Genomic DNA, 72089 nt, shown 5'->3' on the forward strand with positions numbered 1-72089 from the left:
GGAAGGGTATGCAGCCCTGAGTAGCCAAAAACATCTTGAAAAAGAAGAATGAAGTTGGAGGACTTACACTTACTGATTTTAAAACTTATTACAGAGTTATAACAATCAAAATACTGTGTAACTGGTACCAGGACAGACATAAAAACCAATGCAACTAAATTGAGAGTTCAGAAATAAACACTCACAACTTTAGCCAACTTATCTTTGATGCAAGTGCCACATCCACTCAGTGGGGAATGAAATAGTCTCTTCAAAAAATGGTGCTGGAAGAACTGCATAGTCATATGCAAAAGAATATACAGAAATTAACTCAAAATGGATCAAAGTCCTAAATATAAGAACCAAAACTATAAAACTCCTAGAAGAAAACATAGAGAAGTATTTTCAGCACCAAGTATAAGGCAATGGTTTCTTAGACTTTACACCAAAAACATAAGCAAGAAAAGAAAAAATAAATAAATGGGACTTCATTGGAATTAAAAACTATTGTGCAAAGGACTTTATCAAGAAGTAAAAAGATAACCTACAGAATGGGAGAAAATATTTGAAGATCACATATCTAATACAATATCCAAAAAATATAAAGAACTTCTACAACTCAACCACAAAAAGACACATGACCCAATTTAAAAATGGGGAAAAGGATTGAATAAACTTTTCTCCAAAGGAGATATAACCCAGGTATGGTGTAGGTACATATCCAAAAGAATTGACAGCAGGAACTCAAACAGACATTTGCATACCAATGTTTATGGTGCCATTATTCACAATTGCCAAAAGGTGGAAGCAACCCAATTGTCCACCAACTGGCTGGATAATCAAAATGTGTTATAAACATACAATGGAATATTATTTGGCTGTAAGAAGGAATGAAGTTCTGATGTTCTGGTACATGCTACAACATGGATGAGACTTGAAGGCATTATGTTGAGTGAAATAAGCCAGACACAAAAGGACAATTACTGTATGATCTCATTTATATGAAATAAGCAGACGACTATTCATAAAGTAAAAAACCATAATATAGATTATCAGCAGCCAAGCAGGAGAGGAGAATGGGAGTTAATGTTTAATTGATGTGGTGCTTCTAGTTGGGATGATGGAAAAGTTTTGGCAATGCACGATGGAGATAGAGGTACAACTTTGTGAATGTAATTAATACCACTGAATTGTATATTTGGAAAGCGATAAAAAGGGAAATTTTAAGTAGTGTATAATTTACCACAAACACATTCACGAAAACCTCATAGAACTGTACAACACAGAGAATGAATCCTATTGTAAGCAATGTGCTAAAGTTAATAACATAATTATAATAACTGTTTCATGAATTGGTGACAAAGATACCATACTAATGGAAATGTTAAATAATAGGGAAAACTATGTTTGAGAGGTGGGTATTTGAGAACTCTGTACTTTCTGCATGGTGTTTCTGTGAACCTACAACTGCTCTAATGAAGAAGAAGAAGAGGAGGAGGATGAGGACGAGGAGAAGGGGCAAGCTCTTTCCTAATCTGGATAGAGGATTTTTTTGTTATTGTTGTTTCTTTGTTTACTTGTTTTACCCTTAGTAAAAACTCAGCCCTTGTACTCAGTTGTGGAAGCAGACTGTACATTAGTTTCCTAGGGCTGCCGCAACAAAGTACCACAACCTGGATGGTTTAAAACAACAGAAAATAATTTTCTCATGGTCCAGGAGCTCAGAAGTCAAAATCAAGGTCGACAAGGTCGGTTCATTCTGGAGGCTCTGAAGAAGAAACCATCCTATGCCTCTCTCCTGACATCTGGTGGTTGCTGGTGATCTCGAAATTCACTGGGTTGGCAGACCCATCACTCCAATCTTTGCCTCCATCTTCACAAGGCCTTCTCCTCTCTCTGCCTCTCCTTTTCTAATAAGGACACCAGTGTTTGGATTTAGGGCCTACCTAAATCTAGGATAATTTAATCTTGAGATCCTTAACTATTTATATCGATAAAGACCCTATTTCCAAATAAGTCCACATGCTGAGGTTCTAGGTGGACATGAATTTTGGGGGGACACTATTCAACTCACTACACAGATGTTCCTTTTAAGAGCGCCCACCTCATTACAGTCCATAACCTTGGAATGTGTCCACATCACTCTGGGTTTCTCCTGCAGGTATGAGCACCCTCTAGAATACCCCCTTCTGCTCTGAGTTGTAAGGGGTGAGCTGATAGGGTCACTGTCAGGGACTCCTCAGTTGGATTGTTGTATCAGTAACAAATTACTACAAATCTGATAGCTTAAAGCAACATAAATTTATTCTCTTACAGTTCTGGAGGTCATAAGTCAGAAATCATTTTCACTGAGCCAAAATCAAGGTGTCAGCAGGGCCATGCTCCATTAGGAGGCTTCTAGGGGGGAATCCATTTCCTTCCTTGCCTTTTCCAGCTTCTAGAGCTGAGTTCCTTGCATTTCTTGACTCATTGCCTCTTCCTTCATCTTCAAAACCAGTAGCATAGCATCTTACTTCAGTTGTCACTTTGCCTTCTCTTCTGTAGTAAAATCTCCTGCTGCTGCCCTCTTATAAGAACACTTGTGATTACATTTAGGGTCCACCTGGATAATCCAGGACAATCTCCCCATCTCAAGATCCTTAAGTTGATTATGTCTGCAAAGTCCCTTTTACCATATAAGGTAATATTCACAGGTTCTGGGATTAGGATGTGGACATTGGTAGGCCATTATTCGTTCTACCACAGTGACCTCTATTTTTTCACAGGTCTAACCCAGTATCTCACCCATCTCTTCTCTCAGAATAAGGTTGTGTATCTTTTTCCAAAGATCACACTCTAACCTTCCAGGCTACCCCAACTCCCCCTCCTTTCACTTCCTTTAGTCCCTCAGAATATTCTAAGACAGTGCTGCCCAATAGAACTTTCTGCAACAATAGGAATGTTTTAAACTTTTGTATCCACTATGGTAACCACTAGCCATGTGTGATTATTGAACATGAAGTCTGATGAGTACGACCAAGGAACTGGATTTTTAACTTTAATCTTAATTAAATTTAATTAAATTTAAATAGCTACATGTGGCTAATGGTTGACACATTGAAGAGCTCAGTTCTAGGCAAATGAAAGCAGAAGCTAAGACCAGATGGTTCTTTGCTGCTAGCCTCTCTCACACCTGCTTTGAATTGGCTCTTCCCCCTTTCCCCTTTTCTCAGTCCCTGCTGAATCTGAAGGAGGTGTCTACTGGGGCTCTGGGATAATGGGGGTAGCTGAGGGTGGGAGAGAAAGAGAATTGTGTCTGTTGGCCCTAGACAGGTATAGGGCCCCAATCCTGCTTTTGCATCTAACACGACTCAGATGATTTTCAAGATAGATCCCTCCTTAGCCTCCTCACACAATGCATTCTTTTTGGGCAGAGGTATGTCAAGGGAAGGTACTAACCTGAGATTGGCACTGGCTCAAGTCCTGCTCTGTAACGCACTTGCAGAGTGACTTTGGTGAGTCACTTCCAGATTAGATGGACTAAGAGTTTCTTTCAGCTTTAATAGACTATGATTCTATATCCCATGGATTACATCTTTATTGTGCATCTGAAATATATTTCAGAGCCATGCTCTCTCTGGCCCATGTAATAGAATGTTCTAATTGAAGGATTATTAAGTAGAACTAGTTTTATGTTACTCCAGTAACACTCCAGAACCAAACCAGATGTTCAGTCTTCTGTCATTACAACACTTCACATTTGCTTTTAGCTTTAAAGTGATGATTCATTAACTAATTTTATTCTCAATCCTGGGAAGATAGACACTATTCCCATTCTAAGTGAAAAGCTGAGGCTCAGAGAGGGGGCAGAGAATATTCCTGGAGCCAGGACCCACGGTGGGTGCTTGCTTTCACATTACCTCATAACAACCCTTTGAAATGGATACTATTATCCCCACTTTACAGGTGTGGAAACTGAGGTATGTAAGATGACTTTCCTAAGGTTATGCTGATAATAAGTGACAGAGGCACACTTTTCTGACTCTGAACTACCAATTGCTCCTCCCTCTGTATTGTGCTGCTGCCATTAGTTACAACATCCGCACACAGGTTGAAGTGATAACCCTCAGCTGTTTTCCTTTCAGATCATCCTTTCATGGCCCTCCCCAAGCAGATCTGCAAGTTTCAGCAAGTCACTTCACTCTGCACCTGTTTCTTCAAAGCAGCAGTCCCTACTTCATTGGGGTGTTAAAATCCTTGTTGAAACCATTAAGGAAGTTAAACATATTTAGATCATTTAACCCAGAGCACATAGTAAATTACCCAATAATTGCTAGCTCTTACTGGTTCTGTAAACTGTAGTTTGTATTAATAATACCAGGGAATTCCTTCTACCCCAAATGAAATTAAAACCACAAAGACACTGTCTACATTTTTTAAAGTTTTATTATGAGAACTTTGTTTCAAAATAAACACAGGGAATCAAGTTCATTATCCATAGATCCACAATAGCAGAGAAACAATGGTTGTGGACCATCCCCATGGGGGACATATGTCCTTCAGCAAAACAAACATAAATAATAGAAATAACATCAATACAATAGTACAGCACATAATAAAGACTAAATGAAGAGAAGGCCCAGGGAAGACTAGGAGGAGCCTTGTGCATGGAGAAGGTACATCTCACTGAGAAGTGTCTGGGCTCAGATGACCGTCCCTAGGGACTCCCTGCTTCCATGCCTACAGTGGCTCAGTTCAGCTCCAGGTCATCCATGTACTCCTGGACCCAGGGCTCGCTGGGGTTGGCACAGATCTGCCTGCCCTTTTTGGTCTGGAACCTGTGGAATCAGAATTAGGCAGGTTAGGATCCCATGGGACCTTTGAAGGACACACACACACACACACACAGAGAACTATCCTTTCCTTATGGTAGGTATCTCCCTTAGCGTGAACACCTCACTGATGGTTCATGGTGGACTCTCGGGAATGGAGAGATATCTCCTGGGGCTAGTGTTGGAATCACACTCCCTGAAACTTCCACCCAATTCGACTTAGTTGTGTCCTTGGGGATTGCCCAGATTAGGAAACAATGAGTTCTGGAATCAGTATGGATATATCTTTCCATTCTCTATTGCTCCAAGCAATCATTTTTCCCACATTTTTTTTTTAGCCTGGTTTAAGAAATTAGCCCACATCTTATGTAAACTTTTAAAACTTTTCCTGATTTCCTGGTCTGGCTAACTTCCTCCAGGAACCCCCTTCCTCTCCTCAACTTCCTCCCAGCAACCTCATGACCTGATCCGTAAAGGCAAGATTTCGGCCCTGAGAATTGCCTCCCAGCTGCTTGACCCCCACTACTCCACAGGGCCCTGTCCTCCCCTCCTGACCTCATCCTCGTCTCTCAGAGGGGCCCAGGGGTTGATACTCACACCACAGCTGGCTGGGAGCAGAGGCTGCTGGTCTCGTAGTAATCTGTCACGAAGTTGCGAGGAAGCTTCCGCAGGGTGTAGGAGAAACAGCAGGCAGTGGGAGGGTCTGAGCCCACTGTAAGGAAAGGCCGTGGTGAGATCAAAGCTCTCTGGTTTATTTTAACTTCTACTTTTGGATACTCACTAAGCACTCCTGTGAGCTACCAGAATCTCACATATGATCCCTTAAATCCAATCCCACCTAGTCTTATTCTGTATAGATGATCCAGAGATAAGATCACAGAAGAATTTTAGAAGATTGGAGCTAGATAGTGTCTCAGAGGCCATATCCAACTCACTTCTTTTAACAGATGGGGAAACCAAGGCACAGAGAAGGATCCGGGCTTGCTTAGAGTTACACAGATGGTTAGAAGCAGAGCCAATTCTATAGCCTGACATCTAGACTCATCCCTTTTTTCTCTATTGGTGGCTAATTGTTTCTTAAGAAGACAACTTTAAATATCATTGATTGTCTACTAGAACTTACATTTAACAGTAGACTATTTAGAAATCTTCCAAGTTCCCTTTCATCCCATCCTCAGATTCCACTGTTGGACCAGCCCCAATTAGAAAAGTGGATTCTGCATCATCTGACTCTAGAAGTAGCAGCTGAAAGGGTAGACTTACTTGGTGCTGAGAGAGCTGGAGAGCAGAAGGCAGCCACAAGCATGAGGAGAGAGAGGGCGGTCACACAGAGCTTCATGATCTTGGCAGAAGAGAGGCTTTCCAGACTGAGACTGCAGAACTCAGAAGCTTCAGAACCCTGACTGTGTCCTGTGCTGATACTGAGTTGGGATCCCTCCTTTATAGGGGCCTGGGACAGAGGTGGGGACATAGGAGGCCGAGTGGAATTTCCAGCATAGAGATGATGTCATGGTGCCAATAAGGAAACTGAAGATAGCTGAGAGTGAGAAGCTCCACAGCTTCTCCTCCCCAAGCGATGTCATCATGGAGGAAAGTGGAGGTAGGTAGAGGGGAGAAGTGGGCTGTACCCTCGAGGGAAGTGGTATACCAGTGCAGTAACCAAGCCTGGGGAGAGAATTGCAAACCTGAAAGGAAGGATGAACAGTTCACACCTTCTAGAAGAAGTTTGTAGACAAGAAATTTGCTGGCTTTTGTGGTTGGTACCTCCAGAAGCTAGGGTCTTGATGTCAGTTTTTCCAGGTTTGCCATAAGCTGGCCCCAAAAAAGAAGGGCAAGCCAGGACTTTTGGATCCCATTTCTGTGCCTCCTTTTGCTGGGCCAAGGAATTTAATGGCCTGTGCATTTCCTTGAACAAAAAGAATCCAGCCTCAGACATGTGGGAGGACCCAGAAAGGCAACTCAAGACCACATACAGCTTCTACTTATGAGCATTTACTCTGCCAGGCAATGGGCAAACTGCCTTACATACATCATCTCTCTTCCTACAATAACCCTGAGTAGTGGTGTGATTGTTTCATTTTTGTAGATGAGGCAATTGAGGAGCAGAGAGCAGTTTGCCGATGAGCTCAAGACCCCACATTTAATAAGTGGTAGTGCCAAGATTTAAACCAAGATGCATCTAACCCTGCGGTCCATTTTCTTTCCACCCCGCAGCCTCTAGTACAAATATAAAGTGTGACCCTAAGGGATAAGCCATTGATCACTAGGGGCTAGGCCACACACAAAGACCCATTGTGTTAGGATTAGCTTTAATTTAGGAAAGAGTTCATTCAACCTGTCCTAAAAAAAAGGAAGGAATGGAAAAGAAATAAAGATTTAAGCATATTCTCCTGGACAAATAAAAAAAATAAGACAAAGAAATCAGTAAGAACCAAGTTTGGAAGACCTGATAAAGAATAAAGACAAAGAATATTCCTCTGTTATAAATAAGGCATTGGAAACAGTTATGAGTTTATACAAAATGTATAACCTAAATATGTGGATGCTTCCCAGTCAGTCCACAGGGAATTCCTTGTGTTAATTTAAGGCACTGCCTGGTTTAACAGTTGCTAGTGACCTGAGTTCTAGACAAAGCTTACAAAGGCCAGGAATATAGTAGTGCATGAAGCAGGTCAAGATCTCTACCCACCTTCAGCCCCATGTCCACATCGCTAATTTTTAATGCTTTGAGAAAGAAGAGAAGAGTGAACGAGGGAGCCACGTCTCCTGGGTGCCAAAGGATGATGGGATCTGAAGGGTCAGCACAGTCCCCTGGGATATTTTGGAGCCACTAAATAAAATATAGTGTTATCCTTTCTCATCACCCTCCACACAAACACACACACAAACTGTCCTAACTTGTCCCCTCCATTCTTTCTCTCCTTACCCTCTTCTTGCTTCAAATGTTCTGATCTTTGCACTAGCTCTAGTTTTCTCTGATCCTTGATATCACTTAAGGAATTAATTTCTCCTAGAGTCTCTCTTAGTTGATGTAATTTCACCTTCATGCATCAAGGACCTTGATTTATGGAAAGAAGGATGTATCTTCTGTCCCCCAGGATCCATATGGACATCATTATCCATGACAATTTCAATTCAGCCCAATTTAGCAATCACCTGCTCTTTGCCAGGGAAGATAGAGATGAATGGAGCTCTGGCCCTTCCCTCAAAGAGTTCTTAATACAGCATCAGTGCTGACAGTGACAGAAATAATTAATCAGAAGGTGGAATAACATCAAAGGTAGAAATATAGTGTTGGGTAGCTCAAAGGACAGAGAAGCAGCAGCCTCAACTGCAGATCAAGTCTAAAATCTCACTGTGTTCTAAGGAAGAAGCTTTGACCTGGAAAGCCCTGTCTAAATAAGCCAGATGTTCTGATTTTCAACCTGGGGGGGAATGTGAAGACATCTGCATCAGGAGAGTGATGACGGATAAGAATGGATGATTAGTCTGCATTGAGCCACACAATGAGTCTGACTGTTACCTTTTGCTTCCTAGCCTCTTACCGATTTGATCTTTGTCTTATGGAGTTAAAATGTTCTGTTCATGTTATATACACACCAGTGAAATTATGAACTGAGAATACAAAGGATTTGTATCAATACGTTTAGCCAAACCAGTTGCTTCCAAGATTTACCCACTGAGGCCATTTCTAAGTGATGGTCTTAATATGTAATATTAGATTTAATGTCAGTTAATAGGCATACAGTGTATAAAGATGTAACCTGAGACAATAACAATATAAAGATAAAGGGAGAGGAACCAAGCTATATAGGAGTAGAGAATTGGTATACTATGGAAACTATAGACATCAATAACAGAAGGAAAACTGGAAAATTAACAAAAATCTGGAAATTAAACAACAAACTATTAAACAACCAGAGGGTCAAAGAAGAAATTACAAGGGAGATAAATGAAAATGAAAACACAACACACCAAAATAAGTGTTGGTACATGCCACAACATGGATGAACCTTGAAGACATCTTGTTCAGTGAAATAAGTCAGGCTCAAAAGGACAACTAATGTATGATTGCTTTCATAGGATATACTTAGAATAAGTAAACTCTTAGAGACAGAAAGTAGAATAGTGCTTACCCAGGGTGGGGAGAGGGAGGGAATGGGGAGTTATTGCTAAATGAGTATGAGTTTTGGTTTAGGTTGATGAAAATAGTCTGGAAATAGATAGTGGTGAAAGTGATACAATGTTTTCATTGTACCATTTAAAATTTAAAAATAATTTTTATGTATATTTTACCACAATTAAAAATAAATTTAAAAAAAATTTTTAAGAGTCAACCATGGTTCCAGGGAGCACCATATGCATTCTGAGGGCCATCTGCCCACTCCTGAGAAGGGGAGCCCTTCACTTCCCATTATTCTTGGTGATACAGAGGTTTCCCCTTCCCACACCCGTGACTGGCACTGTGCTCATAACCTTATTCTGGTACTTTCACATCTGTTTTGTCATTTTTTCCTCCCAGCTCCGCCCCCACCCGCTGGGAGCAAGATAAACAGCCACAGCAGTAATATGACTTTGCAGAGGTCCTGGTACTTTTGATTGATTTCCTCCAGTGAATCCACATCCAAGGTTTTATATGATTCCAAACCATTTTGCCACTGTGTGGATTAGGAAAGCAAAACCTAGAGAAGTTAATCACACAGGATGTTAAGGGTGACAGTGCGTCAAGACCCAAGAGCTTTCAACTTCTGATTCAGAGAGGGCTGGAGTTACTTTACAGACAGGAACTTCTGAAATCACACATCTAGGGAATCTCTGAGCATAGCAGATGTTCAAAAGAGATTGTGAAGTTCTAAGGAAACAGAGATGGTCAATTCAGACGTCCTGGCCTCTCCTAGAAGGAGTGTTGGGGGAGTACTGGGTGTTAGGGACAAGAGCACTAGCCTCTAGGAGACTGAATGCCTGGAACTAAAGAGTTCCTCAAGAGGACATGTAGACAATGGATAGTTAAGATGAGCTGGAACATATGGTCATTTTGCCAAGGTAATATAAAAGAGTTCAATCCTGTGCTTTTCTAATAGGTAGCCAAACCACTTGGGGAAATGGAAACAGAAATTGGATCGTGGACTGAAGAAGCAAGTACACAATTGTCCAAAGTGCAGGCTCAGGATGGAGTCCATAGGACTGTGAGCTGGTTGGAGCAGCTCATCAGTGACTGGCGCACTTCACCCCTCAGCCAACAGTGCCTCCTCTTTTTAAAGTGGAAATGGGCCTTAGTCACCTGCTACAGCCTGTTCTTTGGCTGTCAAGATGTAGAGCATCAACTTCAAAGGGTGTTAAATTCCTGAAACAGGGTAAGGCTTCACCAGTGTTTGGTGAGTTTAAGAAAAAAAATTCAGTATTCGTAATGACTGACAAAGGGGTCCATGAAACAAAAAAGGTTAAGAACCCCAGATCAATGATTCATTCATTCACCAAATATTTATTAAGCACCACTGTATGTCAGGCACTGTGGCTATCATTGGAGATACATTGTTAAATAATGCAGAGGAACAATTCTACAGAGAGGATTTCTCAGGATTCAAATTCCATTTGTGTGACTCTAAGCAAGTTCACCTTGGGAGCATCCATTTACCACCTAGGAAATCTCTACACCCCTTTCTACTCAGCCGTTTTAAGGCTCCCTAACATTATCCATTCAGCATATGTATATTAAGTATATCCTATGCATGCAATTATGTTATTTTCCAATCCAAATAAAAACACATATGACAAAAGGTTATTTCATATTGCCTTAGGGATTGATATGGAAAATCTTATAAATAAACACTAAAATAGAATATTATACTAAATAAACCACCTTTATTTAAAAGAATAAAAGTCATAAGAAAATTATAAAATTATAAGAAATCAGGAAATTCATCATGTTATAGTTATCATTTTGTAAGAGAAAATTACATAATTAGTTACTTATAACAGTGTGGTAAGCATAATCACAGAGGTAGATAATAAGGTCCATTATCAAAAATGTGATTGACTCAGCAGTTTCCATTTCCTCCTTCTCATTCTCTCCAACTCGGGTAAGCCACCTCTCAAAAAAAGGGAATCATGCTATGAAGGGGGTTCCCCAAGAAGTGAGGGAGGGAATGTTAAGTCATGGTATCACTCTGAGAGTTAACTCATGGTATGGACTGAGAGTGCGGGGAGACGGGACAGGATGAGGGGAAGGAAGCATTGTCTGTGACACAGAGTTTTCAACAAAACAAGCAATAGAGGCATCTTTATTCACAATTAACAGTAACGAGGAAGGATATCTGGATGCTAAAGCCCCAGTGTAACCCAACATTGCCGGCTCTCTTCCCTTTGCTTCCCCTTCGCCACAGCCCATATTAGCAATCTTAGGGGCGAGGTGGAAAGAGCCCAGGGTTTTAAAGACAGTAATTGTACAGACACAGGAGGTGAGAAAGAGTATGTTGGAAGGGAGCCAGGGACCAGGGGGAAGGCAGGGAGAGCAGCGGCCTGAGGGCCTGAAGCTTCACCCTCATTGTGGAGGTTGCTGCTGGAAAAGCGCAAGAGAGTTGTGTCTCATCAACCCAAGAAGGTGCCTGCTAGAAGAGCCACTGGTCCCAGAGAATGTAAAACCATCTGCAACTAATAATCATGGCGGGGCGTGGGGGGGGGGGTTGTTTCTCTCCTTCCTCTCCATCCACCATCCCCAGAGGCACCACCAGGGCTTCACCAAACTGGGAAAGGCCGAACAATGATAATGGAGAAGGATATAAAAGATGCTTCAGGTCTGATGACATTAGAGTGCAGGGCAGAGTCACAAAGGAAATAACAGTGGGAAACAAGATTATAACAATGTTCATAAATTTACAAGGTAATTGTGGGGGAGGGGATGTAGTTTTGTGGTTGAGTACCTGCTTCCAATGTACAAGATTCCAGGTTCAATCCCCTGTACCTCCTAAAAACAAAAAATGTAAAAAGAAATTGTAAATATTAGCTTTGCTGATTGTGGGAACCGAAGCATCGCTTTCTCAGGTGAGGGCTGTTGGGTTCATTTGTTCTCCCCTGTTTGAAACCTATTTTTTATTCTTCTAAGGTAAGAGCCAAGACACAATGCAGGAGTGAAATGAAATGGAGCTGTTAAAGAGCTAGGAGTAAGTGTTGGCTTATCCTTTGGGTTCTTGACCTAAGGTCCAGGGATAAACTTCATGCAATTTTACACAGGATTTCATGGGCATGTGGATTTTTCTAGCTAGAATAGCTTTCACCAGATTTTCAAAGGGATCAATCTCTCACCATGGTTTAAGAACCCCTAGTCTACCTAGCTGGTTAACCAGAGCCCAGTCCTGGCCCCAGGATCAGCTTACAGTGGTAAACTTAAACCAAACCAACAAAACTGGAGAATCTTGTTTCTCAGGCACATCATACCCTCTTGGGTCCAGATCTAGTTCAGCTAAGATTCTTCAAGCTGCACTGGGATCTGAAACTACCTATTTCTCAGGCTGTAGCAGAAGCTATGCACTTCTCACTGTGGATCTCAACAAAGAGGTGAGCAAACCAGAACCTCATAGAGGTTTAGTGCTGGAAATGCCTGGTAATCATTCCAGTCCAATCCCCTCCTTCTGTGGGTAAGTTGGGCCCTGTAGGAGATGCAAACAAAACATCACCAAGGCCATGATCCTTGCCCTCAAGGAGCTTGTGATCTAGCCTGTTCTCTAAAACGAACACACCTTATACACTTTAGAGGGTAAGACAGGGGTTATCTGGCACTGTGTGACATGTGAGGGGCAGATGTCAAGTGTGAGGGATTTCATTGGCAGGGGAAGTTAGACAGGGGTTCACGGAGAAGGAGACAATTTTAGAAAGCACACTGAGTGGCCAGAGCTTCACCTACATGCTCTTATTTGATCCTCATAACCACTCTCTGAAGTTGCCCCCCACCATCAAGTCTCTGCATCTTTCAGAGAAAAACAAATTTAGCTGCATGTCCCAGACTTCTTTGAAGTTAGGTGTAGGCATGTCACCAAGTTCTGGCCCAAAAAATGTAAGAGAGAATGGGATCTACACCTTTTGGATCATGTCCTTAAGGGGAAGGGACCTTCACGCTTACCCCTGGAATATGGATATTGTAGTGAGCCATCATGAGCTACGGGGAAAAGGGCAACACCCTAGAAGAAGGAGCAAAAGTTAAATCGGGGCCTGGTCTCCAACTCTGGGAAGTCACCACATGAGACTTGGGTGGCATATGCTTAGGTATTATGGAAGAGGTCAATTTCTATCTTGTCACTTTTCTTTGGGGTCTTTATTACACTAATTGAATCCATGCCTTTCAAATGCATCATACTTAACCTCATCATTTTACTGAGGAAGAAACCGAGGCTCAAGCCAAATGTGAGAGTGACCCGACAGCATACTTTCCTTGCCCAGGATCCAGGTCTATTGTAGTTCAGCTAAAATTCTTCAAGCTGCTACCAGAGAAAAGGGAAAGCTTCCCCCTCATCTTAGCTTCAGGCTACCTCATAAGCCCTCATTTCTTATCCAGGAATTAAGTTTGTCCTAGGTGATTAATTATAGGCCTGTTCATATCCTTGGGGGAGCCACACTCCATTCACAATGGTACGTTCTATCAGAACTTAATAGACCAGCATTGGTACATTTGACCAATCTGAGCCATTCAGTCTTGAATAACACTATGTGGGTTATCCATGTTGCAACCTAGCACAAGCCACACCAAACCCACATCAGCTCCTTTTCACGGTCTCTTTCATACAACCTCCACTGTGTTTATCACCAGACCTGTGCATCCTTCTAGCATGGTTGTTGGACATCTCTTATGCACTGCTTCAAATATTCTTGGCTTTGCATTCTTATTCTAATGACTGCAAAAGCAACCACTTCATCTCAGGCATCCACTAGCTTGACACAAGTTTAATTTGTCAAAGCCTTGGCTATATAGTACTCCAAGACCCTCATTTTTGTCTTCAATCTTCTTTGACTATGCAAAATGGAACTCCTGCAGGAACCACTAAGCACTCATGCATGTTCAGCCCAAAAGCAATGGAGCATTCATGCCTCGTGGGGCAACGCTTGACCAACAGAAGTCAAAAGCTAACAGATGCATGCTACCCTCTTCAGTTCCTCAGGAACTGAAGACTTAATGTTCCATAAGGCTTCTCAGAAAATCCCAAGGATGAAGCAATGTTACCCCTTTGCAATGGTTAACTCAATAATGCATATTTATATTGATCCTCCATCCTTCCTTGCTCATTCCTTAACACATCATCCACAAATGAACCTCCTCTCAGGCTCTGCTTTCAGGGCCCAGGCTAAGGCACCCAGTGACTGCGTCTCAGTTCCTGATCTTCTCTGAGCAAATGCTTGAATATCACAGATACACACACATAAATGCACATATAAAGCACACATATACACACATCCCAAGAATAAGCCATAATATACAAGCATAGTAGAATATAAATCCAAACAAAAATAAATATTTTTCCTGAACAAAGTCCAAAGTCTTCAGAGACCTATCTCTCCCCAGTTTTCCTTGTTGAACAGAAATGTTCTATTCTCAGAATAAAACACATACATTCAGTTAACTTTAAGGTTTTCCCTAAGAGGATTTACTTTATATTTGCATAACTCAAAGACCCTAGAGATGGTTTCGCAGTCTGTAGCCCTCACCTCTTGGATGAGTGAAAATTGTTCACAGCTTTTTCTTTCTTTTCTTGTTCACAGTTTTTAAAATGGCTATTTTATTTTCCAACTTCTTTTCCACAAGGTTTCCGAAAATCTTGGAGTGTCTAATCTCAAACAGGTCACCCTTAGGCGCATTCTATTTTACATGGTTCAACTTATACTCCCAAATTACTTCTCTTGTCGGGCGAGATGCCTTATGATTGATCCACATTGAGAAATGGGAGAAAAGGGAACAAAGAGTGCAGTTATCCACATTGAGAAATGGGAGAAAAGGGAACAAAGAGTGCAGTCAGCTGTCACTTGAGAACCGGAAAGCTGCTCCATATTCCACTGGCCAGATCTTAATCACATGGCCAAAGCCAGTTGGAAAGATACTGGGAAATACAGCCTTTTATTTTTTCAGGGTGGCCTTGTGCCAGGGTAAAAATCAGGGCCTCTGATATAATGTAAGAAGAGAAGGATGTCGTAGAACAGCAGTTTCTGCCATTTTCATCCGCAGCAGCCTATTCTTCATCCCTGGGATTACCCAAGCCCAGCGCAAATTTAAAAAGTCAGAACTCAAAAGAGTAATGTCAGTGCCGCTCAGGAACAAAATTGAGGCAGGGCTCAAGAAGAATGGGGAGATGAAAACGATTCGCCAATCTCTGTAAAGCATTTGCAGGGAACCAGTCCCAGGCGTCCAGTAGTCATGGAAACCAACCAAACCAAGCATTTCCAGATCTAGCGAGGGCAGAGGTGGGCGGGTGCTGCGCGTGCCCCGGAAGTATTTCCCTGTCCTCCTACGGAGGCAAGATGGCGGCGGTGCAGGTCGCCGACTCCCTGCCGTGCGGGCCCCAGCGGGAGACACCACGGGAGCCGCCCCCAGAGGGGACTGGGTTCCGCCGCCTGTCGGCCAGGCTCTGCGCTCTTCGCCCGGACGACAGCAGCTCCGCCCGTACCGAGATCCACCTGCTCTTCGACCAGCTCATCTCCGAGAACTACAGCGAGCACGGCGCCGTGGCCCCGGAGGTAGGCGGCGCGCGCGGTGGAGGGAGCCGCGCCCGCTAGCCCCCGCCCCAGCCCTCTGAGACTCACCCTGGCTGCTCCTGCCGGCCTCTCTGGGCTTTTCCCTTCCCCCGCCCGGGATTACTTCGTTCCAGGCTCGTTTGCACCTTCCCTCCGTGCCACATTCTCTGCCCTCCTCCATCTGGAAGATCTTGCAGTGCTTGGCAAACTCTTTTAAAACCCAGATTGATGGCATCTGCTCTGATATGCCTTCGGTGTCATCCCTCCCCCAGCCCCTCTCTCTGCATCCAACACAATTTGTACATAAAATTAATTATTACCATTTAAGTACATGGCACACGGTTCCGAGAGTCTTAGAACGTGGGTCTTATTAAATCTGAATTACTGTTGAAAAAAACTGAGGCACAAAAAGATCCATTATCACATTGTTGGCAAATGGCAGAGCTGGAATTGGGACCAAAGTCTGTCGCAAAGTGTCTGCGTTTTCTGGGCCTCCATGCCAGCTACTCCCCGCTCTGCCTTTTCTTTAGAAACTTTTTTTTACTTTCTTTGCGAAATCTTATACTCACACATCAGGTCTTGGCTGTCATTTGTATTGTGATGACTGCTGAATCCCCTGAACGCTTAACCAGTCATACCGTTGCCTTCTGGTGCTCACAGACACCTCACACTTGCAGTTTATAAAATAAACTCATTATCACCACACACACGCACACACACACCCATCCCACCTTTCAATGCATACATACATGCATGCAGTCCAGGTCATTCAAGGCTACTGGATTTATCCCTGGTTTCTTCCCTCTTTCTCTGTCCCCATCCTGTCCATCATTGAATTCTTCACAATCTGCCTCATAAATATTTCTCAGTCTATCCCTTTTTGTCTTCCCTTCACCAGTGCCATATGGACTGTTCTATTCTGTCAGTCTCCTAACTTCTTCTGCCTCCAGCGCAGCCCTTCTTCTACCACTCTTTGTTCTTCTGCTACCAGAGTAATCATTTCTCTGGGGGGAACCAAACTGATTATGAAAATTAAACTCTTATTTGGGAAGATCTTCAAAATGTATTGGGAAAGGGTCAAACCAAGTTACAGAACAATCCACATTGCATGAGGCCAGTATAACTAAGGAAAAAAGGAAATCTTAAAATGTGTTTGTATATGCAAAGAAAAAAGTCTGTAAGATTTCACAGCAAGATAATCATGTGCATTGCTAGGGAGCAGAGTGGGATTAAGGGAATAGTGAAAGGGGACTTTTCCTTTATTTGAATAATTTGATATTTTTGCAACAAAAATAAGTACCTTTCCAGTCTCCTCTCCTGTCACCCCTCCTTTTGTGCCCTGTGTGCCATCATTTAAAACTTGCTGTTTTTCAGAAGCCTAATGGTGTTTCATATCTCCATGTCTTTGCACTCTTCCCTCTCTTTGCTTGCAGTGTCCTTTTGATGCCCTGTCTGGCAAATTTCTATTCTCCTTTCAATTATTCCATATTCTGCTTAAAATCACTTCCACAAGCCCTTCCTAATTACCATTTCCCCCTCCAGCATCCGGTTTGTATCTTATAGAGTTTATAGTTAATTTTTCCAGCACCTAATTCACTTTTTCATTATCTGTGGGTATTTCTGTCTTCCTCATTAGATTATAAGCTCTTTGAAGTTCAGGAACATTTTTTTTTCACTTTTGGAGACCAAGAACCCATCATATTACCTGGCACTTAGTAGGTGCTCAGAGCCTCTTTATTCAGTAAACATTATTGGATAAATGATTTGCAGATAGGTTCCTCTTCTTGTACGATTCCCTAGTTTTACATAAAATCCATACAAATGCCATTTCTGGCTTTCCCAATACATTTCCTATGCTAGCTTTTGCTTACTTTTATATTCTGGAAGCCTTTTTTTGTGTTGTTATTTAATTGTACCATCTGTACATCTGTAGATATTCTGAACTGTTTAGCCTGCAGAAACCGTATTGATTTTTTTGTTCCTTCTTTTTTTTTTTTAAAGCACATTCTGTTTTTACAGCCATTTCGCTTTTGTCCTACTTTCTGCCCCAGACTTCATCTTTCCCCATTCTTCAGTGAGAATACCCATTTTCATTTTCCCAGTTGACTGTTGTTGCAAAATCTCTACTTGGTTGATAGGTATGTTACCATTTCTTTGTCTTTTTGCTTTTTGTTTTGTTTTTTGTTTTTTGTTTTGGTAGGATGTCAGTGCTCTTCTTGTCCAAGCTTGCCGACTGGTACATCTTAACCAGAATCATCTTGTCAGCAAAGTGTCTCAGCTTATTCACCATTTACTTAACAGATTACAGGTAATCATGAATGTGATTTTAGAATTCAGATCATGAATTTTGAGAATAAATAAATACCTTTTAAAATACTGTATCTGTAGTAGGAATGATAGGCTGGTCTTTTGAGAAGCTAAAGGAAAAGCAAATGTCTTAGTAAGGACAGTATTAAAACAAATATAACAATGACCAAAAGACCAAAAATATTCTGTCCAATTCTAGAGGTTTGTCTATTGGAGGCATTTTTGTTTGGTTCAGTAAACCAGTGCCATCCATGGCCACCCCACTCCCATCCCCCAGTCTTAGAGAATTTTTCATGGAAGATCTGTTTGATCAAGATACATCTAAGAATCAACTGAAATGATTCCCCTCTCCCCCAGCCTTCCCACCAGTATGTTTTCCCCTTTCCTGTAGTTACCATTTTTGTGATCTACTTTTGAGCTTCATAAAACATAAAGAGTAGCTTGGGGAAGAGGGAGCATTAGGATAAAAAGACTCCAGTTATTTATATCAAGATCTGACCACATCTCCCCCTTTCTCCAGAACCTTTTCTAAATTGCTAAATAAATTAAATATATTTTTAGGAACAGTTCCAAAATTAAGACTTTTACCACATGAGGTAATGTACACGAATGTAATTAAAAGCACAAAATCTGTCAATTAGTATTATATCAGTTAGGATGCTTTTGGCTACAAAAAAAAAAAACAAAACACCAGAAAATCCAACCCAGAATAGCTAAACACTAAAAAAAAAAAAATATATATATATATATATATATCATGTCACAAGTCCCAAGGGAGGCATCTCTGGGGTACTCAATGATAAAAAAGCTCCGTCATGTCTTTCCACTCTGCCATTCTCAGTGTGGAGGTTATCCTTACCTAGTCATAAGATGGCAGCCTCAATTCCGGGCATAATATGTTTAAATGATATGTTTTTAAAAATCAGTGACATCTAGCAGTAGCAAAAGAATTGTTTCTTTGTATCTCTTTTCTTTAAGAGTAAGGAAACTATCAATAAATTCTCTAGCAGACTTCCCTTGATATCTCACTGGGGAGATATCACATGAGCACCCCCTAACCCACTATCCGACTGGGGGAATGGTTTACCATGATTATCTTAAACCAGTGATTTCAACTTTGGCTGCACATTGGAATCACCTGGAGCTGATGGCCAATTACAATATCCAGCCAAAGTGTGCTTTCATCAGGGTTTCTCATCCTTGCTATTGACATTTCGTAACAGATGATTCTTTGTGGTGGGTGGCTGTCCTGTGTATTGTAGGATGTTTAGCAGCATCTTTGACCTTGACCTACTACATGCCAGTAGCACACCTCCTATTATGAAAACCAAAAATGTCTCCAGACATTGCTGAATGTCCCCTGAAGGGGAAAGTCTCCCCCAGTTGAGAACCACAGTCTTAGACTAATTAGGATTTACCCCTGGGTCTCATGTGGGAGAGGTGGGCACCCCAAATAAAACCACTTTGCTAGCAGAGAGAGAGGAGATGAGTGCCGGGTAGGTAACCAACAGTGTCTGCTTCATGTGACTTCCTAGAGCAGATTGAGCTATTTTCAAACTGGTAGCAATAAAACCCAGAGTATAGGTGGCTTCTGAATGTTTACTACTCTAAGGTACATCATCTTTGGAACACTGGCATTTGGAAAAGTCTGATCACGTGTGGTACCTATAGCCCTTAACCAGCTTTCTAGCACTTGATAACATTTTATCTCAATTGTCCATGAATTGTTTCTTGGATTAGTTTAGCCTGTCACAACAAGATTATAAACTTTTGAGGTCAGGGATATGCCATTTTTTCCTGTTGCATTCCTACAACATACTAGAGACATAGTAGCTATTATCGGATATATTTATTCACTGTGTATCTATTGAACATCTGCTGTATTTATGTATTGAGTCTTATATATCTGTGTACTTAACAGCTGCTAGTGTCTAGTTAGTTCAAGGGAAAGTTACAAAGACTGCCAGGTTCTACTATGAATGGAGGGACTAAAGGGGAAGAGATAAGCAAATCTCTGGGGCAGGGAGAAGGGCTGTGTCTTGATCAAACTTTCGAGGCCTTTAGAACTTGATCCTGTTGACACAAAAATGATGGGGATACAATCTTTCTTAGCTTGATTCATGCATGCATATATGTATATAAAAGAATAAGAATGTTTTCTAGAAATGAGGTCATATATATTTTTTCCTCTATTGGTAGGTGATTGTTGATGAACAGAATCTAGATTTCTTGTTGGCATATGCTATCTCTGCTATACAGCAGTGTAGTTCCTGGACACACGTGGAAATTCTCCAAGCTTTGGCAGCTCTGGTCTACTGCAATGGCGCAAAATGTCAAAAGGTAGTTTAAATGGAAGGGTTTTTGACCTATCTTTGCATGTCAATCCAAAAGACTTATATAGCAGCTATTAATAGTTTTTTGGTGCTTACCTTCCCTTTAGATTAAAAAAAAAAAAAAAGCCAAATCTGTCTAAAGAGCAGTGTTTTCCTAGGTTTTCTTCAACAAACATTGACTGTTAATTTGTTTTAGTACCTTCCAGACTTGCTAGGCAAAACTGGACTCTTGATGAAGTTGAGTGAACCTGCTCAGTCTGACCCTGAAGTCAGGAGAGCTGCAGTGCATTGTATGGCAAACTTATGTCTGAGGTATGTGGCTCCAGTTGGCTTTTCCAGTAGTAATAAGATAGGGCTTTTGGGCTCTTTATAGATAGTTCAATCATCTGAAACCAGCACCAACTTAGAAAAAATAACCCACTTTGCATTTCCTATGTCTTTTGCTAATAAGATCATCTGATATTGTTTGTTTTTAATTATGGTATTTTTTAAAAAGAAAGCTTATAAAGAACTAAAAGAAAAAATAGACCAGGACTTTATCCTTAAAATAAGGCAAAAGTGATATATAATTGCAATATGTCAAGGTTTTGTTTACTATAGCTATAAACTCTAACCATATTAAGTAATTTAGAAGGATATATTCATATGAATTTAAGCTCTGGTGTGATTTATCTGTCAAAACCAATTTCTTTTATGAAAATGGAACCACTCTCAGTTGCCCAGTTTTAGATTCAAGCAATAGAAAATGAACAGCACTGACTTGAACTGATTTATGATTACTTGTTTGTACAAAGATCCCAGTATTGTCCAGTAGTTAGAAAGGCAGATTCAGCTATTTGATCCCAGCTTGATTGGACCTGTCTGCATGATTTCCCTTTTTGAACTGAAAAAGCAGAATTGAAAAAGTTTTCTCTTTCTCCTTAATTCTTTCACTACAAACTTCTATAACCTTTCCCTACGGAAACCATTCTTCCTTCTACATATGTATTCCAGCCTTGTGCCTATTCATAGCAGTAATTAACCTAAGTATACAACTTAGTATAATACAGGTGAATGCAGGGGTCTATTCCTCCGTTAATCTGCATTACTACTATTTTTAATTCTTATTATTTTGCAAGTCCATTTCAAAGGAGACCAAATTTGAGTTTACTCTTATTTTAGTGTGCCAGGACAACCGTACTTGGATGAGCCCTACCAAAATATCTGCTTTCAAGCTTTCTTGACAACTTTACAGTCCCCAAAATCGCCTGAGATGGATGATATCACATTTTGCATGGTAGGTAGGAATATCATTGATCCTATGAATGTTACAGATGTGCCTGCAAACAGCAGTAGAACAGAAGCTATTACTACAGAGCTTAATTTGGTTGCTCTTTTAGCTTTGTCTAGAGATGTAGGCATAAGTGGAATATTTATACCCCAAAAGACTGAAATAATACATTTTGGGCTTAAATCATAAAAGTTTTTTGTTCATTTGGGTTTTTTGGGGGGTGGGTGGGAAGGGTTGTTTTGCTTGCTTGTTTTTGTTTTTTTCAACTCTAGGTTTAAAAAATATATAACTTTACTTTCTTCCCCTCCTGAGTCTAAAAGCAATGCAATTTCAGGCTAGTGACTACCTATAAGAGGGAAGGGAAGGGATTAGATTTTTTTAAAATCCTACAATATTTTATGTCTTTAAAAAATTTTTGATGGGAAATAGGTGTAGCTCAGTGGTTGAATACCTGCTTCAAGGTCCCAGGTTCAATCATTGGTACCTCCTAAAAAAAAAAAGATGCAAATATGTTGATTTATTTAATCCAAAGTGACAAATATCAAACATTACAATCTAACATGGTGAAAGTTCCTTACAATCCTTTGCATAGATATAACCTGGAAACGATTTGTTTTGTATTCCACCAGATTTTTTTCTGTTTAAATGAGCATATTTATCACTTTTTAATGGAATTATAATGTGAATGTACTGTTTTTTAACTTGTTTTTTTGTTGTTGTTGTTAAACTTACTATCTCTTGGACATCTTTTCAGCATCTATTGATATACCTTACGTTTTCTATCTACTATAGCTTGGAAACCTTAGTAGAGTTAAGTGTACAGGTTACTTCTCAGAGCCTCCTTGTTTCTCATCTCTGAAATGGGATTAATGATATAACTGCATGGAAAGGCTCTTATGAGGAATATATGAAATAAGTCATTTAAAGTGCTTGGCAAAGTGCCTACAAGAATTATAGTTATGTTTCACATGTAACAAAGTGTTAGTTTCCTATGACCATTACCATAAACATCATAACTGATGAAAATTGAAGATTTTTCATTTTTCCACTATTTCAAACAAGTTCATACCCTCCCCACATATGGGAAGGATTTCTTAAGGGTAGAGTTCTATAAACAAGATAAGTGAGTCAAGAAATCAATCCAGATCAGAATTGCCCTAAAAAAAACAGGTTCTTACCATCTGTCATCTGCTCCCACAGACATTCCTTTGCCTTTAAGAGCTGATGAGGTTGCCCTGTTATAGAGTGTCCCTGATTGCTATTCCCAGTTCTTGGCTGCCTCTTTTTCATTCCTTGCCACATTCTTTCTTCTAAGCATCTCTCTTTTTTTTTTCCCTTGCTCACCATTTGTACATGCTGATTTAGTTACAAAAAGAGCACTAGTCTAGAAAAGATCTTCATGTTTCTCTATCTCTTTTCCTATCTAAAGGTTTTTTTCATCTAAAGACTTTTTCTTCTCCATCCTAAATAGTACTAGAAAGTTGATATCTGGACAATCAAATTTTATTCTACCTTTTAATTTGGTCTCCTCTTTGCCTCTAGTTGTTACAAAATGCATTAAAAGGTATACAGTCACTTCTTAATGGTGGGAAGATGAAACTGACACAGACTGATGAACTTGGAGCTCTTCTAGCTGTGCTGAAGGTAAGGCATTGCTTATTTAAACCCTGAGTCTTTGTATTATAGCTTAGTGTCTTTCCTTTTTAAATCTTTATATCATCACTCTCAGCCCAGCCTTCTTTCTTTTTATTTTTTAATTTAAAAAAATTTTTCTCCCTATCCTCCATCCTCCCTCCCCATAATCTCTTATCTTCTTTCTTCTTTTTTTTCCCCCAAATTTTATTTCAAATTCAAAACAGTAAAATAACTGAAAAAGGAATCTCAACAAGTCATGGAAGCATTACTCCCAAAAAGTTCTGTTCAGGCACTTTTATCTCATCTAATTCCACTTGTTCCTCCAGTGTTCAGAAAGATACACAGATAAACAAGATTAGTCAAATGACATATTCAAGATCTCCTTATTAATGAAAATAATGAAGAGAAAAAAATGCTTAGTCATATTCATATCTCACAAAATCAAACCTCATATTTTTTTACCTTTAACATTAATATAGTACCAATTTTGCTATTGCTACCAAAACATGACAATGTTGTTAGCCTATAATCTATAAACTATATTAGTTTTATTCCTGTCATGTATCACCATACCTTAACACCCTGTAGTAGAACATTCCCACATTTACACTATTAACCGCAATCCTCATCTACCCCCAAAATCTTTGTTACACACTTCCTTTATTGTTCTCCAGCTGTCCTCCAACCAACATAAATCTCCTGAGACTACTTATTTCAGCCATAATCACATCCATAAACCCACAGTTTGTTACACTCATTATAACACATTACCATCAAGCCCAGCCATTGCCACATAACTACATTTGACCTTATTAAACATTCTGTGTACATCCAGCATCGTCTCCCCCTTCTCATCCCACATTCCATCTCCCACCACCCAAACAGGAAAGAAGGAAGTAAAACTTTGGCTATTCACTGTGGTAATATGATCCTATACCTAGAGAGTCTTGAAAAAAATCCACAACAAAACTATTAGAACTTACCGATGATTTCAGCAAGGTGGCAGGATACAAGATTAATGTGCAAAAATCAGTAGCCTTTCTATACACCACTAATGAGCAGTCTGAGGAGGAAGTCAGAAAAAAATTCCATTTACAATAGTAACGTAAAGGGTCAAATATTTAGGAATAAATTTAACCAACAATATAAAGGATCTGTATTCAGAATAGTAGAAAACATTGCTAAAAGAAACCAAAGATGAACTAAATGAATGGAAGGATATTCCGTGTTCATGGTAGACTAAATATCATTAGAGTGTCAATTCTGCCCAAACTATCTATAGATTTAATGCAGTCCTAATAAAAATTCCAGTATCCTTCTTTCTAGAATTGGAAAAGCTAATTATCTAATTTATCTGGAAGGGTAAGGGTCCCCAAATAGCCAAAAATATCTTTAAAAAGAAGTTGAGGAATTTTCCCTTCCAGACTTTAAAGCATGTTATCTAGCTACAGTGGTAAAAACAGCATGGTACTATCATAAAGATAGACAGATTGACAATGGAATTGAACGAGAATCTGGAAATAGACCTGCACTTCTGTGTTCAAGTGGTTTTTGACAAGTCTTCTCAGTTGAGTCAGAACAGCCTATTCAAAAAATGGTGCTTGGAAAACTGCATATCCATATATGAAAGAAAGAGGGCATTTACCTCACACTTGGTACAAAAATTAAATCAAAATTGATCAAGGACCTAAATATAAAAACTCCCAGAAGAGAATGTAGGGAAATATCTTTAAGATCTTGTGGGTGTTGGTGGTTTCTTGGTCTTTACAGCTTAAGTATGACCAGCAAAAGAAAAAATAGATAAATGGGACTGCCTCAAAATTAAACACGTCTATATTTCAAATGATTTAGTTAAAAAGGTGAAAAGACAGCCAACTCAATGGAAAAAAATCTTCAGAAACCACATATCTGATAAGGGGTTGATCTCCATATTATATAAAGATCATACAACTTAATGACAACACAACAAGCAACCCAATTTAAGAAATGGGCAAAAGTATTGAATAGACATTTTTCTAAAGTGGAAATACAAATGGCCAAAAGACACATGAAAAGATGTTCGGTATCACTGGATATTCGGGAAATGCAGATCAAAACTACAATGAGATATCATCTCACACCATGTGGAATGGCTATCATTAGAAAAACAAAACTGTAAGTGCTGGAGAGAATGTGGAGGAATAGGAACACTCCTTCACTGTTGGTGGGGGTATAAAATGGTGCAGTCTCTGTGGAAGACAATTTGCGGTTCTTCAGGAAATTAAATATAGAACTGCAATGTGATCTGTCAATCCCACTACTAAGAATGTAAAGCACGGAAAGCAAGGACATTGAACAGATATTTGCACACTGATGTTCATAGCAGCATTATTCACAATTGCTAAAAGATAGAAACAACCTAAGTATCTTTCAGCCAATGAACGGATAAACAAGATGTGGTATATTCATATAATGGAATATTATTCAGCTGTTAGAAGAAATCAGTTGGGGAAACATGACAACATGGAGGAACCTTGAGAATATTATATTGAGTGAAATAAGCCAGACACAAAAGGATGAATACTGTATGGTCTCACTGATAGAAACTAAATACAATGAATAGACTTAGGGAGTTGGACTATGAAATGTAGGTTGGTAGGAGAAGATGGAATGTGGAATGAAAAGGGGGAGATGATACTGGATATATGTAGATTGTTATCTGCTTTCTATTATTGTGAATTTGCTATTTCTAGTCATCTCTTATAAGTAATACCATACAGTTGTTGTTCTTATGTGCTATGCTTGTAACACTGAGCATGTTTTCACAGTTCATCCATGTTGCAGCAAGTTTCATAACTTCATTCTTTCTTATACCTGAATAATGTCCCATTATGTGCACATACCACATTTTGTTTATCTGTTCATTTGTAAATAGACACTTGGGTTGTTTCCACCCTTTGGCAGTTATGAATAATGCTGCTGTGAACATTAGCGTACAAGTATCTGTTTGAGACCCTGTTTTCATTCTGCTGAAGACTAGCCCTAAAGTATTATATTTTAAGAGAGAAAGATAAAATGTTCACATTTAAGCATACTTTTTAAAAAAACACAATAAGATTTAAAAAACAATAAGATTCAATTTAGCAAATGTATCAAAACTTTAAAATTTTTCTGTAAGTCTTAATTTTGGAAGGGAATAGGTTTTGAGGTATAATTCATAGGTTAGTTAACTTAATCACAGATTATTTTGAGCCTGCTTGTACCTGTTTGTATTTGAAAGAAGAACCAGGCTTCTCCTTGGCAGGCAGGCCAACCAAGACATGTCACAGAAGGCTGCCATCCTTTTTTTTTTTTTTCAAGAAAAAAAAAAGTGCTTGAACCCGGGACGTTGTATATGGGAGGCAGGCAGTCAGCCACTGAGCTACACCTGCACCCATGGGCTGCCATCCTTTAGCTTCTGAGCTTGCCAGCCAGTGGGAAAATCAAGTCTGTCTCTCTGGGAACCCAGCTAACTTCAGTTTACTTATGAGTGGGTAGAAAACTTAAACCTCAGGTCTAAGCCATGCACACTAATCTAATTTTATCTTGAATAAAAACCAGTATTTTAATTCTTGCCCTATGCCTTCTCCCCTACACCCAAATAAATAAATAGATAGCTAGATGTAGAGATAGGAGAAATAAAATGATAGGTTGGTAAAAATATATAGAAAAATAGATAAAATAATTGGATTAAATGATTGGATGAATTTTAATAAACACATTAAAATAATAGGTAAATAAATTAATTAAAATCACACCTAAATTGATCTGGCCAAACCTTGCTGGAAGCTAAATAAGTTTGAGATCTCTTAAGCCCTAAATCTTCAAGAGATCTATTTTCTATCCCATTTTTCTTTAATAAGCTTCTAAACATTATTCATGTAAATTATCCAGAACATGGCAAATAATTCTGTTTTATGATTTATGTTTTCTTGTATGTGGTTTTCCTTCATCATCATCATTAGAAATCCATGTTTCATGGCCTCCCTGGACTAAATATAGAGATGCCAATGGTGTTATATCCAACTCCGCTTCCTCAGTATGATGGGCGACCACCTGCCAAACCACAGCAATCAGAATCCAGCACTTCTCGACCAACTGTGGTACATATATGTCCATTTATATTTTAAGTCATAGATTGTTTTCCATTTCTCACTATATCTGTCTTCTATGATTTGCATTTCAGTTTAATGTTTAAAGCAGAGTAAATTTAAATTTATCAGACTACTGAAAACAGCAATTAAAGACTCTTCTGAAAGGGCTAGGCAATGTAACAACTGAAAAATGTGCATTTACTAGTATACCTGAAGCTAAGCATCCTCATCTCAAAATTGCTCGAGACAAGGGGTTGGCAAACTTTTTAAAATAAAGGACCAGGTCGTAAATATTTTAGGTCGTGTTGCAACTATCAATTATGTCATTGTGGTGCAAAAGTGGCCATAGACAATATGTAAACAAATGGGTGCAGCTCTGTTCCAATAAAACTTTATTTACAGAAACAGGAGGTGGGCTGGATTTTGCCTTCAGGTTGTAATTTGCCAACCCCTCTCTAGATCTGTAGAAACCTACCTGTCACTCAGCTCACCATCTCTGCATTTCCTTCATTCATCAAATTTCCTAACATTTCTAGATAGCTGCCGACTCCCTTCTGTTTCTGTTAGAGAACTTTATAGCCCCTGTATCACATCCAAAAATATAATACCTGATGAAAAATGCTTATAATTAGAAGTTCATTTACTTAATCTGTGTACAGCAGTTACCGATGTCTGCCCTGTGCCAGACATTGTGCTAGGCCTTAAGTTTGAGGGTAGGCAGAGGGGAGAGATGGATTAAGTAAACAGCTACAATACACTATCATGATTTCTTTCATCAGAGTACTCACAGGGTACTCCAGGAACACATTCAAGGTTCCCAATCCAAATGAAGGCGTAAGTGGAGGCTTTTAAAAAGATGAGATGGGGAAAGTGGACTTGGCCCAACGGATAGGGCGTTCGCCTACCACATGGGAGGTCCATGGTTCAATCTCCGGGCCTCCTTGACCCGTGTGGAGCGGGCCCATGTGCAGTGCTGATGCGCGCGCAAGGAGTGCCCTGCCTTGCAGGGGTGTCCCCCGCGTAGGGGAACCCCACACGCAAGGAGTGCGCCCCATAAGGAGAGCCGCCCAGCGTGAAAGAAAGTGCAGCCTGCCCAAGAATGGCGCTGCACACACGGAGAACTGACACAACAAGATGACGCAACAAAAAGAAACAAAGATTCCTGGTGCCACCGATAAGGATAGAAGCAGTCACAGAAGAACACAGCAAATGGACAATGAGAGCAGACAACTGGGGCGGGGGTGGGGGGGGAGAAATAAATAAATCTTTAAACAAAAAAATTAAAAAATAAAAAGATGAGATGGCCAAAGTGAGACTTGAAAGTGATTAGTAGTTAGCAGTACAGAGAAGGAAGGGTTTCATTCCATGGGAAAAGAAGGTCCATAAACATAGAAAATGAGCGTGTGCATAGCCTGTTTGTTAACCACTAGGACTAGAGTTCCAGGGTGTGGAGGGGAAGGGTGTCAGAGGCCAACTCATAAGGGCCTTGTTTCGTAAAATATGGGTTTTTAACTTGTAAGTGGTGGAAATGTATTAAAGAATCTTATATAGGGGAATGATATAATCAGATTTTCGTTTTAGAAAGATCACTCTGGTAGCAAGTGAAAGAATGTGAGTCTGGAGCCCTTTTAAGTAATCCCAGGCAGAAGTAATAAGGACTTTCCTTCCCCAAGGCCAGGGACCTTGGGTTTGGGGAAGGACATGGATTCCAGAGATACATGAATGTCAGAAAGAAGGAAGTAGGAGAAAGGAAAAAAACAAAACAACACTGGCTTTTACCTAATATCTTCATCTGTAAAACCTCAAGGCCCTAACACATGCATTGTATGTAATAGGCTAACGTGTCTCCTGCATATAGAATGATACTAGCTTTGTATCTTATTTGGGAGAACTGAGACGATAGTCACTCAAATCATTTTCTATAGGCCTTAATTCTCTTGTGGAAACTCCGTTGAGAAAGGCTGAGTGCTTTCACAACAACTGTGCAAGGTAGGTGGTATTAGCTTTATGCTTACAGATGAGGAGGGTGAGGCTCTGAGAGGTCACAGTTACAGAAGTAGAATTTAAATCCAGGCCTCGTGTTTTGCTCTGTCCCATGTATTTCATACCTTGTTTCTTATAGTCCAGTAGGGTGTGTGTAAGCACTTAGCATACTGCCTCACACAGAGGGTATTAAGTAAGTACCACCTTCTTTTCTCCTCCTTTCCTCTTTTTTCAAATTACACATTGGGAACATATTCAGTATTTATCAATGGAGGAAGTACCAGTGATGTGGTTAAAAGCTGTTTTGAAATAACTATCATATATATGTTTTCATTTGTTCTGAAAATCAGAATAAAAAGAAAAAATCAAAAGTAAAACCAAAGAAAGTCCAGCATGGAGAGGATGAGGAGGAAGGATCCAAAGGTGACATGGAAGCAGCCCCAGTCCCTGGCTCCGGCAGAGCGAACCTGCTTGATGGGTGTGCCCAGGGTTCCTCTGCCGTGGGTGCCCAGAGTCTGCCGGCAGATGGAAGTAGAGCTGCAGGAAAAGCTCGAGTCTCTTCATCCTTCAGTTCTTCCAGTTGGAAAAGGGTCAGCAGTAGTGAATCAGACTATTCTGATGCTGAAGGAGGCATGCAGGGTAAAACGAGGTAGTCGTTTTTGTAATGTTTTTACAGTTAATAGTCTAAATTATACTTAACTTCATAACTGCTTAAAAACCTGACTGCTGCATGTGATTTAACTTGAAGATTCAGATTCATTTTTGTGGGCTTTGCATTACTCTGATCATGCCTTTCTCTCATAATCTGCCCTTGTACATGTTGTTTCTTTGCTGGGAATATCCTTTCCTTTGCTTTTTTGCCTTCTTTACCACTCCTCACATTCAGTACAAACTCAGCAGTCATCTCTGAGAAGCCTGTTCGAACCCCTCTTACTGACTTATGTACCCTTCCTAAGCTACGCTTTCTTACCTCCACCTTAGCATATTATAGGATGCTGTAGTTACCTCTTTAATGGTTGATCTCTGCCACTAACCACCTTGACAAGGTCAGGGGCTTTGTTTATGTCTGCTTGCCTCTGCACAGTGCCTGGCACATGCACGAGGCACTCAGTACATATTTGGTGAATGGATGATCGCATGGATGGATGGATGCTGTGCAGTGTTTCATATCTAACACTAGTTTAACATCAAAATGTTGACCTTTACTCTCTAGCTACTTGTGTTTTTGATGTTGGCCTTATTAAGTTGTTATAAACAAATTGCTGTAATGTGTTTTGATCATGCTTGAAAAAAATTTTTAAATTTTTGTTCAGATGTTTAATTTCTCAATGTATCATATGAATTGACTGGAATAAGTGGCATTTTATGTTGGCATTTTTTTTAAATCTCTTATTAAAGACTTTTTTCCTTCTTTCTCTTGGGTATTAAAGGTCTTACCAAGCCAAAGTTCGCCAAGGAGCATTAGCTTGTTTTCTTTCTACTATAAAATCAATAGAAAAAAAAGTTCTTTATGGCTACTGGTCCGCCTTTGTTCCTGATACACCTGAACTCGGAAGCCCACAGTCTGTGTCCTTGATGACTCTCACATTAAAAGATCCTTCTCCAAAGGTAAGAGCACGTTAAGTTCAAAGGTTTATAATGGAAAGGAAACATTTACAAGTCTTCATTGTTCTCTCTGTTCTATCTAGTCTTACCTGAACACAGCTCTTATTAATTCTGACTCAGGTCCTGACTTGAGGACAGACAGGAGGAAAGGACATGGGCTTATGTGAATAATAGGCAGGGAAACATACCAAAAATCACTTTGAGGTAACTTCTGCCCCAGAGCTTGCTTGAAACCTGACACAGACTTAAAACTTTCATGTCTCCTTTGCGCTTCAGTGACACAACTGTGCTTCTCTTCCTTTTATGAAAATGTTGATTGCAATGGTTTTTACAGTAGGAAAAAAATGTAAGAAATGACTTGACCAGCTGAACGGCATATGATACATAATGGTTAGAAAGGATTGGAGGGCTTACAGTGTTTTCTGAAAATATAGGACTTAGAATTGTATGTACAGTGTGACACTCCTGGTTTTTTCTTTCAACTTTTCTGTATTTTTCAAATCACTTGTAATAAATATTTACATATTTTAATGAGAAAGTTAATTTTTAAAAGAGAAAGAAGAACCGTTTGGCAATTACAGATAACTCCAGCTAGATATTCATGGCTAGTGAAATATTTGCCTCTTGGATATGTCAACTACTCTCTGGACATTAGGCTTTTAATCAAGTAAAGAAAATAATCTGCTATTTAGGTTTCTTTTGTAATAGCAAACATTAAGAAGTCATGCTGAATGGCGTCTGGGAGTCCTCAGTAACCAGTTGCCCTCTCAAAGTGAATAAGTTTTAACCAGGTCAATAAAATTAGTCTTTTCTGTTTTTTAAGGTTTTCCCTTTGAAAAAAGAGTGGGGTGGGGTAACACTCCACAGTACATTGAGGCTCCCTACGATCATTTCCTTGAATAGCTAATTACTCTATAAGAAATTTCTAGATGACCCTTCAAAAGTTTTTACAGGGTGAAGAAAAATGTTAGCCCCAGTTATACACAAAAATGCCTTGTAAGGTATGTCATGTGCTGAGCTATGATGGGAAAACCTATATCCTAAGTAGTTAAACCAGCAGAACTTTTTCAGATAAACCGAATCAATTTGGATTGAGAACCTGGGAGAAAAATGGAAGATGAATAGGGGTAAATAAATCAGTAATAAAGTCATTCCAGTAACTGAGAGGAAAACTACTATAAAGGTTGAAAATACTTATATTTGAAGACCTTCAGGTGGGGAGAGCTGTCAGCAGTGGCCAAGAATATGGTGCTATGTGGGAAGTAGCAGCCCAGGTTAGCTACTTGCAGCACACCTACCTAGACCAAGGTGGTGTGGGAGACATAGGTTTGAGAGAGGAATGCAGAGAGGTTATGAAGTCATAGCTGATGAAACTGGGTTAAAATAATTTTCAGTATAGTTATATCTTTAAATGTTTGTTTATAATAATGTATAGTTGTATTCTTTAAATGTTTGTTTTAGACTTAAAGTGCCATCAGAAATTTTATATCCTATGAGATGGTCCTTTCCACCTCTTTGACTTAGATATATCCATGCTGTTTAACTTGGTGAAAGCAAGAAATGTTATGAGAAAGAAAAGATTCAGAACTTCCTTTTGGAGGATATCATAGTCCAGTACAAAATCCACATGAACGTTCTTGGAAAAATGGGAAAACCAATCATTCTTAAAGAGGATTAAAAAAAAGATTAAAGAAGTGATTTAAATCAATCAATTCCATTTAATGGCAAGTGAAATTATTTTACTCAACAAATTTTCACCATATGTGTAGAAGAATATAAATTTTAAAAATAGAAAATTAAAAAATAAAGTTAAAAAAAAGAATATAAATAAGTATGGTGATTATTGTCCACAACATGGTTTGGAGCACATTTTTGCAAACTATAATTAAAAAAAGAATATAAGTAAGTATGGTGATTACTGTCCCCAGCATGGTTTGGAGCACATTTTTGCAAACTGTCCTTAGTGTAATAAATTGTTCACTAAGACATGCTAGAAGAGGTGTTGTAGTACCTGTTGTGAGTGGCTTTTTAAAAAGTCTTTAAAGTCACTAGTTCTTATTACTGGAATGTAACAGCACTCTGGATTGTCAGCATTAGATTAAAAGGTAGTGGCCATATCTAAAGACTAAGTGGTATCTCAGATGCTCATTGTGAGTGTGGAGTTGGGTGGCTAAAGCTTTTCATAGCCAGGATAAACATAAGAAAACAATAGTATATCTTGTCATCCAAGTGCTCAGTGGTGATACGTTTTGAGTTCATGGCAGGCTATGATATGACCTACAATAGAGTCAACTGGAAGCACAATTTTTATTAGTATTCTGAGACATTTTTCAAAGAGCAATGGACAGAAGGAAAGGTAACTAAACACTTCCTAACACCAACAATAGATTACTCTCAGGAAATTGCAATATAAGATACTAGAGTGGATCATTGGGAAGGGGAAAATTTAGAAATTTCTTTTAGGATATGGTAGTGTAGTGGTACTTTTGTGATGTGCTTATATGTTGGACATATGTTTTAGAAAGCACATGTATGTCTCTGTGGGGCCATAGAGCAAATCAGCAATCAAAATAACAGATGGTAAACTTAAGAATTTCTTCTAGATGATTTCCTCAGGTGTTATAAAGGTAGATTATGGAGATATAGCATCAAGACTTGGTCTAAGGAACAAACTATAAGACAAACCTTTTTCTTGGTATCTTGAGAATTTTTATCCTGATTTTCAAATTCCATGATTATTTCTCTTTTGTAGAGCTATGGAATGTGGAAACCATCAAAATCTAGATTACAGAAAACATAGCTAGAAAAGAGAATGAAAAGATTGGAATTCTTAACTGTCAGGGAATGATAGATTATCGGATTTTCTTATATGGCCAACCAAGAACTCAACACAGATGCCCTTTGCTTGGATGTCTCCAAATCTAAAGGGGCCTGACACAATGTCACATGCCTTCATTTGAAAAACAACCAACTTTGGGAGTCGGAGCCAATAAAATGAATCCTGAAGCTGGTGAAGAGTAATCAGTACTTAGAAGAGGACAGCCAGGAGCCCTGCATTAAAAGCTCAGTGGTATTCATTCCCAGCAGTGACTTCTTTAAAAAACATCATCCTGTCAGGAGAAATCTGAGACCAAGCATACATTAAAAAGGAACAAATGATTGAGCTACCTCAGCAAACATTTCTGCTACTTTCCTAAGGCAAAATAGGATAAGTACTTTCCTGTTTCATTGGCTTTGAACAAACTTTCATGTCCAAGGAGGTAAAACTACACACTAGTGAAACTAAGCCCACTGATCTTGATTTAGGAGATTGAAAAGTGTTTCATCTACCATTATAACTATTCAAACAATGAAAACTTCATCAGTAAAGTGAGCTCTCTGGAGAGCTGTACCTATTAATAGTTTGCTTGCACATCAGTAACTTCTGCTGAAAACGCTGATTAGAACTGGTAAACAGTATATTAAATATTGATATAAGAATCAATGGGGGCTAATGGGGACAGTGTGGGGGGGATGGAACATATGGAAATCCCTATATTTTTTACGTAACTTTTCTGTAATCCAAAACCCCTTTAAAAATAAAGGTTTTAAAAAAAATAAATGGGGAGAAAAGAATAAATGAAACAGTTGAACAAAATTCAATATCGTGTAAGTAAGTAATATTCTTATAGCAACAGATATACTGAATAGGGTTTAAAGGAAATTAGAACTATGAAAAGTGCAGTTAGTTATAGTATAAAAGTTCTATATAGGATTTATATCTCAATGAGGAAAAATAACCAATTTCTCTGACATTCCTTTTGTTTTTTACGTGATAGTCATGAGTGCTTTTGCCATCAGTTAATTTCTTTTCACAACTTGATCTTTAATTTTATCTGGCTTGTAAGCTGTTGGACTTGTGATTTTTAATTGCCTTCTTTCTAAAGAAGTGGAGGTTTAGCATAACGTCTGACCCTTTTGAGTTCAGAACAGCTATAGAAGGACTTGCTACAACCATCAGAACACAGTTCAGGGCACAACAGAAGCTTTCAGCAAATGATCTCTTTATTGTACTGAATAGACTCCAGAAAGGGCACATTCCTTTGTCTCTTACTTAGCACAAATGTCCAAAAGAGCAGGGGAAGAAGTACCATCACGGCTGGTCTCCAGGAGTGGCTGAAGGTCTCCCAGGGGACCTAAAAACTGCTCCCCAGGCCCCACTTTGCTCTGGAGAAGAGAAACCAATTATATTGCTTGAGGGTGACTTTTATCCATCTGGGGCTGAGGGGAGGGGACTCTGCCACCGAGAATTCCTGTTCTGATAAACATCTGAGTTATGGTTTCGATTTAAGGTCTGGTGGGGCCTTTTCATTAGACTCAACCCAGAATGGCACACAATAGAAAAGGAGGTGAGGGTAGGAAAGGCTAGAGGATGGCCTCTTAAAGTGCGTTTGCCTTCCCCAGAGAAGGAGGGTAGGGAGAGGTGAGGTCTGGGTGATGGACGCTTAAGAGGTGTCCGATTTTCCTAACACCAATTATCTAACTAATCGGGTTGACAAACTATGGCGTGTGGGCCATATCTGGTCTACTACCTGTTTTTCGGTGATCCATGAGCTAAGAATGGTTTTTACATCTTTAAATGATTTTTAAAAATCAAAATAATAAGTTGTGACATGTAACGATTATATGAAATTCAAATTTCATCATGCATAAGTGAAGTCTTAACTGGAATCCAGCCACATTCATTCCATTACAGATCATACGTGGCTGTTTTTGTGCTACCACAGCAGAGTTGAGTGGTTGAGATAAAGACTCTGTGGCCCACAAAGTTTAAAATATAAAATATGTACTCTCTTGGGTTAACTGACTGAACTTATGTATAACATACACACACACTCTTAATATATTGTTACCTTCCTAACCTAAGTGATTATGCTTAATGCATACCACTATACTACAAATTTGTTTTCATAGTGATAAATCTTTTTCTGTTTATGATCCCACACTACACAAGGCCTACAGAAGTGATTTATTATTTGGTTATTTGGAGATAATATAGTTGACAGTTTTCTGAAGACCTTTTTCACTCCAAACTCAGATGTATGTCATGTTAAGTAAATAACTGGGTTAGATCTTTGAATTGCAATGTTGATTCCCAGTTTTGTACTATTTTTAATCTGACTGGAAGTGTTTGTCATTTTCTTGTGTGCTGGCCAAAGAGGGGGTATGGTAGCTAATATTGCATTAATCACCTATATTCTATTTTGGCTAAACTCACCCTCTCTTTTTTTCTGTTCTGATTTTTGACCACAAAATCATCAGTGTACCAGTTGAAAGTAATCTTTTAAAATCTTGGCACTGGGAAGCAGATGTGGCTCAAGCAATTGGGCTCCTGCCTACCATGTGGGAGGTCTGTGGTTCTAAAGAAGACAGTGAACTGGTGCAACAGGCAAGTGCAGCAAGCTGATGCAACAAGAGACACAGAAAGGAAAACATAATGAGAGACACAACAAAGCAGGGAGCAGAGCTTTCCCGTGCCTCCCAAAAGAGAACAAGCAGGACAATGAACTGGCAGGCACAGCGAGATGATGCAACAAGATGATATAATAAGGGAAGCGGACTTGGCCCAATGGATAGGGCATCAGCCTACCACATGGGAGGTCCGTGGTTCAAACCCCGGGCCTCCTTGACCCGTGTGGAGCTGGCCGATGCGCAGTGCTGATGCACGCAGGGATTGCCCTGCCACAAAGGAGTGTCCCCCGCATGGGGGAGCCCCACGCGCAAGGAGCGCACCCCATAAGGAGAGCCGCCCAGCGCGAAAGAAAGTGCAGCCTGCCCAGGGATGGCACTGCACACACGGAGAGCTGACACAACAAAATATCGCAACAAAAAGAAACACAGATTCCTCGTGCCGCTGATAAGGATAGAAGCGGTCACAGAAGAACATACAGCGAATGGACACAGAGAGCAGACAACTGGAGGGGGAGGAAGGGGAGAGAAATAAATAAAAAATAAATCTTTTTAAAAAAATGACTATGTCTTTTTAAAAAAAAATGATACAATAAGAGACACGAGGGAAACACAGTGAGAGACACAACAAAGCAGGGAGCAAAGGTGGCTCAGGCAATTAGGCGCCTCCCTTCCACACCTGACATCCTGGGTTCAGTTACAGCAAATGCAAAACAACAAGGGGGTGGGAGAAATAAATAAAGGAAATAAATCTTTAGAAAAAAAGAAAAAAATTTCTTAATACTCTGACATTTTTCCCTGACAAATAACAGTAGTCCATTGACAATGTTGTACGTAATTTCCTTTCTATCATAAGATGAATTGTATTCCTTTCTTTATTATCGGTGACTCTCTGCAGGCCATATTATTTCATGCATGAAAGAATGTTTCTAAAAGTCCGATCACTAATTGTGCCTCTTAATCCTATTTAAGTTAATTAACATTGAGCATTCATAGATGCTTCAGAGTTAAAAAGTAGAATGTTCTCAGGAACTCTGCTATCAAACAGATTCTAGAAGGGTGTACATATTCTTAGTTCTGTCCTTTTAGTTGGCCTTCTGCTTGAATAAACCAAGCCTCTAATCTTTTAAACTGTTCTCATGATGCTCAGGATTTCAGGATGTTGTACTATGGTGTAGCTTAGACTTACTCCTTATTGCAAGAACACCTAACAGAAGTATGTTAAGGTGGGATTTTTTTACGTGTGTGTGGGGGCTGCCCATGGTCTAGTTCATGGGTATTTTTAGGACCTAATAGATAGTGTAATTGCGTTATTCTTCCATTTAAAATGATTCTAATTACTCTGAAAGTTTAAAACATATCTAAGAAGAAGGGGCTTCAACTCCTGTGTTTTAACTAATAGATGTGACTCGCTCTGAAATTCCAGACACGTGCCTGTGCTCTGCAAGTTTTATCTGCCATCTTGGAAGGCTCAAAGCAGTTTCTTTCTGTTGCTGAAGATACCAGTGACCACAAAAGGGCTTTTACTCCCTTCTCCGTAATGATTGCTTCCAGCATTAGAGAATTGCACAGATGTCTTCTGTTAGCTTTGGTGGCAGAGTCATCCTCACAGACCCTTACTCAAATAATTAAGGTAAATGCATCAAATTATTATTGGGTTCCAGAGGGGATTTCTCTGTTTTAATTTCGTATAATGCTTTATACTGCCCCAAAGTAACTTACAGATATAATAAGTAGTGATTTTATTAAAGATATCCTATTTGGAAGATTTTTTCATCTTACCTACAACCTCTAAGTCTATATAAATAATTTATTGAAAGTACTCCTTAATCTTTGGTACCAATGAGAATACAACTGTTATTACAAAAACAAAAAGAACTTATTTTCAAATAAGTATAACAGACTTTTCTTTAATTAAATGCTATAAAATTTTGTTTCTAGGCTGTGAGTTAGTCTTAATGTGGTGCTATTTGCTCATTTGTGTTTTGCAGTGCCTCGCAAATTTAGTATCAAATGCACCTTATAACCGTCTTAAACTCAGCCTGCTGACCAAAGTCTGGAACCAGATAAAGCCCTATATCCGCCACAAAGGTTGGTAGTGGTTTAAAACTGATGCCTTCTTTATTTCAATCAAATCTAGATTATTAATGAGAAAGAGTTCAGAACATTTTCACATTTACTAGTTCATCTTTATGAAGAAGAGATAGGAACATAGAATGGTGTTTACCAGTGTTTCCAGCTCTAAGGGATCTCTACTTAACTCTCCTCACCTGTAGAGCTGACTGGTGGCTTCTTAGAAACCCCATTTTAGACCCGTGATGCCCCAGTGGGCTCCAGTGGAAGGAAGTGAGATGGAGAAGTGAAGTTTAATGCCTCTTCAAAGCTTCGGTGCAGTGACCAAAGTGTCCCTTTAGAATTAGCACTGAGCCAAGTACAGGAGATCCCCCAGTAGTTTATGGACAGATAGATGCATGGATGGATGGATGGGTGGCTGCACGGACAGGTGATGGACAGACAGATACCTTCTTTCTGGAAAGAAACTGGAATACAAAACCTAACTTCTTTAACATTATCATCTCTAGAGTGGAGGTAAAATCTCAGCTCTTAACTACAGAGCCTTTCTTCCTGTTTTTCTCCTGACTTGCTCCCATACATATTATGTATGTGCTATAAACACTTGCCTTTGTAATATTTGTTTTTGTTTGGAAGCTTTAGGATCAGGCAGTGTTCTGAGTAATTTAGTCAGAACTGTAGAACTAGAAGGAAGCTTGGCTGTTACCTGTGACATCGAGAGTGGAGCAGTGTACCTGAGATTAGTCCCAACAGTCTGCCCAGACCTATTTCTATCATCTCTGAATCCTAACTTCCTCCTAGTAGAACGAATTATACCTACTTCAGGATTTTGTGAGATTCAAAAGAGATAGTGATGTGTAAACCAAGTCCAACCCACTCCTTTCACCAATGTGTTAAGCAGGGCCCAGAAAGACCAATCATGCCTTAACGTTCCTCATTATATTAGTAATAAAAGTAAGGTTTGGAAGTGGATGTGGCTCAAGTGATAGGGCTTCTGCCTACCATATGGGAGGACCTGGGTTCAATCCCTGGGGCCTCCTGGTGAAAAAGAAGAGAAAGCGTACTCATGTGGTAAGCCAGTGTCCACACAAGTGTCGGCGTGGTGAGTCAGTGCCCGCGCAAGTGAGTCACACAGCAAGATAATACATCAAAAAGAGAGACAAAGGGGAGAGTCAAGGTGAAGTGCAGCAGAGACTGGGAATGGAGGTGGTGCAACTGACAGGGAACCTCTCTCCACCTCAAGGGTCCCCAGGATCGAATCCTGGTGAATCCTAGAAGAGAAAAAATGAGAAGACAGAAATGGATACAGAAGATTACACAATGAATGGACATAGCAAAAACAGCAGGGTCGGAGGAGGGGAAGGGAGAAAATAAATCTTAAAAAAAAAAAGTAAGGTTTAAATAACCCAGGTCTTCTGGCTCTGTCCATTGTTCTGTCCATTGCTCTGTCCATTGCACCAGCTTTTCTTCATCTTCAAACTGAGGGTTGTAAACAATTATCAAAGGTCCCTTTTGAGTATTTGGCTTCTTCCTCCAGTAACTTTTTATTACTAAAGTGTTCAAAGCCACAGAAAAGTTGAAAGAATAATACAGTGAATACTTGTGTGCCTCTACCTAGACTTAACAATTGTTAACATTTTGTCATATTTGTTTTCGCTCTTTCTACATATAAGTGTACATAGTGTGTGTATGCCTTTTTCCCCCAAATCCTTTGAAAGTAAATTGCAGTCATATTTCACCCCTAAATACCTCAGTATTTATCTCCTAAAAATAAGGACAGTCTCCTAAAAAACGTGCCATTCTCACACCTAAGAAAATTAACACTGGAGGGGGTGGGGAGTGGGGCTATACAGGAACCTCTTATATTTTTTAATGTAAGATTTTGTGTGATCTATGTATCTTTAAAAAAAAAGATAATTAAAAAAGGAAAATTAACACTGATTCCATATTATCATCTGTTACCTAGTCCACATTCAAATTTCCCCATGTCCCGAAAAAGTCTTTTATGTCTTTTTTTTAAAACCAGAGTTTAGTCAAGGCTCATTCATTGCATTTAATTATTACGTTACTTTAGTCTTTTTTTTTTCCCATGATACTGATTTTTGAAAGCGTCCAAGCTAGTTGTTTTACAGAATGTCTCACATTCTGGATTTGCCTGATTGTTTCTTTTTGACTTATTTAACTTATACTTCTGTCCCATATATTTCCTGTGTCCCATATATTTCCTGTAAATTAGAAGCTAGGTCTACAGATTTTATTAGATTTAGGTTAAACAAAGATCCCATAATTCTTGACTTCTTACAGGGATAATTGTGATCCTTATGATAGCTGTTCCTGTGGTGATAGGTTCTTCCTGTGTCCTTTATCAGATGTCAATGTCCGTGTGTCCAGTCTCACACTCCTGGGAGCGATACTGTCTACTCATGCACCTTTACCTGAAGTCCAGCTACTTTTACAACAGCCCTGTTCCTCTGGACTAAGTAATAGCAATTCAGCGACTCCTCACCTCAGCCCTCCTGACTGGTGGAGGAAAGCCCCCTCAGGACCCTCCCTGGAAGAAGCCACAGTTAACTCACCAAGAGGGTCTTCAGAGCCCTGCTGGCTCATTCGACTTTGCATTTCCATTGTTGTGCTACCCAAAGAGGATTCCTGTTCTGGCAGTGAGGCAGGCTCTGCAGCAGGAAGCACCTACGAACCATCTCCCATGCGGTTGGAGGCCTTACAGGTAAGAGGTTTCATTTCTTCATCTCTGAAATGGAAATACTCATTTCTTTTCACAGGGTGATTGTGAGGAGTGAGTATATGAAGATAACGGAATGCCTAGGCTGGTGTTATGGGAGTTGTATTTTAGGTTTGAGTATTTTGTGTTTGGTTGTTATTTTGTTTTGGGAGTCAGGTTCTTGGTTGTAAAATGTCAGATACATTCCTTTTTGTTGCATGCTATTTTAGTCATCTCAGGTATTATATGACAGATTGGTATAATAGATTATATAAGAAGAAATTCTGGGAAGCGGTGTAGCTCAGACGAATAGGCTCCCGCCTGCCACATGGTAGGTCGCTGGTTCAGATTCCGGTGCCTTCTAAAGAAGACGGCAAGCTGGCACAACTGGGAGGCGTGGCAAGCTGATGAAACAAGAGACATAAGAAGAAAAGAATATAATGGGAGACACAGCAAAGTAGGGAGGAGGGGTTCCCGGTGCCTCCTAAACAAGACAGCGAGCTGACATAACAGACAGGTACAGCAAGCTGACGCAACAAGATGACACATCAAGAGACCGTGGGGAAGGGGAACAGAATGAGAGACCCAACAAAGCAGGAGCGGAGGTGGCTCAAGCAATTAAGACACCTCTCTCCCACATTGGAGGTCCCAGGGAGGTTTGGCTCCTGGTGCTCCCTAAAGAAACAAGATGAACAGATTGAGCGAGTGACAAACAACAGGGGGGTGAGGAGAAATAAATAAATCTTTTAAAAAGGAAAAAGTCATTTAAAAAAATAATTCTGAAAAAAATGTTCAGTTAATCTTTGATTTCTGCACCTTGAAGTTAAAGAAATGTTTAATAATTCTCTATAAACTTCCCTGGTCTTGCATCTGCAAGAGAAAACAAAATAATTGCTCCTTCAAAGGAAGTAAACAGTCCTAGATCAAAGTGTTTGCTTTTTCAAGTATGAGCTAAGACATGGGCTTGGTCCTGGAGTCTATTGCTAATTATCTAACATTAAGTAAGTCCTTTAGCCTTTTCACCTTTGTTTCTCCAGTTGAAAAATTCCATTAATACCTTCCTCAAAGAACTATTCTGAGGCTTAAATGAGGTAGTATCAATGAAAAATATTTTTTTAACTGTAAAGCACCATAAAATTATATGTAATAGTTAGTTGGGTTTAGCCATAGAATAAAGATTCTGGTCATTCTTCATTTCATTCAACATTGAATCCCAGCCCTTTGTTCATCCTGAAATATTGAAAGACTTTTCTGGAACGCTGAATTCAGGTTGTGGGGTTAATGCCCTCCCTTTGTTCTCTTTGTAGGTGTTGGCTCATCTGGCAAGGGGCTACTTTTCAACGGCTCAGGTCTACCTGATGGAGCTTGGAGAGGTGATTTGCAAGTGCATGGGAGAAGCAGATCCATCCATTCAGCTTCATGGAGCAAAGGTAATATTTCTTTAAAAGGTAAATGTTTTCTTCCTTCTTTCTATTCTTTCTCTCTGCTCTATGTCCACCAGTTTGGAAGGTTCTTAAAGAAGGCTCAAGTCTTATATTTTTTAATGTAACATTTTTGTGATTTATGTATCTTTAAACAAAAAGACAATTAAATTTAAAAAAAATTTTTTAAAATAAAGCTTGAATATAGATATTATTACTGGTAATCAGATACGTAACTTATATATTCCTCTGTTTTCAGCTCTACATATAAATCCAAAGAATTGTTTTGATAATAAAATAATGATATATAGCTGATGATTTTGCTCCTAGGAAGGATGCCTCTGATACAGGAATTACTTAGAAAAGAAAAAAATCAATTGGAAATTATTTTTCTCTTCAATTTGAGGTGATCTCAGACCTATTTGTAACCTTCATAGTTCTATTCTGCTATGATTATCTATTTCTTTTTATCCTGGTAGCTTCTGGAAGAACTGGGTACAGGCTTAATACAACAGTATAAGCCAGATTCTACCACAGCACCTGATCAAAGAGTGCCAGTCATCTTGGTATGTAAATGTCATTCCATGATTTTCTCTCTTCTTGCTTCACTTACAGCTTTATTTTGAGGCTGAGGCGATAAAGAAGACCGTATGATTCCAGTGTCAAAAATTTTCGTTTATAATACAAAATGATTAGAAATTAGCATGAATATGTTTTATTTGCATTTCAGTTTATTTGCAAGTTAGTATATGGTAGGATTATGTATAACATCCAGCCAGCAATGAGAAAACCATTTCTTTGGCCTAAAACCTAGTTTGGTTATTCAGCTTGTCCAAAAGACATGGGAAGAGCCAGAAATTTGGAGTCAGAAGATATGGGATCAAATTCTGGGAGCACCACTTAATGGATATGTGGTTATTATAAAGAGGCATAATAATCAACTCACAGGGCTTTTGGAAGAATGAATGAAATGTAAAGATGCTGGCACATAGTAGATGCTCAATAAATGTCAGTTCCCTTAATTCTCTGCCTGTAATTCCTATTAAATGCCTGTGATCTCATGCTGTTTCTCTTGCCCCCACATTGTACTAGTTCTTCATTGGAGGAGAATATGTGATCCCCACCCCCAAAAAAGGCCTCTACTTGGTGCCAAAACCAAAATCAGCTTAACATTATGCTGTTTTCTCCTTTTGTCCACCTCATCCTGCCTCTTCTTTTCCCTTCACAATTTCTATCATCCTTCCAGTGAATTAAGAATATCTAGCCCTAGTCCCTTCCTGAGCCTTCCTCTAAAGCTAAAATGTAACCATTTATAGGAGATGTCAGACCTGGGTTTGAATCCAAACCTCTCTCTATTAATCAAGTGACTGGACAAGCCATTCAGACTCAGGCTTTTTTTTTTTTTTTTTTTTAATCTGTGAAAAAGGAATATACTTTCTGTGTTACTGATCTATTGCATAATAAATTACCTTAAAATTTAGCAGTTTAAAACAATATATACATTTTATCTCATCCAGTTTCTGGGTTAGGAATTGGTGAAGTATAGCTGGGTGGTTCTGGCACAGGGTCTCTCCTAAGGTTGCAGTCAATGTCAGCCAAGGCTGCTTGCTTCTGAAGGCTTGACTGGGAATGCAGGGTCAGCTTCCAAGGTGGCCTCTCTCATACCTGTAAGTTAGTGCCAGACATTAGCCAAAGGCCTCACCAGTTCCTGCCCACGAGGCCCTCTCCATAAGGCTGCTTGAGTGTCCGTGTGACATGGCAGCTGGTTTCCCGCAGAGCAAGTGACCCAAGAGAGAAAAAGCAAGACAAAAGCTGCATCATCTTTTATGATCTAGCTTTGGAAGTCTCACTGTCATTTCCACAGCATCCTCTCGGTTACACAGTCAGCCCTATGCAGGGTGGGAGGGGCTGCACAGAGGGGTGAATAAGAGGAGATGAGAATCATTGGGGGCCTTTCCTAGAGGCTGGCAAGCACACTGTCTGTCTGTATTCTTTTCTTGGACTGGGGCAGGGAAGGTCCAGACTGGGCTATCAGGAGCTGGAGTTGAGAGAAGACAGAACTGGCCTGTGAGATACACTGCAAAACTCAGGACTAGGTCCATGGGGCAGAAGCTGAAGACACCAAAATGCAGGCACATTTGGAAATGATCGTAAAATCCTAAGGTTTTTGTAAGGCATACCACCTGGGCATGAGAAAGAAACTGTTGAAGGTGCCATTCAGGTCCCTACTTTGAGGGGTTTGGAAGTGAGGTAATTCTTCAGAGTGCTTGAAACAGTGCCTACTACTCAATTTAAGAGTGCCTACTGTCTTCGGGCACTGTGCTAGGAACTTTACATGTAGCATTACATTTAATTATCACACGCACTCTGCAGAGTAGATGCCTTGGACAGGTTTAGTGACACACCCAAGGTTGCGGAGACAGGCAGCAGCAGCTGAAGAACCCACCTCAGCTATGCCTCTGGATCCCAGGCTCTTTTATCTCTAGTATGTGGCCTTGGGGCTGCTCCGTGACCCTAATCCCTGTGCCCATATAGGGTCAGGTTGAAAGAGCCCTAGCTCACCTAACTGGGTTTCATTTCATCTAGATTCTAGTCCAACTTTTCTAGCAATCAGTAGGTTACCTTATCTCTTCGTACCCAGTTTCCTTGTGTGAAAAATGGGGATAACGATAGATACTTCATTTAGTTATGCTGAGGATTAAAATGAGTTGATACTTGTAAAGCACTTAGAACTCTGCCCAGTATATAATAGGCTCTTAGGAAAACATTAGCTGCTGCTGCTATTGTTGTTACTGTCCTCTCCATCTTCATCATTTTTATTACTATTGTTGCCTCATCAGGCTGCAGTTTCCAAATCAATAAAATGGAAGGATTCAACTGTTTTTTCTAAAGTTCATTTCATCACTACGGAAGAACAACAACAAGTGAAAACATTTACAGAAAGCTGCTACTACTTTAAGGAAAGATGTTTCAGAAGCTTAGTGCTGAGTTTAGTCCCCTGTCTCCTGGGCTGGGTTTTTAACGGTGCTCCGTTCCAGGTGGTGATGTTCTGGACTATGATGCTGAACGGTCCTCTGCCCAGAGCCCTGCAGAACGCAGAGCACCCGACTCTCCAGGCCAGCGCCTGCGATGCCCTGTCTTCCATCCTGCCAGAGGCTTTCAGTGATCTGCCGGTAACTTGAGGGGTATTTCTTCATCATGAAATGATGCCCCTGAGCATTAGACCTTGAGTTTGGTTCTTTTTACGTTTTAAACCAGTACTCAACAGCATCTCTGAGGAAGTGTTTACTCTGTTTGAGATTAGGGTGTGGGGAGTGGAAGCAGTAAGTAGAAAACCTTAAAGTTTTAATGTATTTGGAGAGATTCTTTTCCCTGTACTTTTTTTTTTTTTAAGATTTATTTATTTCTCTCCCCTTCCCCCATTGTCTGCTCTCTGTGCCCATTTGGTATGTGCGTTTCTGTGTCCTCTTGCATTCTTGTCATGCAACACTGGGAAACTGTGTCGCTTTTTCCTTGCATCGTCTTGCTGCCTCAGCTCTCCATGTGTGTGGCGCCACTCCTGGATGGGCTGCACTTTTCTCACACAGCGTAGCTCTCCTTGTGGGGCCTACTCCTTGTGCATAGGGCACCCCTATGCGGGGGACACCCCTGCATGACAGGGCATTTCTTGCGCGTGGCAGCACTGAGCATGGGCCAGCTCACCACACTGGGTCTGGAGGCCCTGGGTATCGAACCCTGGATCATCCATAGGTGGATGCTCTATCAGTTGAGCCACAACCGTTTCCCTCCCTGTACTTTTGAAGTTAGGTGGTCACAGTGAGGGTAGCAGAGGATCTGAAACAGAGAAGTTTCAGAAAGATTTCAAATCTGAGAGTTAGAAAGATCTAGCACTTCCATTTTGTAGCTGTTTGATCACCTTAAATTCTCTGAAACTTAATTTTATTATCCATAAAATGGGGATGCTATGAGAATTAAATAACGTAAAATATGTGAAAACACTTAGCTCGGTCCCAGACACATATGGTATTCAAACTGATTGTTTTCTTTGGTCCTCAGTGGTATTTACATTTATTTTTCTTTTTATTATATTTTATTATTCTTTTATATTCTTTTATAAAGAAGGCAACTTTAATGCAGTAGAAGAATAAAAATAGACCTAATTCATAAGTTCATAAAGGTTAAATGTGATAGCAGATAGTGTGTGCTCAGATGAAGCTGAATTGAACCTTTCCTCTTTACCAAGGTAGCCTCTAGATCACAACTGTGTTCATCTCCTGAGTATGGACTCAAACACAGATACTGCACAATCACATGTCAAACACATTGGCATATAGTCAGTTCATTCTCGCTTTTTCACCCTGTCTCATTGCAGAATGACAGACAAATCCTGTGCATCACTATGCTGCTCGGGCTGAACGACAGTAAGAATCGTTTGGTGAAAGCTGCAACCTCCCGTGCCCTGGGAGTCTACGTGCTTTTTCCCTGTCTCAGACAGGTCAGAGTGAACTTTAGCTCATTTGTGCCTCTTTTATTATCCATCACAAATTCTTTGCTTGTTTTTGATGGCTGTAGAGTTCCTGAGTTGGACAATAAATGGAAATTAAATGCTTTGCGATCTAATTTCCTTAATTACTACTAAAATGTGGTAATGCCTGTAAAATTCATCTATTCTTTGATTACTTAGCATGCTGCCTGGAACCCTAAGAACCCAGTAAATCCTTAAATTAATACATGATTGAGTAAAAATGAAATGGGATATGATCATGTGATAGTAATAATTTGGAAAGCTGATATAATTTTTACTGGGAAGGAATTTAATATCTCCTTCATATACCTCACTCAGAGGTGTATGATGAATAGAATGTGTTTGGGAAATGCATTTAATTGTCACAACATTGTTTCCTGAGGTAGAAATCAGTCCAAGCACAGAACTCATAGATAACTTATCAGAGACTGGTTTACAGGGTGTTCATAAGTGCAAGGTCCATAGGCCCCCTGAGGTGCATAGCATGAACAGAAATCATGGAGTGCTTCCCCAGGGATTTTAATGAGTGTCCAAATTGTAATAAACAAGAACAGTGAATTGAGTGAATAAATTTTGATTTCCAAATAAAAATTTGTGATAAAGGCTTAGCTTTATCTGGAAATAAATTTGAGAATTTCAAAGACACCAATGGGAACTCCTAAAAGTAACTATAGTATTTATTTGTTTTATTTTACCTTACAGGATGTCATATTTGTTGCTGACACAGCAAACGCAATCTTGATGTCACTTCAAGACAAGTCTCTGAACGTCCGGACCAAAGCAGCATGGTCCCTGGGCAACCTAACAGACACTCTGATTGTCAACATGTAGGTGGCTCAGCTCATTTTCCTGGGGTAACTTCTGAGGTCCCTATGATAGAAGAATTGGCAGTGATGTCTCCATTTTATGTAGTCAGTCATCCTGCTTTGTTTTATGTTTCTTCAAGTAATACTAGAAACAGGCTGTCTTTAATACATTATTAGGAATTAAGATATATATCAAAAAATACTCTAGGCTGATATAAATTGCCTATTTATATTATAAAAAATGTGGAAAATATAAAAACAGAAATCCAAGACTTTAAAAATGGTTAACTTACTTTTAAAAATACAATATTTGTATTTTCTTAAAGTAATGTATTCACAGGTTTTTAAAAAATATAATACAAAGGGGTATTCAATGGAAAGTCTTTCTGTACCCTGAATCCCTAGTTCCTCTCCCCAAAGGCAGCTCTTGTTGTTCATGCAAAAATGTCCTGCTTTTTGTCACTTAACTCTAGCATATAACATGTATAAGCATTCTCCTCTATTACTGACTTTTTATAAATTGTTATTTAATATTACAGTCTACAGCTGGGCAAGGATCATTTATCTTAACCATTCCCCTATTATTAAATGTTTACATTATTTCCAGCTTTAGGCTTTTATATGTAAGAAATATTTTGGGGTATGAAAATCTCCATTTTGAGATAATCCTTTTGCTACATTCCTAGATGTGGGCCTACTGGGTTAAAATGAATAAATTATAAATTCATGTTATAATTTGTTGAGCTGTTTTCCTAAAGTTTTTATGGACAGACTGAGTGAGTATATTTTGATATGCCTGTGTTTAAATGGGTTTTTATCATGTTTTGCATGCTTTGGGTGGAACAGGGAAACACCAGATCCAAGTTTCCAAGAAGAATTCTCTGGTCTCCTGCTCTTGAAAATGTTGCGATCAGCTATAGAAGCATCTAAGGATAAAGACAAGGTAGATCAACAATAAACACTGGTATTCCTTAGTTAGATACCTAGTGTATTAGAGTTTCATTCCAGCATGTGATGTGATGTTCCTCAGACTGTTTCACCAAATTCACCACGATTCAAAGGAGTTTGAGGGTATACTCTGAGGATACAGAGTGGCCCACACCACACAGTTTCTTTACTGTCACCAATTTCATGAAAAAAAATTTATGCCCTTTTTGATACTACTCCATAATATACCCAGGTTTGTTTTCTTGTTAATCTGTTTTCTTCCCCAGTAAAATCTTTAAGTACAATTGACAAGTCAGAAAGATGAGCCCTTGGTTTTAAATATTTCCAGTTAAAAAAAGCCTAGACTTGGGCTTGAAGGTTAGGCAGACATGGAATTTTCAAATTCTGGGTTGCCCTACGTGGCTGGGTGATTACTGGTGCATCATTTAACTTCTCTGAGGGTCCTCATCTAGCACTTGGAAGTAGTTACACATACCTCACTGGACTCTGAGATGCCAAATGCCAAAGTGCTAGCACAGATCTGACCCATACCAGGCACCTACGAGAACAGTGGTTCTAACCTGGTAATCCCCTGGGAAGCCCTACCATATACTAATTTAATCAGAATTTCTAAGGTTTGGTCCTGGGAATTAGTATTTCTCTAACTCTCCAAATGATTCTAATGTTAGCTTCAAGGGTTGAGACTCTCTAGTCTAGTAGGAAAGTATTAGACTGGAATCGAAACAGCTTCTACCCCTAGCCTTGCGACAAACCAGCATTGTCCTCTTGCTCCTGGACTTTATATGCCACCTTTGTAAAATGAGGATGATGGACCAGATGGTGTCTGAGGTTCAGTCAGGCACTAAAATAATCAGGGAGAGGGGCTCTGCAGAACCTCACCCTCCCGGTGGTTCAGAATGTTAACCAGACAAGACTTTGCAGAGTTTTGAGAACTTACAGCTCGTGGATCCTTACCACATTTACACTTTGCACATCTCCATTAGCACTCTTGCTCTAAGAAGTCTAAGACCTCGGCTTTTTTTGGAGCTGAAATTATAAGTTCTGCAACATCTTTTTAACAAAACAGGTTTCTGCTACTTTTACATTTTATACTAGGTAAAAAGCAATGCAGTCCGGGCCCTTGGAAATTTGCTCCACTTTCTGCAGCCGTCTCATATAGAAAAACCCAGATTTGCTGAAATCATTGAGGAGGCTATCCAGGCCCTGATTTCTACTGTTCTGATTGAGGCTGCCATGAAAGTCCGCTGGAATGCTTGTTATGCAATGGGAAATGTATTTAAAAATCCTGCTCTTCCATTAGGTAAGAAAATATCCCTTTTCTGTCTCATGGAGGGCCCCTTTGCTCTTTGGAAGACTGTACAAATCAGTCTACTTTGTTGTCAGAGATGTTTGTCACAATGTTATTGATCCCAGTTTTAGAAAAAATGGAAACACACTGAACACCCAACTCTAGGGGAATAGTTCAATAAATCAGAGTTTATATACTCAATGGGATATTTAGTTGTCATTTTAAATGATGTTTACAAAGAGTTTTTGATAATTTGAGAAAATACTTCTGACATTAAGCAAACTAAAGCAGGATATGAAATAGTTTCTACAGTATGATCTCAATAAATGTGTAGCAAAAAGACTGAAAGGAAATTGGCCTAATTGTTACTAGTGGTTGCCTCTGGATGGGATGATAAATAGCAATTTCTTTCTGCTTTCATTTTCTAAATTTTCCAGAACAAGTATGTATTACTTTAATGATCAGAAAAAAAAGAAAAGGGAAAAAGCTGGTGTGGGAGAGAATACAAATTGGAAATCCCATATAAAATATGAACCCTAAGTATAGAAGTAGAATGCTACATGTAAGAAGAGCATCTGTCTCTAATTAATGATGTACACCTTGATAGATCACTCAGTGTCTAAAGCTGCTTAGGTTTATAGATCACAGCTTTCAAATCCCATTGGCTTTTAATGCCAGCATTTGCCTTATACACTTGTCTCTGTGACAAATTTTGAAACATAAGCATATGTTCCTGGAGAGGAGAAAACATTTTGAACCCACAGAGCATGTATCAAGTTAGGGGAATCTGCCTCGGCTCACTTGCTTACAGAGGCTCCACCAGGAGCTGGTGGAGAAGTAGCATCATGGTTTTTTCCACTTATGAAATCCTCTACGGTGACCTTTCCCATGTGGGGATGGAGCTCATCGAGGTGGGTGTCTGCCTTTGGAGCGCCAAGAAGTCCTTGAACCCAGGGAACCTCAGCGATGGTTGGTTGCTGCCTGCCAACCTGTCTGACCCTCCGCTTTAGGTTACTGGAAAAATACAAGCTGACCTGAGAAAGGGGAGTGGAGGACCTGAGGGGAAATGGGAGCCCCATAGAAAAAGGAGGTTTGATGGACCAGAAGAATCGAGTGGTAGAGCTAAGGAAGCTCTGTCAGAAAAGGGAGTCAGGACACAGGCTAAGGACAGTAGTTGGAACAGACTGAGATTCTAGGGCATTTTAATAGTGGCAGTAAATGGCATTGTAAATGGCAGTAGCACCCTCCAAATGGAAAGGGTCTACTTGTCTGTCTTCCCAGCAAAGAAGTTGAGAAGGGCTGGGAAAGTTAGGGAAGCTGTGTTCTATTCTGCTGTCCACCTTGAGGAGAGAGGATGCCCCAAAACAGAGTGGGAAGTGGTAGCTTTGGTGAGGAGGGAAGCAGGTTGAGTTCCTGGGGCTCAGAAGAAGGAAGAAAAGACAAACCTGGGCATCTTCTCGAAATTAGTGTTTTTTGCAATCAAATGCACAAGTTACTATGTCCAGAGCAAGGTCTCGATGCTGATCTGGGTGAAGAAATACGCTTTACCAGCTTAAACAGGGCTGCACAGACAGTTGTACAGTTTGTGCAGTTTGCCCACTGCTCAGAAGCATACATCTGAGAGGAAGAGTGGGGCTGCTTGCCCCTCCCACCAAGCACGACCCTCTCAGGATAGCATCCTCCCAGAGAAGAAACCTTTTTCTGAGTCCCCAAAGGCCCTGTTTAGGATACAGTGGCCATGAGCACGTGGCAGGCTGGTCTAGGGAAAGAGGAAGGTGTAGGAGTCAGGTACTCTGCCCCTTTCGTCAGGAGTCCACATTCATCTCTCGCCACCCTGATCTTGCAGGAGTGATGATAAATTAAATGACAACATTAAATGACTAACTTGAGCACTCCTGTATATGCGCCCTTCCACCCTTCCCCCTGTTATTTCTAAGCCTTCCTTTGTTATTAATGACTGTGGATTCTTTCTAGGAACAGCCGCATGGACCTCTCAGGCCTACAATGCCCTGACATCAGTTGTGACATCATGCAAGAATTTCAAAGTGCGCATCAAATCTGCCACCGCCCTTTCCATCCCAGGCAAGAGAGAGCAATATGGGTCTGTGGAGCAGTACGCTCAGATCTGGAAAGCGTTAGTCACAGCCTTACAGAAGAGTGAAGACACCACAGACTTTTTGGAATTCAAATACTGTGCCAGCCTACGGACCCAGATCTGCCAGGCACTGATTCACCTCTTGAGCTTGGCCAAGGCCTCAGACCTGCACTGTATCAAAGAAGCCCTTGAACTCAATGGGGCCATGGTCCGGTCCTATATCTTACAGTTTTTAAAATCAGGAGAAGAGGGAGATGACACTGGAGCTCCCCACAGCCTTCAAGAAAGAGACCAAATGGTGAAAATGGCCCTGGAGCACATAAGCAGTGTCCACGTACTGACCGGGGACACAACCAAAAGGGTCATTGTAGACTTTTTAGAGGATATCCTGACTGTTTATTTTGTCTCAGCTGGATCACAAGTGGCACTCCTAGGATTAACAAATCCATGAATATTGTACTATACCTTCCAGATGTCAAGTCTGGCCATCAGAAGACCTGAGCTTAAGCATCACATATGTGGGATTTAATCTTAGGGGCAGACACAATCCATCTAATATTTATTTAGACGAGGGAATGAGTTAGCAGCTATTTAAATTTTTCTCCAAAAGCTCAGCCACTTTAGAGGCTAGTTCTGGAACCTCTGAGAATACAGGGCTGTAGTGTTGGCTGAGCAGACTGGGGAGTTGTGAAAGGCAAGTAGTCTCAGAAAAGAAAATAGATTTAGGGATTAGAGTGTTGCACATTGTGAATCCGGGAATTGTTTTTCTTTTGTAATAAACTAATGAAAACCATTGTGCCCACAATCTCCTCTTTTATCAAGTTGCATTTATAGACAGCTGTGAGCAGATCTTGTGTTCAGCCAGTTTGCACTGGCCCAGCCACACCAGATGCTCAAGTACCGAAACAGTTCTTACAGGTTGGTAAATTGCTTCTGCACTGAGGCCCTTGCACGCCCTCCACAATCCAGTAACCACAGTTAACTCCCAGCAAGGCATGGCCTCTACCCTCAAGTCTCTAGTGCCCATGGGTTGAATCTATGGCTGTTTTGCTGCCTTCTAATTTGTGCCTTAAAAAGGGATTATGTTTACTTTATATGGCTACATAAAAGGGTTTTATATATATATATATATATATATATTTTTTTTTTTTTTAATGAGAAATTTTATTTGGCTCAATTAGGAGCCATTAAACATAGCTCAGGTCACAAGCATAATGGATTACACAAATGTTAAGAGGACTACAAGGCCATACATAAAATGTAGCAGAAAATTTAGCCCGCAAGCTACAAGACAGAAAAATGACCTCTTTACTGCACAAAAACTACAAACCTACTAGGATTTTATCAGTTTTAAGAAGCACCCACAACTTGCCTTAAATGTCCCTTCCAGTAAAAGTAGAAAGGGATGTTTAGTAGTTGAAATCTCAGGTGTTATATGTATGTTTCTAGTAATTCCCCAGAGCATCTTAGAAGGGGCCTGCTGTAACTGGCAAATTAGGAACTCCGTACTCATCCCTGGAATACCTGAAGGTTTGAGCCAAAAAGTAATGAAATTATGTTTTGATAATATAGAAGTAATTCCTCACTGAAGAATTAGTTAACATTTAAATTCCGCATTTGGCTACTGACACCAGTAATTTCTTGGAATAGATTTTAGGAATTTAGAAATACATAAGAGCATTTAAAATATTCCACGCTTACAATTGATGTGGGATCAATAGGAATTAAAATACAGAGGAATGGGTTTTGATGATAAACATTATTTAAGTAAAAATGGGTTTTGATGATAAACATTATTTAAGTATTAAAGTATTTACTCTCATAAGAGCACTTGTCCTCCATTTTTCTCCTTTGCCCTTAGGTTGCTCTTTTCCCTTTTCAGTGACTGGGGAGACGCACCTTAACTGAAGGCTCAATTTGCCATTGTTAGAGTACCACTTTCCAAATAATTAGACTACAGGAACTGTAAAAACAAAAACAGAACAATCTTTAAACTTGCTTTTCTTTGGAGATGGTTCTGAACATGAATTGAGCTTGCCTATGATGACTCTTAGGGGGATTTCTTCCTCTTGAATACGTTAATAGCAGCTTGTTTACTTCGTTTTTCATAAAAGTAAAAAGGTGGCATAAATAGTTTTTTACTCTGGTATTTGAGCTTTCACTGGTGGTTTTCTTGATAAAATATTTGCGAACGACTTGTAATGGTTTCATTTACTTTTTCACTCATTCTTTGCTTATCTTGAAAAAGGAAGAAAAATCCATCTCATTTCTTTTTAAACCTTTAGGTTCTGTAAAGGTTTCCAGGTCCCAAATATGGATGTAAATATGCAGTGAAAGAACTGAGGTTAGGAACCTCTATTCTAGAAATTGCAGACGCTTGGTGTACAGCTCTCCAGTGCTGCGGGTGCACACCAGGGGCAAGAGCTCCTTGGTGATACACAAAGGAGCAGCTCAGCCTTCTGGGCTGGTGCCTGAGGAAAGCTGCTGTTGTCATGGAAGGAAGTCCTACAGATAGTAAGGAGTCAGAACTTATCCTGATGGTAAAACAGCAGAAAGCCTCTAATTCAGAATGCCAAATTGTGAACCCTTTTTTTGATATTTCAAAGAAAAAGAAAAAAACTCGGAGGAGGGCCATCCAAATGCACATGGCATCTGCTAGAGCCTTTGAGCACAGAGACATGGCTTACCTCCCTCTCTGAAACTTTCCTGTGAACCACTGTAGGCACCTGCTACTTCTAGAAGAATGCATTCCTTCTAAAGGGAAGCATTTGTAACCTCTTTGTGCTATTAGTTGCAGGAAACCCAGGAGAATACAGTGAGGTGGGATGGTGTTAATGACTTGAGGATGCTTCCAGAAAGACAGGACGACAAAAGTCGTACCAAGCACTCGGCAGAGTCTCATGGTCAAACAGGTGTGCAAAGGAGAGCACAGGGCAGACAAACCCGTAGAACACCAGGGCGAAGGCTGCCTTGATTTTGATGCTTTTCCATGAATATGGACCATAAGCAGAGCCTCAAAATCTTTCCAAAATAAGAGCTAACATAACGAGTTCTAATTATCTGATTCATTTACCCCTTGCTTCACTGGAGTGGTGGTTAAGATCCTGGGCTTAAATCCTGGCTCCGCTGCTTTCTATCTGTGAAAATTACTTAAGCTCTCTGTGTCTTAGTGTTCTTATCTATAAAATGGGGGTAATAGTGCCCACCCCATAAGGATGTTAAAATGGTTAAATTAGTTAATACCTGGAAAGTAGTTAGAACAGTTTCTGGTACTCAATATATGTTAGATGGTGTTTACTTCTTGAGTATTCAAACCACTAGACAGAAATACCATCAAGTCAACACACCATGAGTCTTTGTGATGACTCACAAACAGCTGTTAGCTAGGACGCCCCAGGAACCTGGTGCCAGCAGTGTAAGAGAGACACCATCCCAGGACTTCACTCCCTACCAGAAGCAGTTTTCCTTACTGTCCCTCACAGGGAAGGGAAGAAAGTGTGAGAGTCTACACACTGAGCAGGAGAGCACTAACCCCTTCCCCAGCTTTGCCTCATGGTTCATCCCTTAGAAAGCCAATCTTCAGCAATGACAGATCCAGCTTGCCCAAGGTTTGGAATTAGGCCTGGCTTTTGAAGGACATCACTGACTTAAGAACTATGTCCTTGGGCAAGTTACTTGGCCATTATCTGTAAAATGGGGATAATGGTCCCTCATAGAGTTGTTTCAGGAGTAGGTCATATAATGTGGGTAAAGCATCTGGCTGGGAACTGGCCTACAAGAGATGCCCAAAAGATGATGCTTGTTTCTCTTTTCTTTGGTGAGCTGCTCCTTGAGCTTGAACGTCTCTGACTCTGCTCACCCTTGGAGTAGATCTTGGGGGAACATTCTCTGCTTCTACTGCAACTTTGAATCTTCCAGCCTAACCTAAAGGAATCCTCAACTCCAGTGGACAAGGAGAGTATATTAGTGTCAGGGCCAAAGTCTCACACAACGAGGATTCATTTGCTATTTCTGTACAACACACTTGAGGAATGCAATTCACTATGATCAAGAGCCGTAAATTATTTCTCCTTAGACTAATGGAGGAAGGGAGAAAGTCAAGGTACATCCTCCCTGAGGCATAATTTAAAATAGGGGCAGCTTGTGTAATATGAAAAAAGCCTCTCCTGGAGAATTATTGCTCTATAGTCTACTCTACAACTAACTAATATTTATTGTAGGAAGGCAGATATCTTTTGAACTGGAAGTTCTATTAATAAATTGTCACATTAATAGGTCAAATTTTAAAAAATCATCTTTTTGGATGCTGAAATAGCATTTGATATTCTATATCCTTTTCTGATAAAAATAATTTTTAAAAATGTTCTGATAAAAATTATTTTTAAAAATGATTAGAAAATACACATCCTAACATAATAAAATAAATCTATTAAAAATATATTTTTTCAATATATATTTATTGAAAATAAATATTTTAGCAGTAAACTGGAGACATTCCTAAGAAAGTCATAACCAAGACAACCAAGCCTGTTTTCACCACTATTATCTAACATTGTGCTGGAATTAATGGCCAATGTAATTAAACAAAGAACATTTTCAAAATATAAGGAAAGAGTTTCCAAATTAACATTTGCAGGGTAACCAGTCTGACACCAAACCCACTAATCATTATTTGTAGAAAACCCAAGAAGATAACAGAATTAGTAAAAAGTTCTGTAAAATAGTTGATTGTAAGTAAATATGCCAAAATTAGCAGCTCTTTCCAATGTCAGCAATAACTTGATTTTTTGGTGTTTAAAAAAATCCCATTCACAATGCTTTAGGTATATCTCATTTACTCATACAAAAAAATCTGAGAAGGAAGGATTATTAATCCTATTACACAGGTGAGGAAACTAAAGATGAGAGGTTACCTTGCCCAATATTGCAAGGTGCATAAGTGGTGGCAAAGATAGAATTTGAACTCAGTTCTCTCTGGTTCCAAACTCCATGTCTTTAGCCACTGTGAGGCTAAACTGCTGTCACCAAAACTGTTTGTTTTCTTCAAATAAACAAAGGCTTGTCCACACTCAGTGTTCATCCCACCTGGTGTGAGCCCTTGGCCCTGCTGTCTGTCCAGTGTGCCACCTGGAGACCCACACTGTGGTTAGTGGTCCTCATGGCAAGTAGTTACACAGCACTTTGTTACCATTGTCTCCACTGTGTCTGTCAAATGTATTCAGTGAAGGAACTCCCCACCGATGGATGAAAACTCAGGTAGTTCCAAGAATTTTCTGATCATTGGTATATAATTATTAAACCACATTGTCTTGGGAGGCTCAACTGACAAAGCATCCGTCTACCACATGGGAGGTCCGTGGTTCAAACCCCGGGCCTCCTTGACCCGTGTGGAGCTGGCCCATACGCAGTGCTGATGTGCGCAAGGAGTGCCGTGCCACACAGGGGTGCCCCCACATAGGGGATCCCCACACACAAGGAGTGCACCCCGTGAGAGCCGCCCAGCGCGAAAGAAAGTGCAGCCTGCCCAGGAATGGCACCGCACACACAGAAAGCTGACACAACAAGATGACGCAGAAAAAAGAAACACAGATTCCCATGCTGCTGACAACAACAGAAGCGGACAAAGAAGACGCAGCAAATAGACACAGAACAGACAACCGGGTTGGGGGGCAGGAAGGGGAGAGAAATAAATAAATAAATAAATAAATAAATAAATAAATAAATCTTTTTTTTTTTTTAAGTTAAATATTCTCCCCTCCCCCAGCTGCTATCCACACATACCAGAAACTCTAATGTGACGTCCAGAGAGGTATGCCCCCACTTTCTTGGATGATAATCAGTCATTAAAGATTTCATCCTTACAATTAACCTTTTTCCTCAACATTTTTATGATCTCCATGCTTGCAGGCCATGGAATCATTTTATAACTTCCTTGTTATCTACAAGAACATTTTATAGCTATTTTTATTACTTTACAAATTTCAACTCTTAGTTCTCCTTCCTTCTTTTTGCAAACATTCTCAAAGTCCGAGCGGCACTGCCTTAAGACACCCAAATCGTACAGCATTTAGCAGAATGGCCAGCAGACGGAGACAGAGTACACGAAGTCATTCAGACTTCGGCCTTCCCCTGCTTCTCAGACAGCACCTAGAAAGCAGGGTGTTCTTAGTAGACCACTGATTCTCAAACCCAGATGCACTTTGGAACCACCTGGGGAACTTTGAACACTATAGCTGCAGATATGCCCAGATTCTGAGTTAAGTGGTCTCAGGTATGGTCCGGGCAGTGGGAGATTGAAAAGCTGCACAAGTGATTCTAATTACAGTCAAGTTTGAGACCTATTATTTTAGAAAATGGAACAACAGTGAGTCTCAAGAGAGTACGCTTCAGAATCAGCTGGAAAACTTGTGAAAAACACGGAGACCCAAGCTGTTTTGGTCTTCAATTGTTTGAGAACCAGTGCATACTGAAATGGTAATGTATTAAACTTAAGATAATTAATAGTGTAATCAGTACTAATTCTGATAGTTTCATACTAAATTCTAATGTATCATGGTAACTGCAGGCATCAAAAGTTTAAGAACATTTTATAGGAGAAAAAATATAACCGAGAAAATGCTAGCCATTGACTATTTTTTTACCCTTGGAAACGGAGAAGACACTCCCCCTGGACCAGTCTCGGACTATGTTGGGAAGCACAGGAGCAGGTTTCCAGGGCGAGGCCAGTGGGTTTGCCCTCCAGGGAAGTTCAGGTTGCACATGGCATCAGGTTCCAGAAGAGCTTCTAAATTCATGGTTGACTGTTTCATGGCGGGGTATTAAGCAAAAGCAGGGCTGCATGGCCAGGCGAACCACCAGCCTCCATGGAGAGGAAGCCCTCAAATTAGTTTTCACCTTCTTTTTCCCAAATATTCACATTATTTTAAAAATAGAGCCATAATAGATTAATTTTACAATTAACACTTATTGTTTTTCCATATTATAAATCTTCCTTGTGGAATATTTGGAAAAAATAAGACAAACATAGGTAGGTAAAAATTTTCTGTTATCCTAGCAACTCTCCCTCACCCCCACCCTGATGTTTTTGCTGTCTCTGTCCATTCACTGTGCAATCTTCTGTATCTATTTCTCTTTTTGTCTTCTCATCTCTCTCCTCTAGGATTCACTGGGATTCGATCCTGGGGACCTCTGATGTGGACAGAGGTTCCCTGTCAATTGCGCCACCTCAGCTCCTAGTCTCCGTTGCACTTCACTTTGACTCTCCCCTTCGTTTCTCTTTTCGTTGCACCATCATCTTGCTGTGTGACTCACTTGTGCGGGCGCTGGTTCACCATGCGGGCACTCACGTGGGCACTTAGCTCACGATGCAGGCACTCGCTCAGGCACTCAGTTCACCATGCAGGCATGCTTTCTTTTATTCTTTTTCACCAGGAGGTCTCAGATATTAACCCGAGTCCTCCCATATCATTGGAGACCTTATCACTTGAGCCACATCTGCTTCCCAGTCCTTTACTCTTGAACACTTATTTGCCGAGGCAATGTACTTGGCACCGCAACTGTATTACCTAATTTAATCTTCCGATAATCCTCTGAGGTCTGTTATGTTATTTATTCCCTTTGGCAGGAGACAGTGAGGCTCAAAGAGATCAAGTAACTTGCCCAAGATCACACAGTTAGCCAGGTACAGAGCCCGAATTTGAGCCAGGTAGACCTACCTGCAAACCCCAGGCAAGCCAGGTAGACTTACCTACAAAACCCATGCACTTTCCACTGCATGACTTCGCCTTCCCCTCTGAGCCTGTCTCCTCATCTGTGACCCTGGGATACAGATACCTACTCACTCACTGGATCAGAATTGCCACAACTTAAGGCACTCTGAAAGGTATTTTTCATAGGTTATCTCTGTCTTCCCAACATTCTAGGAAGTGGGTAGTATACCATTACACAGTCGAAAGAACTAAGAGAGATCCAGGTGAATTTGGGTGCTTCCCAACCCCTCCTGTGTGCATCAGTTGCTCAGTGTTTGCTTGTTGAAAGCTCTTTTTATATCCACAGAAGCATCCAGCACAGTGCCAGGACCTTTGTGGTTGCTGAAAACAAGCTACCAAATTGAATTCACAAGGGCAGTTTCATTCATTCATCTTAATTGTTAAAATGTGGATGAACCATCCACTTAATGTACAAAGGCCGTGCTTACAATTATGGTTACCCTCTCCAAGTAGCATGTTAGGGGTGGGAGCATCAGTTCTCCACAGGTCTTTACGTGTTGAAGATTTTATTTCGGAAACCAAATAAGAGCTGTAAGAGGAAGGGAAGAGGGTTTTTCCATGTCCCTAAAGCAGCTTCTTGATAGAGCCTTCGCCCCTCCTCCCAGGCCAGCCCTGGCCATCTTCTCGCTCCCGGCCTCTGGGTCACTCTGGGTCACTCTGGGTCAGCAGTCGCTCTGCGGGATGAGGTGCCAGGGCTGGCGTCGCGCCCTGGCCGCCTCTCAGCCGAAGCACCACGGGCTGGCGCTGGAACCCACAACCACAGGGCTCTGGCTTTGCCAGAGGCCATGAGGTGGTCACGGACACTGCCAGCCCCTTCACCTCTTTTCTGAAACTACTGCAACGCCCTCCCCCTCCCCAGAGGTCCCTACGGGCACTAGCAGGTGGTCTCCCACCTCCTTTCTCGCCACTCAACCCCTTCTCCAAACGTCCGCCAGGCCCCAGGGATCTTTCCCAAGAGACAATCTGATCCCAGATGACTCTTCCTTGACGCCTTCACCCGAATTCCGAGACCCTTCGTGTCTGCCGACAGACCCCTCGCCCTCTCTGCCACCTGCCCGGCCCCTGCCCTGCCATCCCCTCTGGGCGCCAGCCTGGGAACCTCTTCTGGACAGGCGGTCGCTGGAGTCCCCAGGCGCCCGAGTGGGGCTTTTGTTCAGGCTGCCAGCCCTCGCAGCCCTCCTGCCCTGCTCGCCAGCCTCTGCGCACACCTCAGACCTCACGCCCCGGGGGCACCGTCCCGGACCGCCACTTCAGAGGGCTGTTGCTCCGAGGAGTAAAGGAAATGGCGCACGCAAAGCTCCCAGCACAGGGCCTAGCGCTGGTGAAAACCAAATAAAAGTTAGCTATTATGACCATATCACTCACCACGCTGTGTACACTTGTCTTCCCCCTACCGCACCAGGCGCTGCCTGAGAGTTGGCAGCATTCTTAGTCACCTGCCTCCGCACCTAGCCCTGTGCTGGGCACGGAGTGGGCTCTCAGCCAGTGTCTGTTGAATGAATTGGGAAGGAATTGAAATGCCCCCTTTACAGATAAGCAAACTGAGGCCTAGAGAGGGAAATGACTTGCCCCAGACGACACTATCAGTCAGTGGCAGGACAGGGATTGGATTCGGGTTGGAGACTCCTTCCCCCAGTGCTGTTTCCTCTGTTGTTGTGTTACCATGGGCATGACAGCTAGAGAAGAACCACAAAGAACAGCGTTATTTTCAGGTTGGTTTTTACTGCGTTTCTCTGGTTTTCCCAACGGTGGTTCACCTGACTCTTCAGGGACTGGGAGGAAAATCTTCTGCAGCTTTGCTCTCAGGGGAGCTGTGTGGTCAGACCTGATAGCAGCCTTCAGGATTGTCCCATGCCCCCAGGCCATCTCTCTACCTTGAAGGAAGCCAAGAACCAGAGGAGAAGTGAGTGGCCCACTGTCTCAGGGTTGGCAGGCAGACTCCCTCTACAGTGCTCTCCTCACTGCCCTCCCCAGGCTTACAGAGATGCCCTCATTCACTGGGACTAAAGTGACATTGCTTAAAAAGCCAAGTGTGGGGAGCAGATGTAGCCCAAGTGGTTGAGCACCCGCTTTCCATATGTGAGGCCCAGGGTTCAATCCCTGGTACCTCCTGAAAAAAAATCTCAGCGGGCAGAGTGGCAGAAAGGAGCCAGGCCTGGCTGTCTCGGGGGCGAGTGCTCCTTGGACCTCCCCATCACGAGCAGCCCAGCAGCTCCCCACAGACACGGCGGTAGGGAAGGGGGAGAGGAAAGCTCAGCGCTTGGAGGACACAGTCCTTGCCCCACCCAGAGAGACATTTTACTGCCGTGCTGCTTACTGCCGGTTTCTATGCTGTGCTCTTGATAGCTCTCTCAAGGGGGGGCAATTACCTTCCCAAGCCTGGAGACTTACGGAGAAGAAGGGACAAGGGACATGCTGGGCTGGGGCTTTTTGCCTTTAGCTGTAGAAGGACCATCCCACCCACGTCCTCACTTTACTGCCGACACCTGCTGGCACCAGGGCCCAGCGCTAGAGCACAAGGTCCATGGGACCTCAGCCTGGAGAGAGGCAGGAGATGCCGCTGTCGGCTGGGACCCGCTGTCAGGGTCCAGGAAGGAGCGGGGAGCTGGGCGTGCTGCTCCCGTGGGCACTGTGGGGACTCAGTAGACATTCATTCATTCATTCATTCATTCATTCCATCCTTCCTTCATTGCTCCCCCTCCCCCAAACAAAAGAAATCCACCTACTTGTGATATGGGGGCATTTTTGGGACTTGGAGTTGTCCTGAATGATACTGCAGGGACAGATGCAGGACATTATATATCCAGCCATATCTGAATGGACTGGGGGAGAGTGTAAACTACAACGTAATTTATAATCCATGTTGTGTAGCAATACCCCAAAATGTACTCATCAAATGTAATGAATGTGCCACACTAATGAAGGAGGTTGTCGATGGGGAAGGAGTGAGGAGAGTGGGGTACATGGGAACCTCTTATATTTTCTAATGTAACATTTTGTGTGATCTATGTATCTTTTTTAAAAAAAGAAAAAAGAAATCCACCTACTATGTGTCAGGCAGCTCTCTGTTGAGGGTACAAAGGTGAATAAGATACTGACCCTAGCCTTGAGGGGCTCACAGACTAGATGCCACTAAACACACAACAGAGGCTTGCTCGGGCCTCGGAGGAGTGGGGGGAGTGGGCAGGGAGGACTTCCTAGGGGAGCAAGTCCTGGGTTGAGTCCAAAGGATGAGAAGGTGGGAAAGGGCTTCTCCATCCATCTTCTTTTTGTCTAAAAGGGGGAGTAGGTAAGGAAGGGACAAATTAGTTATTTGGCATCCTAGCCTAACGGGAGGCTCTTTAAAGGAGTCAGAAATCTTAAAAGGTGCTGAAAATGATTTTCTCACTAGAGATTCTGATTTCTTTTTAGTGAGTTTTTGCCCACTTGCCTTGTCTACTATCCCACACGGCGGGGAACCTGCGGGTCCCCCATGGTTTGAGGCCACTTGTCCAGCTGGTCTTGTGCTCGGGGACAGGTGTTCCTACTGCCAGTGCCATTCCATGCCTCTCACAGTTCCAAAGTCCTGTGCTTGTTCTAGACTTTGGTGTTCCTATTGTTTCTATGCAATACTTTTAGTGTTTTCATCGTCTATTTGCAGAGTATGTTTCAGGGCACATAAAACCATAAACTTTCCAGGGCTTTGCCAGTTGCGAGTCTGAAACAGGCCAGGCAACTTAGTAAGGCGAGGAGATGCCACCAGAACCAGGAGACCCAATGCAGGATGGTGGAAACCAGGTAAAGCCTGAGTGACTTAGATGCATGCATTTTACACATGTGGAAACCGAGGCCCAGCAGGAGGGAGGGACTTGCCCACCCTTTTTCTGATGATCAGTGACAGAGTCAGGGCAGAACCCAGGTCCCCGAACCCAAAGCCACTGTGTCCTCCTGCTGCACTCCTTCTGAGGTTGGCTCAGAACCAAAGTCTACTGCTTGCCCTCAGTGTGAGGTTTGCCTGCTTTAAAATCACTTTCCAGCTGCAAAATCGAAGCTAAAAGCAGAGGTGTCCTGCAAGCACGTCTCTCTTCGGGTCCTTCGGGTATCAGTGTCCACTGCTCTCTCCCCTAACTGAAACCCAGCCGTGGGCGGGCTTGGCCCAAGAAAGAATCACGGACCTGAGAACCCCAGCAGAAGGAGCAGACTTCGTCTCACTCACTCCACCAGCCTTTTTAGAGACTCTCCATCGGCTCGCGTTCTTTATCCAGACCCTTCATTCTGTAGAGTCCCAGAGAGGACGCGTGACTTGCCTTGGACTGCCCACCAATAAGGGACAGTGCTGGGTTAGGAACGCAAGTCTTCTGGGTCCAAGGCTAGAGTTGAGAGAGAAAAATTTTTAAATAAACTTCACTTTTAAATTCCATGGTTAATCATCCTAATCACTCCCTTGCAAGCCCTCAGCTCTCTCATCTTCCTCTCATTTCATCACACTCTTGGCAAAACCGCAACTCTGGTTAGATTCAACTCTCACGCCTGCCTAACACCTGTCCCTGCGCAACCCGACGGGGTTTGAGAAAAGCGCACAACCACGCTGGCTGCTCTCACTTTAAATTCAAGACCTTGCACCTCAAGTGGCCCCTTCCTGTGGCCAGGCACTCACACCACACATCCCTAGTTAGTAAATATTAACATAGCCCACTCCATAAATATTTGTGGAATGAATGGATTGAAGAAATGAAGTTTACTTCAGGTCCCCAGTAATGCTATAGTTCTTTCTGCTTGTCCGACTTTTAGAACTTAATAAAATGAAGTTTGAAACCAGGTTGGGCTTTCCATTCAGGCTGACATGGAAATATCGTCATTTTTCTCTGAAGCTGTCTTGGTGGTGTTTGCCAGGGCTGGCTCTACTTGCAGGCAGAGGAGGTTCTACTTGATTTAAATTGTTGTCTGAGCCAGTGCTTGCCCTGAGAGTCTCAGGACTTTCCTTCCTCCGGAAGAAGACTTTTGAGACAAGTCTAGGGGTCAATCCAAAGCTCAGGAGCTGCAACACAACTTATAAAGCCCTTTTACAGCAGTACTTGAATAAGTAAATAGTCGGCTTGCTATTCCTGTTTTGAGAAAGGGTGTATTTGTCCTCAAGGCTGCCTCGTGTCCTGGGCGCCCCCTGGGGATGCCGGAGAACACAACCTCCCTCCCCTCCCCTCCTCTCCCCTCCTGACATTGTTTTGCAGTAGCCAGGGCAGATTGGACCTTCAACCACAAAACACAACTATACACTGAAGCTGAACTACAAGCTACACCGTTCCAACCCCCCCCCCCCCCCCTTCAGGTTTGTGGTCTGTCCGTCTTCTACCTCGTCATCACTCATATGAAAAATCTGTCCTCCTTTTCCCTGGTCATCGTGGGGCCATGTAGACAACACGCATTACTTGCTTTTCATTGATGTCAGCAGGTGGTAATGATTAAGTGGAAACACCCCACCCCATTCAAATATCTCTGTTTCCTGCCAGTCCCCCAAGTGAGCAAGAACGCAGTGCACCTTCCAACATATCTCCCAGCTTGTGCCTCGAGTGCAGGCCAGGTGAAACGGCAGGAAGTACACCTTTTGGTTTGAATCATGTTCCCGCCCTCCCGGGCTCTCTGAGTATCAACCTCATCCTCACTTTCTTACAGCTGTCCTTGGAAAAACCCAGAACAGATATTTCACTACCAAGTGGTACTAAACAAACACTGAAGGCACAAGTGAGCAGAAGTATATGCAAATATAAACATTTGTCAATCCATACACTTTGGATATAGGCTCTTGACTGTATGTAAATTAGCTCAATAAAAAACAGAATTCTAGATCACATTCTAATGTAAGATTTAGGGGTGGGGGCAAAGAAGCAAGAGTGCTATTCCCCACTTTAAGAGCCCAATGGCCTGGCTTGCCTTTGCCGAGAAAACACCTGAAGAGTGAAGAATGATTGCTAATTGGTTTTGTTTTGTTTAGTTTTTCAAAAAAGAATAATACAAGGTAAGGCATCCCACCCTCTACTCTTGCCCTCACATTCTAATCCCTACAAGAAATGTAAAAAAAGAAAAGCCCAGGAAATTCCAAACATAAATGCCTCCCCAGATAAGACAGAAATTGAAGAACACCAAACATTTTAAAGTAAGCATTTTGATCTTCCTGCAAACATGGAGTTAATCTTGGGACAGCTAAGCACAATTACACAGATGAATTCATTGTCTGAAATGGTCATTGAGCGTAGAGAATGTTAGTGCCAGTTCATAGTCCAAACTCTGTAGGGGTCATAACTGAATCTGCTGAGTTGGGCACATGGAAGCCTCAGTGTGCATTTGGCCTTGACCATTCTTTATAATTTATTTAAAGGTTAGTTACTGGGGTGGCTTCAGGAAATGCAAATTAACAAGTCCATAGCATAGTAGCGTTTGAAGACGTGCAAGGTTTTGGTGTGTGTTAAAGTGAAAATACAAATTCAAATCTTTGGGCCTCTATTTACATGTATTAAAGTTGTTTTTAAGATCACTGTATGGTTTTTATAATCCTTTGCCCCTTTGAATCCGTTTTTTCTTTTCTTTCTTTCTTTGTTTTTTTTTTTTTAAGGAAGTATCTGCCATTGAACCCAGGACCTCGTACATGGGAAGCAGGCATTCAAACCACCGAGCTATACCGACTCCGCTCTATTCAGCGTTTATTCACAGAAACCTTAGACTGCGCAGCCAGGTTCTATGCCTCTGCTTCTGTCTGAAACTTTCTGGGAGTCCTGGAGTACTTCATTACCCAGCTCTAGGCCCCGCATCTATAAAACTAAGCGCATGGACAACACAGTCCAGTTCTTGATATCTCAACTTCCAACTCATTGGAGTTTGGAAACACCACTTACCCTTCAGGATTTTATTTTAAGCAAATGGGAAATATTTTACAGCATAAAATGGTTAGGACTCTATAGTGTGACGGACTTACCAAATTCATTGACTCAAGGCCACTGTTGGAAAGAACTCAAGTCTTTGCTTTAAACACGTGTTCCTGTTCCAACAAGAGAAAATTCAAGACTCATCAGGAATCATTGGCTATGGTGACAGTGCGAAACTTAGCATTACCAAGGAGCTGCATTATTGAGAATTGTCTCAGTGTTCATAATCATTAATTACTTCACTGAAAGACTCCTCAGCAAGTATTTAGGCCCAGAGAGGCTGAGCAACTCAGCTGTGATCACACAGACAGCAGAGAGGAAATCAAAACAAAAACTTAGGTCTCCTCTTTCTCAGCTTAGAGTTAGGAAAGTTCACCTTTGGAATTGTCTTCCCATGTTCCACCTGTCCTAGATCCTTACAGGGAATGAAAATGCTGTATTTGCTTTTTTAGAGCTAGATCTTGTTGCATTTCAATAAAGAAGCAATGCCAACGAAAAACTCACAGTTGCCAAATCCTTAGGACAGCTTCACAAAAATGATGGGCTTTATTTGAAGCTGTCCCTGCCTTATCACCAGAAGTGTCATCCACAGGCGACAAGGGAAGAAAAGGGGGCCCAGACTCCTCAGGAATTTTGTTACTGACTGAGCAAGGAGCAGCCTCAGCCTGAGATACCTGTGCTGACTCTAAGGTGGAATCAGAACAGAGTCCTGACTTGCCCATGGAGCTTGGGTGTGGTTCTAGAACCCAGGGGAAAGGACCTTCCATGCTCAGGTGCTGGTGCCGCCAACACAGGCCCCACAAAGCCAGAGCTGACGTGCACCGCTATTCAAGTGCACTCAGAGTCAGGGCTCACGTCTGCTATGTGTCCTCTGAGGAGAGAGGGCAGGACCTGTGCGCAAGGAAAAGAAGAACAGGTGAAGTTGAGTCCAAGAACTAGCTAGCATGGCATGGTGGGAATGGCATGGACCAGAACAATCCAGTTTCACTGCTTTTGAGCTGTGACTGGACAACAAATGTATCCTGTGTGTGTGTGTGTGTGCGCGCGCATGCGCGCGCGCATGCGCGCGCTCCCTCTTCCCCTTTCCTTGACAGGATCCCTATTGAGAGATGCTTCCACTTACTGAGCACCCACCAGTGCCAGGTACCTGTGGGCTCAGCTGGTCTCCACAACCGAAAGCGTCTTTTCAAATGTGAGACATGGAAAGACGTGGTACCTAAGGAAGGCTGTCATTTTGAAACTCAACCCCACCACCACCACCACCAAAAAAACACAATTATTACAATCACTTATGAAATATCACATGTGGTTCACTTGGGCATTCTTGACGTCTGTAAGATATGAAGATTCTTCCCTTCCACCATTCCCAGTTGCTACTCTGTTCTTAGTGTCCTTTCTTGAAGACAAGCCTTATCCCCAACCCTCTTAAGCAGGACAAGCAGCTTCCCACTAGTGAAAGAGGCCTTGGTGGCACACCTGTCTGCTGGCCCTGGTCCTGCCTTCCCACCGTCCCCACGAGCAGTCTCCCATTTGGCTCACACCAACCTCCTAATGGGCACCGTTGGCCCCTATGGAGAGGAAGCCACCAGCTAAGTTCAGATGCAACCGAAAGAGCCTGTCACGTGTCGACCTGGCTCTGCCGCTCACCTACTGGGTGCACTAAGCCAGGTCACCTTCTCTCTCTGAGCCTCAGTTCCCCAATGGTGAAAAGTGTCCTTCAAGAGCCAGCTTAGAAAGGGAAAACACAGGCGCTCTGAGAACCCGTATCAGGGCCAGGAGGTCAGGAGAAGCCAGACCTGAGGCCAAAACAAAGGGCAGTGAAAAGGCCAGGAGGGGCCTCTGTAGGGCTCTTCTCAGAACTGTTCCGGCCCAGTCCTCTGACTTGGCTGGTGTGTGACGAGGGTTCTGTTCCACCATGAAACGCTTCTCTTTCTAGCTCCCCAATACAGCAAGGACTCCGCTCTCATTCTAGGTGGTTCAGGTTTCTTTTAAAAGAGCTGTTTTACCAACTTTTTGAGTCCCACTGCTACTCAGAAGCCAAAATCATCCCAATGTCAGTCCCAAAGCAAATCAGATCAAAAAGCATCACTCTGCCTCAACTGAACAGTTTCTGCTTTGCACCTTATGCCAAGTCTAGGGCTTATCAGCCAGTGTGTGTGAATTACCATATGAAAGAACTCTCTTGGATTATATTTAAAAGAGTCTTCATTTCAATTTAGGTAAGAAAAACAACTAGTCTTTCAGAAAACACGCATAAATTCCTCTCTAAATGTCCAAACAGATTTATGCCCGTGGAAGAGGTAATTGTCTCCTACTAGGATGAAGGAATCTTCCAACTGTAAGGGACAGCCAAGAAGCCAGAAGTTTCCCTCAAAAGGAGATTATGGCAGGGCCACCACAGAAGGTTATCCAAGTTGTTCACTGCACAAGGAGCTCCGCTGAAAGGGCAAGGGGTGAACAGGGGCTTAAATTCAACCTGCACATTGATTTAAACACCTGCTCCTTAAATCCAAGCACAGGTGCCTTGTGCGTGATAGGTGATATCAGTTCAGAGAGCCGTGCATCCTTTCGTCATTCAGAAAATGCACTGTGTGTACTAACAGGCAGCCCCACCCACCATGGAGAAAGAGGTCTTTGTTTACAAACATATCTCCCAAAGGTTCATGGGGACTGTAGATAGCAGAGAAGTAGAAGAGAAGGCTGGGGTGCTGGGGAGGGTGTGAACAGAAGCTCCCCTTGGGGGCCATCTTGGGGGCCTGAGGGGCTCGCCCCTCCAACACCTCCCAGCTGCTTCCCATGAGCGCAGTTCTAAGAGCGCGTTTAGAGGCCCCTCTCCCGCCTGCTCTCTTGCTACCCTTTGTTTAGGCGGCAGGTCCCGCTGAACACAAGGTTCTCGGGGCACCCGTGTTTTTCCTTTCCACTGCTTGCTTTGCATTGGTTATCACAGGGGTGTGAGGGCATCTGATCACACACACACCCTCCCCTGAGGACTGTAGGCTGCCCAAGGGCAGGCTGTGTCGGGTTTTGTTCTCGTGCCCCCAGAGCCCAGCACCATGTCTGGGCACTAAGCAGGAACTACACATGGGTGAAAATGGTATGAGTTAAGGGCTGCGGCCTCTCACCTCTGGCCCCTCCTGCCAGGCCCCCTGGGCTGTCTGTGCAGTGACCTGCGGCCACCACACTCTGTGCTGACCCGGGGAGACACCAAGGAACTTAGAGTCGCTGGGAACTTGGGAGAGGCCCACACCAACCCTGGCTTGGTCTCCAAAACCCAGGTGAAGACTAATAAAAGCCCAGCAGCCTTGGGGAGCGGATACAGCTCAGTGGTTGAGCGCCGGCTTCCCATGTATGAGGTCCTGAGTTCAATCCTCAGTACCTCCTAAAAAAATAACAACAAAAAACGCAGCGTCCTACATCCTTCATATATTCGACTGATTTAAGAATTCCAAACTGTCCTGGCCATAAGCAGGAGACTGCTGAAGCCACAAGCCACAGCAGCACCCGGCTTCAACACCTCCTGCTGCGTGACTTCATTTTACTCGAAATAAATAAAAGGAAGCCCCCAGACAGGCCTGCACTTGATGTTTCAATTCCATCGCTTTGGGGCCTAGAACGGGTCAAAGTGAGGATCCAGAGTGAGGATCCAGAGAGGGGAGTGTGTGGGATGGGAGGGGCAGAGCCTCAAAAACCTACCTGAGCTCCGACTTCACCCTGGGTGAGCCAGGCTCTAGGAACGACCTCCTCACCGCCCGGCCCCTGTCCACCTCCTGCCCCCTCCATTGCCGCCTCTCCCCCACCCGTCCTTCCTCTGCCCCGTCCTGCACAGCCAGTCAATGGGCCTCGGCTGGCTTGGCTCCCTCTTAACAGGACTTTTACTAATTGGACTTTTCCAAAAGGGCCTAGATGTTGCACGGACAGGTTTCCTAAGCAAGTGAACACGCTGGGGAGAGGAAGGGAGCGTCCTCAGCACATGTTCCCACTCTGGCCCAAGAACCACAGGAAATGTGAAATTCTCAGCTTCTGCACCAAGCTGCAGACCCAGGCGTCTTTGAGCAATGTCCCGTGCCACAGTTCAGTGCCACCCCATCGAAGCCTGAACTATCTTGTCTGCTGTCCAGTTACAAATTAATTTCTCAACATCACTGATTAACTTCAAGCCACAGGAGCCGCTGAACCCAAACAGCCCCTTGGGGTGAAAGACGCCAGCGCCGAGCGTGGCGTGTATCTGGCCCTTGTGCAGTGTCAGCAGGGCTGCAGGTACGGCTGGGCCAGGGGTCTTGCTCAGGGCACTGTGCTCTGGAATGTTCACTGGGCTCCTCGAGGTGCGGGTCTGCACTGCCAAGGTCTAGGGTTGTTTGGAGGGTGTTTTCTTTCGTGTGCTTGTCTGCAAGGAGGGCTTTGGACACGGGGTTGGGGTGGGGCTTATGCTCTGGGCCGTGGTCACCTGAATACCACAGCCTAGGACTGATATGCGGAAGGGGAGTCAACCTTTGGAATCCACTGGGGATCGAGGGGACTTAGGAGTCAACGCTTGGAGCATAAAAGCATAAGGACGAGGCCTTGGAGGTCATCGGTTCCAGTTCTCCAGAGGCCAAAAAAAGGGGCTTGATTCATCCAAGATCTGTAGAGCCAAGAGGCAAAAGAGAAACAAATGTCAAGTGCCCACACATCGTGTGAAGTTATACGCCTTCCAACTCTTTGAAATAAAGACCCAGGGAATCCTTCCACACACCATTTCTGCCATGTGAGGGCCTCAGAAGAAGTTCTCTGATTTTTTTCTGAATAACCCTGGCCTCTCTGGTCTCTCTTCCTAGTTCCAGGGCACCTCACGGCAATTTTAAAATGGTGCCTTCCTTCAACTCTGTAGTCATTACCCCAAAACCCAGAACCCCAGTGTAGCAGTGAGAAAAGGATGAGAGAAACCCAAATTGTGGGCCATTCTCCAAAATACCTGACCAGTCCTTCTCAAAACTATCAAGGTTATCAAAAACAATCTGAGAAATTGTCACAGACCAAAGGAGGCTAAGGAGACCTGAGGACTAAATGCAAAGGGACACGGGGCCCTGGAACAGGAAAAGGACGTGGGGGAAATGAGTGAAATCGGAATACAGCATGGAGCTTAGTCAACGGTCATGTGCCAATGCTGGCTCCTTAGCTGTGACAAATGTGACTTGATACATTAGCAACAGGGGAAACTGCAGGAGGGTGTGTGGGGACCCTCTGTACTATCTTTACCACTCTTCTGTAAATCTAAAACTAGGCTGCAAGGAAACATTTAAAACTTTAAAAACAGTGTCTTTCAATTTGCCCCAGTCTGGAACCTTCATCAGATGTTTTTTGACAGTGCCTACAA

The 72089-nt window shown here is 41.7% G+C and overlaps 2 protein-coding genes across 2 annotated transcripts; one reads left to right on the forward strand and one right to left on the reverse strand.

Moving 5' to 3' along the window:
* Positions 1–4386: 4386 nt before the first annotated feature.
* LOC101410612 (C-C motif chemokine 4-like) lies at positions 4387–14661 on the reverse strand. The gene is made up of 5 exons (XM_004480000.5): positions 14484–14661; positions 12361–12436; positions 6054–11754; positions 5388–5502; positions 4387–4796 (listed from the first exon to the last, which is right to left on the reverse strand). The coding sequence occupies exons 3-5, from the start codon at positions 6259–6261 to the stop codon at positions 4709–4711; spliced, it is 411 nt and encodes a 136-aa protein (XP_004480057.2). The 5' UTR covers positions 6262–11754; positions 12361–12436; positions 14484–14661; the 3' UTR covers positions 4387–4708.
* On the forward strand, positions 11893–52864 carry HEATR6 (HEAT repeat containing 6). Its single transcript, XM_004479998.4, has 20 exons — positions 11893–15506; positions 17704–17811; positions 20010–20150; positions 20340–20455; positions 21305–21419; positions 22956–23057; positions 27032–27169; positions 29494–29792; positions 30574–30751; positions 37623–37829; positions 38188–38287; positions 40639–40994; positions 42296–42418; positions 42889–42975; positions 45448–45582; positions 46782–46904; positions 47637–47761; positions 48587–48683; positions 49784–49988; positions 51951–52864. Exons 1-20 carry the CDS (start codon positions 15291–15293, stop codon positions 52520–52522), a joined length of 3543 nt encoding a protein of 1180 aa, XP_004480055.2. The 5' UTR covers positions 11893–15290; the 3' UTR covers positions 52523–52864.
* Positions 52865–72089: the final 19225 nt, after the last annotated feature.

This window comes from Dasypus novemcinctus, chromosome 21, assembly GCF_030445035.2.
Source record: "Dasypus novemcinctus isolate mDasNov1 chromosome 21, mDasNov1.1.hap2, whole genome shotgun sequence".
In the NCBI taxonomy this organism is placed as follows: Eukaryota; Metazoa; Chordata; class Mammalia; order Cingulata; family Dasypodidae; genus Dasypus; species Dasypus novemcinctus.

Coding starts and splice junctions, on each gene's coding strand:
- LOC101410612 (XM_004480000.5), bottom strand. CDS start 6,261: ATGTCCCCACCTCTGTCCCAGGCCCCTATAAAGGAGGGATCCCAACTC. Junction 5,503..6,053: donor TCCAGCTCTCTCAGCACCAA/GTAAGTCTACCC, acceptor CTTTCCTTACAG/TGGGCTCAGACCCTCCCACT. Junction 4,797..5,387: donor TGCTCCCAGCCAGCTGTGGT/GTGAGTATCAAC, acceptor CTGATTCCACAG/GTTCCAGACCAAAAAGGGCA.
- HEATR6 (XM_004479998.4), top strand. CDS start 15,291: ATGGCGGCGGTGCAGGTCGCCGACTCCCTGCCGTGCGGGCCCCAGCGG. Junction 17,812..20,009: donor ATTTACTTAACAGATTACAG/GTAATCATGAAT, acceptor CTCTATTGGTAG/GTGATTGTTGATGAACAGAA. Junction 42,419..42,888: donor TTCAGCTTCATGGAGCAAAG/GTAATATTTCTT, acceptor TTATCCTGGTAG/CTTCTGGAAGAACTGGGTAC.